Raw genomic sequence first — 72,089 nt, 5'->3', positions numbered from 1 at the left:
ACATCCATAAAGTTTTTCCACAGTAAAATTACGTAGTAATTATTAATTGTTGTTAAAACTTATCATAGCAATAGTGGCCGTTTAGCCAAAAAAATTATTATTTAAAATAAAATATTATAGCTAATAAATATTTTAGCTTTAGGTACCAAAATATCGTGGCAATAGTTGACTCAATAATAGTTATATTTCTTCAATTCCTAAATAATGTATTTTTAGTTTTGGTACAACTCTTAAGAAATCAATCATTCATAAAAATTTGGAAGAACTCATTCTTGATAAATACCTCGAAGAGGATGTAACTCTTTAATAATTTTTTAGTTATACAAAATTCTCTACAGTTAAAGAATGATAAAATTGAAACAACATTGTTAGTGTCTTCTTGATTATCTAAAACACCACATATTTAGGAACAAAATAAAAAAATATTAAAACACCAGTTATTTGAAATGGGGAGGGGGGGGGGGGATAATTATTTATCATGATGAAATGATTTAGCCACAAATTTAACATTATTATAAAATTTTATTTCTAGTAATTAATTTTTACCACGAGATAAAATTTGTTACAATAATATTAATTTAGTGTAAATTAGAGTTGTTAATCGTTCGATTCAATTCAATACTACAGGTTTACTTGTAAATTTTAAATATAATTTTAATAAATAGAAACTTCTAATTAATTTTAATTAACTAATTATGTTGACCTTAAATATAATTTCACCAAGTCTTATTAAAGCTTAATCATGATCAAGTGCTTACAGAATTATTATTTGACTCAAACTTGGCCATCAAAATAATATATTTATCACTCTAATATGATTTAAGGTATTAATGATTCGATTTATTTAATTTTACAACTTATAAGTCTTAGATATAACTTATTTGATTATTTTTATTTCATTTAACTGATCAGACCTGATTTTAGAAAAACCTCAATAAGTATCATTTGAACTTTATTCCGATCAGATATTTTCAAAGTTATTATTTGATTTGCACATGATGTATTGAGACAGTATTTATAAAAAATTTATATGATCTTACGCTTTAGTTTCAAATATAATTTATATATATATATATATATAGATATAGATATATATATATATATATTCAATTTTAAATAATAAAGTTAAAATATAAAAAGGGTAATATACCTACTTATAACCTCAAAATTCAACTAACTTCTTAAAAATATTAAGTTAATATTTCATCTTATTGCAACATATTATTTATGAATGTTAATTGTACTTTTTAAAAAAAAAAAAAAAAAGGTACAGTCAAATTTTTAAAAAATTTGTAAAGAAAGTTATGTATACTTGATACTTTATATGAAAGAACTTATCTTTTTTAAAAGTATTCATAAAAACATCAATAATTATAGATATATTATATATTTGTATATTTGAATTCTTTTTTTTTTGTTAAGTGGGTGCATTTCAATATAAATAAAGCATTTAAAAGAGTATTACATAACCAGGGAGATTCAGCCTGGGTTGATTACAAAAGAGTATCAGTTTTGCTCTGCTAATGATTGAGCAATTGATTTAATGGATCTTTCAAAAAAAGTTCCTCTCATGTCTGCTCTCAATTCCTGTTGAGCATACATAGGTAGAACTAGCAAAAGATGACCTTCTTCAAATAAGTTTGAGGCTGCCCCGTGTTTGGCTAACTTGTCAGGAACTTGGTTTTACTCCCTAAAGCAGTGGTGGACTGTTGGGAAACCTATTTCTCTCAGCCTTAACCTTCAAAGATTAACAATGCTATCATAGTGTTTATTTCCATCCCTGAGCATGTGCAAGATTTCAGTTGAGTCAGTATTGATTTCAATAAAAATGAGGTTGTGTTGGATAGCAAGAGTTAGGCCGACCTTGAGAGCTAGAAGCTCCATTTGGTTGTTAGTAGCAAAAAAAATGCTTTGGGTGAAGCCTATTATCCATTCTCCATTGTTATTGCAAATGACTCCCCCTATTCCCTCCTTCCAGGGTTGCCCAAATAAGAACCATCAACATTAAGTTTGTAGTGGTACCTCAAAGATGGGTTCCATTTGATAGAGATGGTGGACTTGTGGGCTCTGTTTAGAGTTTTGTTCATGAGGAAATTATATTCAATAGCTTCATTGTAGCCTGGGAGAAGGAAGGCTTGACATTGCCTTGTTGAAAGAGGTTATGATTATTGGATTTCTAAATTGCCCAGAGATATTAGGGGATGATTTTATGCTAGAGAAGCATGCAGTCAAAAGCCTTATGCTTAGTGGTCCTCCAAGCATTGGATCAATTTTCTGAGAAGAAATTTAAAAGGGTGTAGGTAGGTGGGCAGCTTGCCTTGCTGAGGGTGTCAGCCCAAAGCCTAGTGGTAGAGGGTTAATTAAAGAAGAGGTGGTTGGTATCTTCAATGGTGTCAGTACAAAATTTGCAGTGGGGTTTTATATTTAAGCCCTTCTTGGATAGATTAAGACTAGTGGGGAGCTTGTCACGATGCATGAGCCACATGAAGAATTTGATCCTAGGAGTGGTAGGAAGTTGCCAGATCCAACAGAAAGAGTTGTCCTTTCTCACAAAGTTGCAGTCAATTTCCTTGACCAGATGGAGATAGGCACTTCTGGAGAAGAAGGCCTCTTTACCATTCATAGCCCAGACAGGAGTGTCTTTAGCTACTTTGGTGTTAGAAAAGGATTTTCTAATGTGGTGAATGAGATCATGAGAAATGACCATAGAAATATTGTCAAAGTTCCAAAAGCCCTGGTGCCAGACTTGGAAAAGCTTATTTTTCTCTTCATAGTTGGTTAAAGGACCATAGATGAGATTCCTAAGGGGTTGGGAGTTGGGTATCCACCTATCATACCAGAAGATCACATTGGAACCATTCTTGACAGCCCAGGTAGAGATATCCTTACATCTAGCCCAACCCTGATAGATATTCTTCCAAGTCCTAGAGGCATTAGTGTGACAAACCATGTCATCCTGGCTATATTTACCTTTCAGGACCTTGACCCAAAGGTTGCAAGGCTGGTTTATGGCTCTCCAGGCTAGGCTCATAAGAAGGAAATTATTTTTTACAGAGGTCTTTTGGATGCCAAGACCACCCTCACCCTGTGGAAAAAACACTGTTTCCTAGAAGATCATATGAATTTTCCTCTACTCAGTAGTAGACCCCCATATAAAGCTTCATTGGATTTTATCGATATGGTTCAAAATTTGTTTGGAAATGAAGATGTACTATATGATATAGCTGGGGATGCTGCTGAGAGCAGCTTTGGCAAGGATGGTTCTACCAGCCATATTCAGAAGTTTGGTTTTCCAACCTCCAAGTTTGGTATTGAGGGAGTCTATGATGAAGTAGAAATTTCTATTCCTGGGAGAATAAAAAATGGGAAACTGCAGGTATCTGCCTAGTTTCCCCTTAGCCTTAATCTGAAGAAGTTTGGCCAACTGGCTCTTCAACTAATTATGGCAGTTGTTGGATAAAATAACTTTGGATTTAGAGTTATTGACTCTTTGACCAGAATGGTGGGAGAAGCTGTTAAGGGTGGCAGTGATAGTCTTGCAATTCTTCTTATCAGCTTTGGCTATAAGAATTAGGTCATCAGCAAAAAAAAGGTGAGAGATCTTGGGGCCTTTTCTGCTGATGGAAATAGGGTCCCAATTTAGAAGGGTCCACTTCATGGTCAATCCCTTTAGACACGAGTTCCATACAAAGGATGAAAATATAGAGAGAGAGAGTCTCCCTGTCTGATTTCCTAGAGGTTTTGAAAAAAGTTGTCTTACCCTCATTTATGAGAATGGATATAGAGGAGGTGGAAATGTAAGACATGATAATCTTGATGAGGTTGTCTGGAAAGTTGAAGAAGTGCAAGGCCTGTCTTATGAAAGACCATTCAATTCTGTCAAAAGCTTTCTCAAGATTAATTTTGAGCATCATATTAGCATTCTTTCCTCTCATTTTAGAGAAATGGGTGATGTAATTTTGAATAATTATAGCATTATTAGAAGCCCTTCTATTGGAGAGAAAGCTACCTTGGGAATTACTAATGAGGTCCCCAAAGTGTAGCTTTATTCTGTTGGTAATAATCTTGAAAATGATTTTGTACTGGGTATTTCAAAGGCCAATGGGTCTAAAGTTTCTGAGGTTAGTAGAATTTTTGCACTTAGGGATTAGACAGAGGTAGGTTGAGTTAACCTTCCCATTCATAGTACAGGATATGAAAGTTTTTTTTGTAGAATTAAACTATGAAAGGCTGTAAAATTCCCCAATACTTCTAGTAGAAGGTGGGGTAAATGTCATCTGGGCCAGGAGCCTTATTGGGATGAAAAGAGAAAACATCCCTTTTGATCTCCTCCTGGATGGGGATGGCTTCTAAGTTAGAGTGGACATCTGGACTTAAGAATCCCCTAGAGAAGAGGTTTTTTTAAAAGCTGAGGGTAGAGTAGGATTGATCAGAAGAGAAAAGGTGGTGATAGAAACTGAGGATGGTGGTAGAAATGTCTTCATGAGTGTAATCCCAGTTAACAAAGTAATCCTTAATGGAATTAATCCTATTGTTTCTTCTCTTATTGATTGTAGAGGTATGGAAAAACTTAGTATTCTGATCTCCATTAGCGAGCCAGGTTATTCTAGACTTGAGTTTTCAGAATTCCTGTTCTTGTCTAAGAATATCATTATACTCCTTTGTGAGTTGTAATTCAAGGCTGTGCAGGAAGGAGCTATAGGTATAATCCTCAGACTTCTGGATGTCCTCAAGCCTTGCAAGGATTTTCCCCTTTTTTATAAAAGAGATTTCAAAGGATCTCTCTATTCCAAGAGGTGATGATAGGCTGAAAGTTGGCAGTGTCTTGAGTGAGGTCAGAGTTTCCCTGAAAATAGCTTTTGACCATGTCATGGATAGTAGGATGGGAACACTAGATGTTTTCCATACTAAAAGGTTTAGAGAAAATCATATGGTGTTTAGAGATAGTGACCAGCATGGGGGAATGGTCAGAATAGGATCTTGGAAGGTGAGTTACAGAGGCCTCAAAGAGGAGATTTATCCAGGGTTCATTATCTAAGCACCTATCTAGACTTTCCATGATAAGGGAACCCCTATTCCTGAATCTTTTGTTAGACTAGGTGAATTTGCTGCCTTTAAAACCCAGGTCTATAAGGCTGCTATGATTTATGCAATCCCAGAAAAGACTAGCTCTGTTGTGGTTAATGCAGTTCCCCCCAAATTTCTTTGGGGATTTAAGAATTTTATTAAAGTACCCCCACAAGCCAAGCATTATTAGGAGAGTCCCTTATGGACTTAGCAAAGGTCATTAGCTGTTCCCAAAGGTTTTTCCTCTCCTCAAGAGAGTTGCTAGTATAGATTGCACTAAAAACCAAGAAGAAGGAGAGTGGCTAACCTGAACAATAACTTGGATGCCCTGAGAAGAGATATTGATATCATTGATAGTGATGTTGTCATCATTCCACATGATGGCTATACCACCAGAGTGTCTAACTGTCGGGTACAGGATTTTCTTAGCAAACCCAAGCATGTCAACAAGATGATTATGGTCACCCATGTGGGTTTCCAGGAGAGCTAGGATGAGAGTTTTATGGAGGTCTACCATAGATTTGCAGTGCCTTTTAAAGTCTGCACCGTTAGCTCCGCTAGTGTTCCATATTATGCAATTCATCATGAATGGTTGGGGGGTGGTCTCCTGCATGATCTCATTGTCCTTTCCCTGGACTAGATTTCCCTTCACTGGAAATTTTCTCTTTCTTGATAGAGAGGACATCTTTGTCTTGTAGAAGTTCCCAGTTATGGGGGATAGGGGAACAACTTCTAGGTCGAGGGTTCTTAGGTTTTGTGGTATAAGGATTATTGTCATTTCGCTTATGACATCCTCAAAGGTGAGGTGAACTGGCTTTCCTAGAGTTTCTACCTCTGTTCTTGGGGCTCTCAAAGATGCCAAGATGCTCATCATTTCTAGATTATTCTCCCTTAAGGCCTCTAGTGTTAGCTCCCTTTCTCTTACCTCCTGGGGTGGCTAGTGTCGACAGGAGTTGAGGGTTCTGAAGAAGTTCCTCCTGGTTTGGGAAGGCCCCAGGTACTAGCACAAAAGGAGGGCCCATCTCCAGCATTAGTGGAATTTTGGTCGGGAGGAATGGAAGAGATTGACCTGTGAGGTCATTTTTGCATTCAGCAACTCCTGGGACAAGGGAGCTACTTGGGCTTGATTGGATAGCCTCATAAGGGCTGTAAGCCATATGTTTTGCCCGAAGTTTTGGAGGCCCTGGTTCAGCCCCTCCATGTGATGCACAACATTATGAAGGAGCCATAATAATTGTAACTGTTATACATGACTCTTCTGAATATATTAAATTTATACTTATTTACTTTTTTTATTTTTTAAAAATTAATCTGCATTATGATACTTTTACATTATTTACCTCTCACTCTCCCTATCTGTAATTTTATCATACATAATATATAAATGAGTTTTTTATTAATTATTTTAATTTTTGCTAGATCATGTCATATTTGATAAAATATGCAATGTGAGCTAGTCTAGAATACAAACGGATTAGTTAATTGTTTGTCAATATAATTAATTCACACACACCTATAAATAAAGAGTTATTACATTTTAGTTCTTTTCTTAAATTTTCTCATATTGACAATTTTATGTCATTATTAAATATTCTATCCTAAACATAACTTTTCGATTCATATAATCATATAATTTTTGTATTTTGAATTCAAACCAAAATACTACATCTCAAAATTCATCTCTTATTGAGATAACTTGGATGTTGTGGAACCACGGTTTCGTATAGTGAGACACTTTAATTTAAATTTGAATTCACGTTGTTGATATAAAAATAAAGTGAATTGAATTTTAAAAAAAAAAAATTCTATCGTAAAATATTTTTTAACTTCAAATTTTTGATGATCACACTTGCCATCACAATATTATTTTTCTTCACCTATTATATATAGATGAATTAGATAGATTTTTTAATATTGACAATTTTTTTTTTCTCTTTTAAACTTGACATTTTAATTCATACTTTTCATTCTGAAAATTCATATAATTGTCTTTTTTCAATTCAAACTAAAAATAGTAATTTAAAATTCATATTCTTGTTTAATTTTAAATTGAAATAAATGATTCCCTCGTAATAGAGTACTTTACTATGACTTTTAGTTCATGTTGTTACCATAAGAAAGAAATCAAATTGACATTTTTGTTTTAAAATTTTCATGTTAAAATAATTTTCTGACTTGAATGTAATGAAAATTGATATTCGTCATTATAAAATTATTTTTGCTTCTCCATTTTGCTATATAAATGTAGCAGATATATTTTTGATATTAACAATTTTATTTCATTTTTAAATTTTAGTTTAGACGTGATATTTTAATTCATACAAAATAACAACAACAACATACCTAATGTAGTCACAAAGTGAAGTTTGAGAAGAGTAGAATATAGACATACCTTACTCCTAATTCAAAGGTAGAAAGAAACATTTTGAAATCATATAATTTTTGTACTTGAATTCAAACTAAAAAATTGTAATATAAAATAATCATATATTTAACTACAAAACTATAAATTTAATTTATTAAAATAGAAGAGTAGAAAACAAAACTAACAATGTTATAATAAAAAAACTTGAAAAAGAATAATATTTTTTTATATAAATAATTAATATTCTCCACTAACTTAAAATAAAGTATATATTTATTATTATTAGTAATATATAATTTTCTTTATTATATTCAATAGATTCATATAACATTTGTTAAAAAGGAACAAAAATATACACATTGTAGTATGTTACTTGGGGCTTTGGGTTCTAGGTGACAAAAGAGTTTTAAAATGAAGTGTGCGTGACACAAGTCTTAATAATTGAGTGGAGGTGACAATTACTTTATTAAAGATTAAGAAAGTAAGAAAAGTTTGAAAATAGCCCACAAGTTTTTTAATTTATACTTTGATCCTATGTAAAATCTAATATAACTAGAAATTGAGGGGAAAAAAAGGCATGTTTCTCTCTCTTCTCATTTATTGGAGTTTTCTCTCTCTTCGTGATTTTTGTTGTTCATTGTTGTTGTTGCTTTATTCATCATCTTCTTTTTCATTATCATCATCTTGTTCTTCATTATCATCTCTTCTTGTTCATCATCATCATCTTCTTGTTGTTGAACATTGTTGTTACCGCTACTATTGCTACTTGATCAAAGTTTTTAGGTCAAATTTTATTCGTATATCACTTGGGAATTACTTATAGGTGATTTTAGTAAGTAAAATTATAATTTTTAATTGAATTTCTCACCTGGGTATATCTGCTACTGTTGTCTTTTCAACAGTAGATAAAACATGTAACGTGAATCCAACAAATGAGTAATCTGTTGCACAAATGTGTAATCTGTTCCAACATATTGACTAATCTGTTGCAACATATTGACTAATTTGTTGCAACATATGAGTAATTTGTTGCAACATATATGACTAATCTGTTGCAACAGATTACTCATATGTTGGATTTGTATTATAGTGTTGTAACATGAATCCAACATATGTGTCATCTGTTGCAACAGATTAGTCATATGTTGCAACAGATTACTCACTTGTTGCAATAAATGACTCATATATTGGATTCATGTTGCAGGTTTTATCCATTGTAGCAGTAGCAAATATACCAAATAAAAAATTCAACAAAAATCATAATTATACTTATAAAATCACCAATGAAGTAATGTCCAAGTGGTATACGAACAAAATTTGACTTAAAAAAATTCTAAAAATTTTAATAAGGGCACAACGAATAAATGAAACACATGAAAAATTTCATGAAACAGGTAAAGAAGACTAAAATAGTGTATCATACATCAAATGCAAAAGGATCGAGGGGACAAACGTTTGAGTTCTCCTAAAAATAACTACATTGATTTAACTAAAATTAAAGATGAATTAGTAAGTTCAATTACGATTTCAATTAATCTCAGTAATTAAATGATCAATTAAGTGTTTCATCCTTAGTAGAATAATTAATTGACCAATTTTACTTTAAATGATTCAAATTAAGCCATTATTAGTAATAACTATGTTGATTTAACTAAAATTAAACATGAATTAATGAGTTCACTTACAATTTCAATTAATCTTATCGTAATTACATGATTAACTAAGTGTATTCGTCCCGAGTAGAGTGATCAATCGACCAATTTTATTTGAAATAATTCAAATTAAGATATTATTAGTAATAATTAAATTGATTTAACTAAAATTAAAGATAAACTTACAATTTCAATTAACCTCCTAGTAATTAAATCATCAACTAAGTGTATTCGTCATAATTAGAGTGATCAATATTGATCAATTTTATTTGAAATGAATCAAATTAAGCCATTATTTGTAATAACTAAATTGATATAACTAAAATTAAAGATGAATTGATAAGTTCATCACAATTTCAATTAATCTCATAGTAATTACATGATCAACTATGTGTATTCGTCTCGAGGAGAGTGATCAATCGACCAATTTTATTTCAAATGATTCAAATTAAGTCATTATTAGTAATAAATAAATTGATTTTTCCTAAATTAAAGATGAATTGATAAGTCCACTTACAATTTCAATTAACGTATTTGTCCTTAATAGAATGATCAATTGATAAATTTTATTTAAAATGATTCAAATTAAGCAATTATTAGTACTAACTAAATTGATTTAACTAAAATTAAAAACAAGACCTTAGGCAAGGGGACAAACATTTGAGTTCTCTTAAAAACATCTGAGCTTTAGTATTTTAAATTATATTCCAACATATATCCTATATGTTTGATAATTTTCAACAGATGAGTCATTTGTTGCAACAACTTAGTCATCTGTTGCAACAGATGTCTATATTTGTTTGATAATTTTCAATAGATGAGCTATTTATTGCAACAAGTTAGTCATCTGTTGCAACATATGTCTATATTTGTTTGGTCATTTCTAACAGATGTCTTTATCTGTTTGGTCATTTCCAACAGATGTCTTTATCTGTTTAGTCATTTTCAACAGATTACTCATCTTTTGCAACATGTTAGTCATTTGTTGATTTATATTAAGTCATTATATTAGTAATAACTAAATTATTTAACTAGAATTAAACATGAATTAATAAGTTCAATTACAGTTTCAATTAATCTCATGGTAATTACACTATCAACTAAGTGTGTTCGTCCTGAGTAGAGTAATCAATTGACCAATTTTATTTGAAAAGATTAAAACCAAACCATAATTAGAAATAATTACATTGATTTAACTAAAATTAAAGATAAATTAGTAAGTTGACTTACAATTTCAATTAATTTTACAGTAATTACATGATCAACTAAGTGTTTCGTCTTAAGTAGAATGATCAATTGACCAATTTTATTTGAAATAATTAAAATCCAGCAATTATTAGTAATAATTAAATTAATTTAAATAAAATTAAAGATGAATTGATAATTTTAATTACGATTTCAATTAATCTCATAGTAATTACATGATCATCTAAGTGTATTCGTCTTGAGTAAAGTGTTAATTGACCAATTTTATTTGAAATGATTCAAATTAAGATATTATTACTAATAACTACATTGATATAACTAAAATTAAAGATGAATTGATAAGTTTAATTACGATTTCAATTATTCTCATATTACTTACACGATCATCTTAGTGTGTTCGTTCTGAGTAGAGATCAATTGACTAATTTTATTTGAAATGATTCAAATTAAGTCATTATTAGTAATAGCCAAATTGAATTAATAATTACAATTTCAATTAATCTCACAGTAATTACATGATCATTTAAGTATATAACCTATTGCAACAGATTTAATCTGTTGCAACAGATGAGTCATTTGTTGAAAATTATCAAACAGATTACACATATTTTGGCAATAGATTAGTCAGCTGTTGTAACAGATGTCTTTATCTGTTGGTTATTTTCAATAGATGACTAATCTATTGCAACATATGACTTTATCTGTTTGTTATTTCCAATAGATTACTAATCTGTTGCAATAGGTAACTAATCTGTTGCAACAGATGTCTTTATCTGTTTGGTCATTTTCAACAGATTACTCGTCTTTTGCAATATCTTAGTCATCTATTGATTCATATTAAGTCATTATATTAGTAATAACTAAATTGATTTAACTAGTATTAATAAGTTCAATTACTGTTTCAATTAATCTCATGGTAATTACATGATCAACTAAGTGTATTCGTCCTGAGTAGAGTGATCAATTGACCAATTTAATTTAAAATGATTCAAACCAAGCCATAATTAGAATAACTATATTGATTTAACTAAAATTAAAGATGAATTAGTAAGTTCACTTACAATTTCAATTAAATTTATAGTAATTACATGATCAACTAAGTATTTCCTCTTAAGTAGAATGATCAATTGACCAATTTGATTTGAAATAATTAAAATTAAGTAATTATTAGTAATAACTAAATTTATTTAACTAAAATGAAAGATGAATTGATAATTTAATTACGATTTCAATTAATTTCATAGTAATTACATGATCATCTAAGTGTATTCGTCTTGAGTAAAGTGCTAATTGACCAATTTTATTTGAAATGATTCGAATTAAGACATTATTAGTAATAACAACATTGATTTAACTAAAATTAAAGATGAATTGAGAAGTTCAATTACGATTTCAATTAACATGTTGCAATAGATGAGTAATCTGTTGGAAAAGACCAAACAGTTAAAGACATTTGCTAAAAATGATCAAACATATAGAGACATCTGTTGCAACAGATGCCTAACCTGTTACAATAGCTAACTCAACTATTGAAAATTATCCAACAAATATAGACATTTGTTGCAACAGATCACTAAATTGTTGCAACATATAACTCATCTATTGGAAATTATAAAATAAACAAGATATATGTGAACTCAGAACCAAAAAGAGCCACAGAATTTAAAAAGTGACCGAAATAGGTCACCTATTTAAAAAGTTACCAAAATAGGCTAAACGTAATAATTTATTACGCTTTCTATTTTTTTCTTAGCGATCAACTAACGGAGTTGACTTTTACAAAAACGTATGAATTTCTTACATTTTACATTTTTTTTGTGTAAAACGTAAGAAATTCTTACGTTTTATAAAAAAAATATAAAATTTAAGAATTTCTTAAGTTTTACACGATAACCGAGGGGAAAATGCAATGAATTATCAAATCAATTAAAAAGATACTAAAAAATGAGTTGTTCAACATAACAAAAAGTTACGTTCTTAATTTTTTATAGCAGTGGTCCCCCACCCACAATTCTTTTTTCTATAAATGTCCCATCACTTCTACTTTTTTCTCTTTTTACATATGATAATTATAAATTTTTTGATTAGTTAAATTTATTTATATTTACATGTAATTCAAATAATTTATTTTTTCCTCTATGTAATAAATTTTTACGTTTTACATAAAAAATTTAAAAAATAGAAGTATCAATTACCTCATTAACTTAACAATTTTCTTATATTTATTTTATATCAAAAAATAATCACTTCTATCCTTAATTATTCGATTTCTCTCTAAAAAAATTTTACTTTTGAGTTTTCCTCTACTCCAAAATAGTAAAATGTTGAATTATCGTCGATCAAATATGCTACTATATAGAAGAATTATATTTTTTTGGTGTGTTAAAAATATAAAATTATTTTTTTCGGATTGTGATTCATCGTAGTTTTCGATTTATGTTTCGATTAGGATATTGAGAAAAATCACATGCACAAATACGTTTGATATTATAATTAATGGAGTAAAAAATCACAATTTAATTTAGGAACACTCCTAAATTAATATAAGAAGATATATTTTTTTAGGAACACTCCTAAAAAAATATAATTCTTGTATATAGTAGCATATTTGATCGATGATAATTCAACAGATTAGTCATATATGTTGCAACAAATACTCATCTGTTGGATTCACGTTACATGTTTTATCCATTATTAAAAAACAGCAGTAGCAGATACATCCAAATGAGAAATTCAACTAAAAAATAACAACATTAAAAAAAATAACAAAAAATATAAAAAAATAAGAAACTCCAAAAAATCAAGTTCCTCATTTTCGTCATAACTTAAAACCCCTAATTTTTTACTTGTGAAAATCGAAAAGAAACGATGAAGAACTCGAAGTTGTTGTCGCCGAAGAATATTGTCACGTCGACTGACGGTTGAAAGTAAAAAAAGAATGGTCAAGAACTCAAAAATATTTGTTGCCAGAGGTTGAAGTTGCACAAGATTGAAGGGAGAAATTTAAAAAGTTGTTGGTTGAGAGAAGTTAGAGAGAGAAACTATCGAGAGAAAGAGAGAAGAGAGAGAGAGATTGATTTGCAGAGGGAGGAAAGTTTTGTGGGCGTGGGTTAATTTGTATTTTAGAAAATATTAAAAAGTTTAAAAAATATTAATCAAGTTCACAATTAACCTAATCAAGTTTTTTAATTATGTTTGACCCTTTAAATTGGTAAATGTCACCAATCCTTCATTCAAGACTTAAAATACACCTTTCCTTCAATTTTCTCATGTTACTTAGTACTATTAGCTTAGGGATATAAAAGGCAACCACCTAAAAATGTCAACCTTCCACCCCTCCCCCACCCAAAAAAAAATGAAAAATAAAGGATCAAATTTCACCCCAAATTTTTTAAACCTAATTAAATAATCTATCATCCCTTACCACTTCACAAACATCCGTCCTTTTCCTTCTTCCCCTTCACCCCCGTGCCCCCTCCCCAACCACTTTTTTTTCTAAATTTTGATTTGATTTTGTAAATTTTATGATATATTGTTAATAAATAATTTTTTTTTGTAGGTTTTACATATGTAATTCTTAAATGGATGGAATAAGTATTACAATATGAGTATTGCGTTGGATTATGTATATTTTTGTTATTAGAAAGGTAACAATATGTTTTCATGAATTTTAAAATTGATATCGAGATTTGATATCTTCACTTGTGAAATTACATTGATTATATTTTTGTTGTTGTATTGAAATTTGAAATTTGAAATTCATATCTACAGATCTTATATGAAGTTTAAAAAAGTCTATAGATTTGTTTACTTCTTTGATTGCTTTGCATTTTTTTTTATTTATTAAAAATTTTAGCAGTAAAAAAAATCACTTAAGACATACTTTTTCTGTTTTAAATTTTATATATACACACACTTGTATATATAATTAGTTTGTCTTGATTTTCATGGTACTAAAATACTTTATCATTAATGATAGGCATATTAATAAAATAAGAGCATGAAATGACAAATTAGGACAGATGTTGATCAAGTTGAGGTACAGTTGTAGACCAGAAAAGGAGAGACAAGAGAAGACTATGCATCTTTGGACTCAAACAAGATGGTGTCTTAAATAATTCTATATTGTCCCTATTCTCAAAATTATAAAACACAATTATATGTAATTTGAAAATTATTTTGGAATCACCAAAATAAATTTGTAGGTACATTACGTAACCTTTCTTATTGAAAAGCTTGTACTAATTCTTTAAGTTATAGTAATGAAATAGTTGAATTTATTTTTATTTCAGATATATTATAAAAATTCTTGTTATTAATAATGTTTATGACAATATTTTTTAATTTTTAGCAATGAATTCTTATAGTTGTGGCTAAACGTATATATAATTGTAATAAATAGGGTTGCATATTTTCTCTTTTTATAGAATATTTTAAAAGTATCTACAATTTACGTTTTCGTGGCAAAACAAATAAATTTTAGCCATGTACAAAATATTTGTGGAAACTACTTTATTTTATAGCTATAGATTTTCTAGCTCATAGCTAAATATAAGTATACTTATCACAAGACTAAAATGTAAAATAGCCACAAATTTTAAATTTTCATAGTAAACAAGTGAAATCTTTTGCCACAATAGAACGCATAATGCTATAATATTAAAGTTGCTACATATTTTATTTCTGGTGGCAAAAGAATAAAATTATTTGCTATAAATACATATTTCGTGGCAAAGTTTTTTTTTACCATTACAGCTACAACACAATATTTTTTATAGCTATAAGTATTTGTCCTTAGCCACAAACCATGTAAAATCTGTAGCTAACTTTTAGTTACGTCGCTTCTTGCTATAAATGCTACGGGAAAAAATTGTAGCTAAAGTTTTTAGCCATGGAACTTTTGATATTTAGCTACGACATATTCTATAGCTATATATGCATTATGTTGTAGTGATTATTGAGTGGAGGTGAAAATTATTTACTATGGATTAAGAAAGTTTGGTAAGTTTGAGAATAGACTAGAAGTTTTTAAATTTATACTTTGACCCAAATGTTTACCTAATATAACGGGAAACGGAGGAAAAAAAAAAGCACCTTTCTCTCTCTTCTCATCAGTTGTTGTCTTCTCCCTCTTCGTAATTTTTGTTGTTCATTATTGTTGCTGTTTTATTAATCATCTCCTACTTCATTATCATCATCTTATACTTTATTATCCTCTTCATATTCTTCTTGTTGACCATTATTGCTATTGTTGTTACCGCAACTGCTACTTTTTGACCAATTTCTTAGGTCAAGTTTTATTTCGTAAATCACTTTCAACTTTGGCATTTACTTGATAAGAGACTTTGGTGAGTCAAATTATGCTTTTTAGTTGAATTTGTCATCTGGGTAACTACTAGTGTGCTATTTTTTCAACAATAGCTAGCACATGAATATGAATGCAACATAAGAGCTATCTGTTTAAACAGATCCATAATCTGTTGCACCAGATAGATATTCTGTTGCAACATAAGACTCATATGTTGGATTCATATTTATGGTTCTATAGTGCCCATAATATGAATCGAACAGATAGGTAATCTGTTGCACCATATTAGTAATCTGTTCTAATAGATAATTAATTTGTTACACCAGATTAGTAATTTGTTCCAATTGACAATTAATCTGTTGCACAAGAATATTTATCTGTTATAACATATTATAATTCTGTTGCAATAGATGAATAATATGTTTCAAACAACACAATATAGCTCCTATCACAAACCCAACAGATAACCCGCATGTTGATCTCTTACTATTGATACCGGGTTCAAATTATTCCTTAGTCGTAGACATGTTTGTTGAGAAGAAGAAATAGACGAAATGAAAATTAAATAAGAACTAAAACGTCAAAGTGGATGAAACATAAATTTTTTATTAAACAAAAAAAAATAAAAATACATAGGTAAAAGAAATATTTCATATGTTGGATTCATGTTTATAGTTCTATAGTACCGGTAACATGAATTGAACAGATAGGTATTCTGTTGCACCATATTAGTAATCTGTTCCAACAGACAATTAAATTTTTGTACCTGATTAGTAATCTATTCCAATAAACAATTAATCCGTTGCACAAGAATATTTATCTGTTGCAACATATTATAATTTATTTGCAACAGATGAATAATTTGTTTCAAATAACACAATGTAACTCCTGTTACAAACCCAACAGATAACCCGTATGTTGATCTCTTGCTATTGATACTGGATTCAAATTATTTCTTAATCGTAGACATGTTTGTTGAGAAGAAGAAATAGACAGGATAAAAATTAAATAAGAATTAAAATGTCAAAATGGATGAAACATAATTTTTTTATTAAATAAAAAATAAAAATACATAGGTAAAAGAAATATTTCATATGTTGGATTCATGTTTATAGTTCTATAGTGCCCGTAACATGAATCGAACAAATAGGTATTCTGTTGTGACATATTAGTAATCTGATCCAATAGACAATTTATCTGTTGCACAAGAATATTTATTTGTTGCAACATATTATAATTATGTTGCAACAGATGAATAATCTATTTCAAACAACACAATTTAGCTCCTGTCACAAACCCAACAGATAACCTGTATGTTGATCTCTTGCTATTGATACTGGGATTCAAATTATTCCTTTATCGTAGATATGTTTGTTGAGAAAAAAAAATAAACAGAATGAAAATTAAAACGTCAAAGTGGATGAAACATAATTTTTTTACCAAACAAAATAAATAAAAATACATTTATACATAGGTAAAAGAAAAAAAAATCTAATTATTATTATCATAATCATTATTATTATTATTATTATTGTCAGCCCGCCAATCTTCAATCGGCAGCAGCAGTGCCTCCTCATCCTGCGGATCTCCTACAACATCTTTACTTTGACAGCGGCCAACTCCCACTGTATGTCATGAACCTGCCTCTGCAGTTCCCGTACGGCGTCTCATAAAATAGCAACATCCCACACTGGATTAGCCATATCTATAACACGCATAAATTGACAAAAAATGCAAAAACAAAAGAAAAGAAAAGAATCCAAAAGTAATACAAGTATATTTACACAAAAAACAAGAAAAAAAAACTCACCAAAGAAAGAGAAAATCTATCAAGTCCTTGAAGAGAAAGTAGTTGAAGGTGTAATATAAAAGACGAGCAAGAAATAAATAGATATGTGTAGTAGAATGAACAAGTAAGGAGTGACCTATTTATAGAGGATTGAATTTGAATGAGTTAGGCAAAAAGGCGCGACTGTTCACCTCTATTTATTAATTACATTAAAACTGGTGACTTTTTTATTATTGTGGAAAGTTATGATTAAACTAGTTCTTTTCAGTAACCGTTTTTATTGAGTTGTGGCAACAGATTATATATCTGTTGCATCAGATAATCTATCTGTAACAACAGATATACCATTTATTGCAACAAATCTACAATCCATTGTATCAGATAATATATCTGTTGCAACATATATCTTTTTAATAATCATCATATCTTTATCTTTAATTCAAATTTGGTGACTTTTTTATTATATAAATTAAAAAAATAGATTCAAAAATAAAAGGCGTGAATGTTCACCTCCATTTATTAATTACATTCAAACTGGTGACTTTTTGATTACTGTGAAAAGTTATGACATGATAAGTTCTTTTTAGTAACTATTTGTATTGAGTTGCGGCAACAGATTATATATCTGTTGCATCAGATAACCCATCTGTGATAACAGATATACCATTTGTTGCAACAAATCTACAATCTGTTGCATCAGATAATATATCTGTTGCAACATATATCTTTTTAATAATCAACATATCTTTATCTTTAATCCAAAATTGGTGATTTTTTTATTATATAAATTAAAAAACAGATTCAAAAATAAAAGGCGCGACTGTTCACCTCTATTTATTAATTACATTCAAACTGGTGACTTTTTTATCACTGTGAAAAGTTATGACTTGAAAAGTTCTTCTCAGTAACCGTTTTTATTGAGTTGTGGCAACAAATTATATATTTGTTGCATCAGATAACCCATCTTTGACAATAGATATATCATTTGTAGCAACAAATTGATAATCTGTTGCATCAGATAATATATCTATTACACATATAAGCTATCTTTTTTAATAATCAACATATATTTAATCCAAATTTGGTGAATTTTTTATTATATAAGTTAAAAAAAACAAATTTAAAAACAAATATGTCGAAGAGTCACGATCAGTTATTAAAATTAATTAACCATTCTTTTACGATTATAAATTGTGTTTATCATTTATTTTATTATTTTATGAATCTTTTTTCACATGAAAAAAGTCATGACTAAATACTTTTCACCCTCTCAATAATAATAATAACTATTTTTTTATTAATAATCGCCTATTGCAACATATGATCCATCTGTTTAGGTAGATCCAATATTAAAAAGGAAAATACATATGATAAAAGAAAAAACATAACCTATTTATTATTACTACTATTATTATTATCATTATTATTATTATAAGTATTACTAGTACTACTTTCATTGTCTGAAGAACAATTTTCATCCACCAGCAGCAGGATCCTCCTCAGCCTTGCTCTGAAGTCGGTCAAATCTCTCTGGAATTCATCACACAGTCTTCGAAGTTCCCGGAAGGACTCGATATAAATATTCTTATAAAAATATGGATCAACCATATCTGGAAGTGTAGATGTAGAATGAATGAGTAAGGAGAGACCTATTTATAAAGGAAGGGGTTAGTCAAAAAGCCATGACTGTTCATCCCTTAATTAAATAAAACTGGCGACTTTTTGAATATGTAAATTAAGAAAATGGATCTAAGTAAACATTGTACAAACTTTATTGTATTTCGGAAAGAAAAGAAAATTGCTTTAAAATAAATCTAACATATGCATAATTTGTTGCAAAATACATTCTATTTGTTGGATAATTTACAAAATATTAAAACTATTGCAACAGATGCATATACCTGTTCGATATTTCAAATAGATAAGTCCTATATCGCAATAGATTGATCATCTATCATAACAGATGTCTTAATTGTTTGACAATTTAAATAGATGTGGCATCTGTTACAACGTGTTAGTCATCTCTTTATTCAATTTAAGCCATAGAAAGGCTAGGAAGAATAAGGTGCGTGCAGATGGGTGGATAGACTTTCATGTGTGGGGGTTAAGTATTATTGATAAGGTTATCGGGATAACACACACAAAGTATAATATTTTTGTGAATGCAATTTTTAACCAATTAGGCACTGGTCATTCAAACAAGATCCTGTATTGTACAGTTAAGTTTGATGGGTTCGAATTGATAAGGTTGAGAGACCCATGAAGATGGTGCAGATACCCAATTACGAATTCTGACGGTTGATACTCGTGTTTATGCATGTTAAGTTTTGAGAAGGGGTCAATATTTGGTGTCGTTAAAGAGATCCAATAGCGATTGGAATTAACTTTAAGTGTGCATTGGACTCTGAGAAGGCCTTCGAAACCTCACACTGCATCAAACAAGAACGAAAAAACAATAAAAATTCCCCTGGCTCAAATTTATATGGAAGGGTTGGTTGAGAAGATAATTATACACCAAAAGGAGCCGAAGGAGAATGCCTGCGAGGGAAAGAGAAGTTGATGAAAGACTATATCATTTGAGATCTAATTGGAGAAGAGAAATAGGGTAGAAAGTAACTTCTAGTGAATCTGGCCGAAGAAATTATCTTAAAACATGATAAATCTGAATCAAGTGCAAATATGAAAGTGTATACGATAATGTAAATTCATCTATTGTCTTTCTGAAAGAAAAATAATGCAGATGGACACTTTGATAGGAAGTTGCGACTAGAAAGCGTAGTCGGGATTATCACCTACATTCTAGAAAATTGCAGAAGACCAAAAAAGCATCTTTATGGGCATCGAAGGTTGAAATAATGTACAGTAAGTCTAAAAAACTTGCACCAACATCAACTGTAGCTAAAGTAAGGAATTTAAGCGAAGTCTACAATTTCTAAATTTTAAATTGCATCCCATGCCTTCTTGTTTGTGGTTCCGATTAGGTCCATTTCTATTGACCTGATTGGAACCTGAAACGAGATTGAAAAACAGATTGAGTGTCATTACTTCCTTAGCAATATGGACTAATTGATTGTGTTTTCTTTCCTTAGCATGCTTTCAACATTCCTTGGAGAAGATCAGAGGCTTGCTGTAGTATGTGAATTTCTATAATTTTCAAGTTTGCTTCCAGCTTGCCGATTTGATATTCAAGCTTGTCATTGTTGTCTTTGAAGTTGGTATAGAGTTCCTAATCTCTTTTGAGCTAGATCAGGAATAGTTTCTCCTTCGAATTTGTGGCATTGAAGGCCTTCAGAACACTTTCTTCAGAAGCCTTAAAGGATATATGGAGCGCCGCTGTGTTTGTTTTAGGTCAAAAAGTGTTGATGCACATTGAAGATGTGGTCCCAATAGTTGAATAGCTCACCTTTATCAAGCGTTGCTCAATGAAGCTTACTCAACCAACCTTCAAGGGATTTGATAAATTAATAAGCAAGGAGTTACGTAACGTTTGATCTAAACTGACTCTACCAAGCCTATCAAATTTTACGTAACTCCAGGCTCATTGCCCTATCAAAAAACTTTGCCTGAGTTAGTATACAGATCAAACGAGCTCAATATCTCAGCCGTTCCGCTGATTGCTCTACTCCAATATAGATGACAAGATATTTGTCATGCAAAAGTCTACACCATCAGCAGAAATACTTGCCAGCGCAAAAGTGGCATTATCAACTCCTCTGTCTTGCTCAAGTATCTAAAAAAGAAAATTTTCGACTCCTCTGTCTTGCACAGTTGAGCAATGTACAAGGGCCACAAAAGAACAACATGAGCTGAAAAAGATGAGAAGATAAAAAGGGGAGAAATAGGAAGGGCAAATTGAATGCTATATTTAGTTTATCTTTGTTTCATTTGTTAAACAAATAAAATGCGAATGTAAATGAAAATATTTTTGCCTTTTATCGTTCAAAAGAAAAGGCAGAAATATTTTTATAAAATATTTTTGCCTTTTATCTTTCAAAAGAAAAGGCAGAAATATTTTTATTTACATTCGCATTTTATTTGTTTAACAAACCAAACAAAGATGAACTAAATCTAGCATTTAGTTTGTCCTTCCTATTTCTCCCCTTTTTATCTTCTCACCTTTTTCAGCTCATGTTGTTCTTCTGTGGCCCTTGTACATTGCTCAACAGTACAAGACAGAGGAGTTCAAATATTTCTTTTTTGGATACTTGTGCAAAACAAAGGAGTTGATAATGGCACTTTTGATCTGGCAAGAATTTCTGGTAACGGTGTAGACTTTTACATGATATCTTGTCATCTATATTGGAGAAGAGCAATCAGCAGAAATACTCAGAGATTGAGCTCATTTGATTTGTCCACTAACTCGAGCAAAGTTTTTTAATAGGGTAATGAGCCTGGAGTTACGTAATGTTTGATAGGTTTGGTAGAGTCAGTTTAGATCAAATGTTACATAACTCCTTGCTTATTAATTTATCAAATCCCTTAAAGGTTGGTTGAGCAATCTGCATTGAGCAACACTCGATAAAAGTGAGTTATTCAGCGGTTGGGGCCACATCTTCAGTGCGCATCAACACATTTTGACTAAAACAAACACAGCGACCCTACGTTTATCCTTTAAGGCTTCTGAAGAAAGTGTTTTGAAGGGCTTCTACAATGCCACAACTTCGAAAATAGTGTTCCTGATCGAGCTCACAAGAGATCAGAAACTCTATACCAACTTCAAAGACGGCAATGACAAACTTAAAGACCAAATCAACAAGCTAGAGGCAAGCTTGAAAATTATCGAAATTCACATACTACAGCAAACCTCTAATCTTCTCCAAGGAATATTGAAAGAATGCTAAGAAAAGAAAACATAATCAATAAATCCATATTGCTAAGGAAGTAATGACACTCAATCTGTCTTTCAATCTCGTTTGTGGTTTCAATCAGGTCAACAGCAATGGACCTAATCGAAACCACAAATAAGAAGGCATGGGATGCAATTTAAAATTCAGAAATTGCCGCCTTCGCTTTGATTTCTTACTTTAACTGCAGTTGTTGTTGGCGTAAGTTTTATAGACTTACTGTACATTATTTCAACCCTCAATACCAGTAAGACTGCTTTCTTGGTCGTCTACTATTATCTAGAATCTAGGTGATAATCCCGACACTACTACCTAGACACAACTCCCTAGAAAAATAATCATCTGCACTATTTTCCTCTTAGAGAAACAACAAACAGATTTTTCATTATCGGATACAATTTCATATTTACACTTGATACAGATTTCTCATGTTTTAAGATAATTTCATCATCCAGATTTGCTAGAAGTTACTTTTTACCCTATATATCCTCTTTAATTAGCTCTCAGATGAAATAGTCTTTCATCAACCACTCATTTTTCCTTGAAGGCATTCTCCTACCGCACCTTCTGGCGTATAATCATCACCCCGAGCAACCCAACCATATAAATTTAGGCTTAGGCAGTAACTATACTGGTTTTCTATTATTTTTAAATGCAACGCTAGGATTTGAAGGCCTTATTAGAGTTCAATGCACCCTAAAAGATAGTCCAATCGCTATTGAATCTCTTTACAATGACACTAAAACTAGATCCCTTCATAATGCTTGACACATAAACATGAGAAACAACCGATATTAAATCTTAACAGGACCATATTCATGGTCCCTCAGCCTTATCAGTTTGGACCTACCAAACTTAACTATAAAATTTCAGGTATCTTATTTGAATGATTAATGACTAATTGGTAAAAACAATATTCACAAAATCAATGTACTCTTTGTGTGTTTCCACGATAACATTATCAGTAATACATACCTCCCATATATGAAGTGGTTCCATCTATATGCAACTTATTCCTCCGAATCCATCTTTACTGCAGCCTTTTGTGTTGGTCGGGCAAAAGTTGATCAACTTTCAGTTACTTATATATACAAAGAAGAGAAAAAAAATAATGTCAAAGAAAGAACTTTTCCATCTGTTGCAACAGATGTGGAGTCTATTGCAATAGATGTGGAGTCTGTTGTAATAGATGTAGAGTGTTGCATCAGATGTGGAGTCTGTTGCAACAAATGTAGAGTCTGTTGCAATAGATGTAAAGTCTGTTACAACAGATGTGAAGTCTATTGGAATACATCAAACCAGCCTTGCTGGTGGTTTGATTTGTTCCAACAGTTGCTCTATTGGTTGCAAAATCAACAACAACATAAACTACAAAGAAACAACAAAAAAACATCAACAACAAAGAAAGAAACAACAACATTTGTTCCAACATCATCAACAACATTATCAACAACAAAGAAGTAACAACCTTTGTTCCAACACCATCAACAACAACACACCACAAGTTCCAACAATGCCAACCCCACCAACAACATCAATAATAACATCAACAACAAAGAAATAAAATAAAAAACATATAAAAAATGCTACTACCAACAAGGCTTTTAAACTTCTCCCAACAGATGACTTTTTTCGCATAGTATAATAAAAATTCTTGATTTTTATTCAACACTTAAAAGTTCTTTCAAATTTTTTGAATAAATATGATATGGGTTAATGGTAATTAAATAAAAAAGTAGATATAAATAACTTGCAATAAAGAAAACGATAATGAAAGAGCAATAGTGAACCATACCTTAATGTCAAAAGGGGATCAAAACAGCAATTTCAGTTGAGGAAAGATATGGATCGGTTTATATCCGAAAGGATCTTTATGAGAAAAAGAAGAGAAAAGAGAGAAAAAATTTTGTGATAACCCTAAAGAAGAGAGAAATAAAAAGATGAGAGATGAATAAAATAAATTTAGGGCTGAAGCAAAAGGAGAGATGAGATAATTTTAGATGTATTGTGTACGTAGATGTGGGTTTCAATATTAATTAATTAATATAATTAATATTCATTAATAATTTGAGGGGCACGAGAAAAACTTGTGACATTGAAAATACAAGATAAGACTACTCAATAAACTCATTTTTGAGTTATTCAAGAAATATTTTTTACCGCATTTTGTAGTACTACTTTATCTACTCGGACAGAAGCTTGCTTTAAAATTAAAATAAAGAAAAGATTTTCAAACAGATATGTCATCTGTTGTAACAGATAGCAATATCTATTTAAAAAAACCAACAACACAGTCATCTGTTACAATAAATACAAATATATATTTAAAAATCCCAGCAGCTCAATCATTGTGACAACATATGCAAATGTCCATTTGATAATTAAATTAGATATGTCATCTGTTACAATAGATATCAATATCTATTTAAATATCCCAAAAGCTCAATCAACTATGACAACAGATGCAAATGTCCATTTAATAATTAAATCAGATATGTCATTTATTACAATAGATATCAATATCTGTTTGAAAATATCCAACAACTCAGTTATCTGTCACAACAGATACAAATGTCTATTTGATAATTAAATCAGATATGTCATCTATTACAAAAGATATGAATATCTGTTAGAAATTTCCAACAGCTTAGTCATTTTTTCCAGTAAATTCCATTGCAATAAATTTAGGTGGAACTAGGGATGAATAAATGAGTTCATAGGGCAACTACAACTTCAATTGAATCTTTGCAATTGCATGGTGTTGGTATTGCGTTCATCTCGACTCGAGTCATCGATCGATCACTCTGAGTTAAAAAGATTCTCATTAACTTAATGTTAAGCTAGTACCTAAATTGATTTAGGTGGAACTAGGGATGAATAAGTTCTCATTAATTTAATTTTATGATAGAACCTTAATTAATTTAGGTATAACTAGGGATAAATGATTTCATAGGATCAATAATAACTTTTATTGAGTCTTTGCAATTGCATGGTGTTGGTATTACGTTCATCCCAACCCGAATCATCGATCGATCACTCTGAGTTGAAATAAGTTCTCATTAACTTAATTTTAAGATAGTACCTAAATTAATTTAGGTGGAACTAAGGATGAATAGTACCTAAATTAATTTAGGTGGAACTAAGGATGAATAAGCTAATAGGGTCAACAACAACTTCAATTGAGTCTTTGTAATTGCATGGTGTTGGTATTGTGTTCATCCCGACCTGAATCATTGATCGATCACTTTGAGTTGAAATGAGTTCTCATTAACTTAATGTTAATATAGTACCTAAATTGATGTAGGTGGAACTAGGAATTAATGAGCTCATAGGGTCAACTACAACTTTAATTGAGTCGCTTCAATTGCATAGTATTGGTATTGTGTTCATCCTGACCCATGATGTCGATCGGAGTTCTCATTAACTTAATGTTAAGATAGAACCTTAATTGATTTAGGTGGAACTAGGGATGAATGGGTTCATTAGGTCAACAATAATTTTAATTGAGTCATTGCAATTGCATGGTGTTGGTATTGCGTTCATTCCAACCTGAGTCATCAATTGATCACTCTGAGTTGAAATGAGTTCTCATTAACTTAATATTAAGATAGTACCTAAATTGATTTAGGTGTAACTAGGGATGACTGAGTTCATAGGGTCAACAACAACTTCAATTGAGTTGATGCAATTGCATGATATTGGTATTACGTTCATCCCGATCCGAGTCATCGATCGATCACTCTGAGTTGAAATGAGTTCTCATTAACTTAATGTTAATATTAATAGTACCTAAATTGATTTAGGTGGAACTAGGGATAAATAAGCTCATAGTCTCAACTACAACTTCAATTGAGCCGTTGCAATTGCATGGTATTGGTATTGCTTTCATCCTGACCTGAGTCGTCGATCGATCACTCTGAGTTGAAATGAGTTCTCATTAACTTAATATTTTAAAAACTATATCTTTTGAAATTTTAAAAATTAAATAAGATCAATTTGGACCAAATTAACAATTTCAAAACTTGTCATTCTGTTTCAAAATTACAAATCAACCCATACAAATCATACATTTGCGGAAAAAACTTTTTCTCATTTCAAAGCTTAAGTTATCGCTCCTCTCTCTATTTATTTCTCTCTCTCTCTCTGTCTCTCTCAATGATACAGACAACAACTACTCAATATATTGCTCAACCCTTCAAAATAGGTCGATTTTCTTCCCATTTCCGACCATATAGTTGTTATTTTTGACTTGATTCTTGCTTGTATCCATCGTTTTCTATGTCTTCACAGGTAACAGAGTTTGAAAAGAGTTCTACATTTATTCTTTATTCTAAAAATTAGGGCTTTTTAGTTAATGATGGAAAAGAAGACTTTTAGTTGTATTATCTTCGAGAATGGGTTAACAATTTTGTGTTTTGATGCTAAAAAAGTAGGAAGCACCAAGAAAATCCTATTTTTTTATCAGTGTTTTGTTGACTATCGTGGTATTGTTGGATGGTATTTCTAGTTTTGTTGGTGGATGTTGTTGGTGGTGTCGGTATTTGTATTTGTATTTTTGGAGGTGGTGCCGGTGGTCTTGGTGTTGGTATTAGTGGCATTAGGGGTGGTCATGGTGGCATTGGTGGTGGCATTAGTTATGGTATTGGTGGTCCATCTATTGCAATAGGTGAAAGATCTATTGGGAGATATTAAATAGGTCTTCAAATAGATTCCCCATCTGTTCCAACTGATGGGTTATCCATTGGAGTATTTTTTTATAATGTGGCGTAGAATAATTTATTGAAATTTGTCTTATGTTTTTAAAAAAAATTATGCAGACATCAAATGCAATGATTTTTTATTTTTCTATTATTTGTAGTTAAAAGATGTCTCCAAAAGAAAAGAAACTGAAAGTGAATCAACTTCTGACCACCCAACCAAAAAGGCTAGAGTATAGATAGATTCGGAGAAACTTGGGAAAAATGAAGCTGAGGAAAGTGATAAATCCTTCTCACCAATGGGGCGTGAATTAATATAAAAATCCCAGCATTATCCTATCAAAACCATTAGTATCGACTGGTTTTGAGTTGTGATGTCGATAGATAATTCTGACAAAGTAACTGGTGATTTTGTACTTAAATGTCAGTTGAGGAAATATTTTGATGAACTTAGGAGTATTATAAAGAATGAAAACATAGACGGACTTTTTAACAAGAGATGCTTTGCATACTTTCTTGAGCTACCTGTGGACCGCACTCTCCATTTCCCAATGAGCATGGTATATGTCTTCTCAAGCGCAGGATCTAGTACGTGAGGGATGATAAAGATTCAAAGGAGGGGAAAAAAGATGGATGAAATCTGGATCAATTACTGTGGCATGCCGGTTTGTTTTGGATTGAAAGAGTTTGTCATAGTGACGGACTTGAGATTCGATCGTCCAGAAGAACCTCTCATCAAGGAAACACTTCACAAAGGGTCCAACAAATGCAAGGGAAAAAAATGGGTTGTTGGGCATTATTGGACGTAGCTACAAAGCGAATGATTTAGTGGAAGATCTCAGAGATAAAAACATACCAAAGCACTACAGGGAGAAATTGTGCTTAGTTTAGTTTTTCCATTCCATTTTATTAGCAAGAGACGTCAAGAAAGTCATAGAAGATTTATTGGTGCTTGCTGATAATTTTGAGAAATTTAACGATTATCCCTGAGGATATGACAGCTACTACTTGACTGTCAAATATTTACTGACACAGCTATCCCCAAAGACGACCACATTATAAAGTTTTCATTGTGCTTTCATGGTAAAATTGGTCACTATTTTTACTCATCCATTAATTTATATAAAATATAGTTATTATGACTTTTTTTGCTTGGTTCCTGTTTACATTTTTTAGGCTTGGGTATGCGAAGCCATTCCTCCCCTTCTAAAGTAGTTCAAGGTTTACCCGGATGAGGTTTCTCATCCAAGAATCCTTAGGTGGTTGGCTGTAAATGGCAGTAATAATATTAAGGAGGTTGAACTTTTTAACCCTCTAAATGATATAGTACATCTTCTTTCAGCTAAAATAATTTCCCTCAAAAAAATATATTAAAACAGATGTGTTATCTGTTGCGACAGATGGGTCATCCGTTACAACAGATTACCCATCAACTGCAACTGGTGCAATAAATGGGTAATCTGTTGTGACAGATGATCCATATTTCACAACAGATTAACCATTTGTTTCTCTGTCTCCCTTTACCCGACTCAACAGATTACCCATCTACTATAAATTATGCAACAGATGGATAATCTGATACAACATATTGTCAATCTATTGCGACATACAAATCAGCTATTGCGGCAGCTAGATCATCTGTTGCATAAGTTAGTTGTGTTAACATGTTGCCCAACTGACTGCAAGTTATTATTATATGATATAAATGCCTCCTGTCTTTTTTATAGGTTGTGCATCCTTGGATCATGCCTACTGTTGATGAGTTGGGGATGACTTCTTTTTTTACTCTTGTTCTTATTGATACAAAAGAAGACCCAACGGTGGAGTTAATAAGGAAGTAATTGGCTGAGTAACATCCATACTAAGAGTAGTTAGGCAAGGTTAGCCTAATGTTGAAGCTCTTCACGACCAACTTACTGAACAAATCCTCGTGTTTCTTCTAGGGGTGTTGCTGGTAGAGTTGTTGATGATAGTGGCAGGATTTTGCTGCTGCTGCCAGTCGTGATTATGTGCATATTGGTGCTCAGGAAAAAATAAATACATTTGAAAAGACCCCTTGCACAGTTCCTTCTCACCCCTACACCGGTCCCTCCCACACTTACAATGGTCCCTCTCACCCCTCTTCACCCTCGTATTCTCACTGTGAATACAAAGTTTGCAAGGACAGAGAGGATAAACTCCTTAAAAAGCTAGAGGCTATTGCTGAAGTTGCCGAGGAGTCTAAATCCAAGAGGGGTGTCATATCATCCAAGAAGCTCAGGGAGCCATACACTTCTACAGTGAAGGTTAGAAGGAAGATAAGAAATAATAGACAAATACTCTTCATTGTGAAAACAAAAAAAATTGCATCTCTTCCCGCTCCAAGAGTTGTTGAAGTTCAGGGGCCGCTGAAGAAGGTGGACATATAAACGACACTTGGCTAAAAAAAAAGAAAAAACTGTAAGAAATCATGAATGACAAGATGAAGGTTCCAGAAGATTACACCATGCATTCATTTGCAGCCAAAGACTTCACGAATATGACAAATATGCATGAGCGGTACATGGACTATGTAAGTTTACTTTTGCTAACCTAGCCTTCCTATCTACTCCATGAAGAAGAAGCTACGCAACAGATGTGTAATCCATTGCAACATCTGGGTATTCTATTGCAACATAAATACACATTTGTTGCATAAGTTGTGTTAGTTGGGTAATCTGTGAACTGATTCAGAGAACCCTCTGTAACAGAATCTTTCCACTGTGTTTTTATTCTTTATAATTACTACCCTATTTTAAAATTATCTTCTTATACCACAGTATGTTGATGAAATTCTCTGCCTCATGAGTGGCAGGTAATTAGTGTACCCGAATGCTTATGATGTTGTCGATAGGATAATGGACCTCAACTTCTACAACAATTTCAAGAATAGGTACGATGATCTCCGCCGGCGATCTGGTCCCGGTTGCTGTAGATTTGATAAGTTAGTTTCTACGTTTAAATGGGATAAAGAAATTATTAAATATGTTAGAGGGAAGAGGACATATCCATACGGAAAGAGCTGGACCAAAGCAAAGAGAATCCTTGCAGTTATGAATGTGAAAGTCAAACATTTTCTCGTTGTTGAGATACTACTCAACGAGGGAAAGATTAAGGTTTATGAATGCAATTTACCTGTCTTCAACGAAGACACATTTTTAACACATGTGCAGCCACTCTTGAAGTTATTGATGCAGAATAAGTTGATGGATCATTTGCCAGCGAAAGTCCTGATGAAGAAATCATGGGTTTTTAAAGGTCGAAATAAGAACATCCAACTCCTAAAAAATAAAATTGGTGCAGTGTTCGGGCCGTACTTTCTTGCATACATCAAGTGTTTGTTGACCTGCACAGAAATGACCGGTATGTGCGATGCCGTTGTGGGAAAGATGCAAGAGGTCTGGGCTTATAGGGTACTAACTAAATGGTTGGATCTCGTATATAAAGAAGAATATGTACGAATACAGAGACGTGCACGATAATAATTTTTTATTTCAAGCCACTTCACATTACATGTAGTGGCAATAATTTTTATGTATGATGAAAGTTGAATTTTTTTAATACAACAGATTGTCTATCCGTTGTAATAGATATAATACCTGTTGTGACAGATTGATTATCTGTTGGAATAGATTGGTCATTTATTGCATTATGCAGATGTACTCGTCTGTCTGTCGCAATAGATATATAATCTATTGCAACATACAATCAATCTGTTGCAACTTATAATCTATCTGTTGCAACTGATAGCTAATCTGTTGGAACAAATTAAAAAGGTAGGAAGACCTATTTATATAATTTCCAGCAGATGACCTAACTAAATGGTTATAGCCCGTGTATAAAGGAGAATATGTACAAAGACAAAGACGAACACGATAACAATTTTTTATTTCAAGCCACTTCACTTTACATGTAGTGGCAAAAATTTTTATGTCTGGTGAAATTTGAATTTTTATAATACAACAATTGTCTATCTGTTGTAACAGATATAATACCTGTTGTGACAGATTGATAATCTGTTGGAATCTGTTTGTCGCAACAGATATACAATCTATTACAACATATAATTTATCTATTACAAGTGATAGGTAATCTGTTGGAATAAATCAAAAAAGTAGGAAGACCTGTTTATATAATTTTCGGCAGATGACCTACATGTGGCAACATATGTTTAAATCTATTTGATAAGATATGTCGTCTATTGCAGCAGATGTATTATCTGTTACGATATTTGAATCTAGTATTCTATTTTAATTAATATGTTCAAAACTAAGGATTAAATTATATTCATAGACAGCATAAAATAAATTAAAGCCTTCGGAAATTACATGAAATAACTCAATAAATAAATAAAATGTAAAAAAATATTATGGGTACAAATGATCTGCTCTACAAATAAATCAACAAGTTAAACCAAGGAGGATAGGTTATTACATTAACGGACTCAAGCTAGAAAGATCTAATCAATATGGATAAGATGTTCTTCATCCGGTGCTATGGACGGCTTCTGAGCTTTCGCTTCTTCGTATTTCCATAAAAGAGCAGCATATCTTTTGCGGAGTAATCCGACATAAAGTCCATCATTTGGTACTTGTAATACATCACTCAAATACTCGACGTAAGCGGCAACAAAAGGACCACAATCCCTGCATTTTAAAAAAATAGATAATACATATCTTACAGTTCATGTAAGCGTTATGAAATTTATGAAATGAAACTAAATCATGATATTTATACTTACAAGCTATCAATGGTTTGTTGAGCAATTCCTTCAACATATTGTACATCAAATGGATTATCCATTTTATCCCGGTATGCTTCAATCGTCAACCAATCAGTACGAACATTGTGGTCCAAAAACCACTCATATCAAGGTAAGTAGACAATATTTTGGCCAGCTTTTGTATCTCAAATGATGGCCCAGAACGTCTCCTTCGCGACATCGAGTCATAAACTCAGATGTGCCTCTCTTTTAGAATGATGAGAGCCAACACCCAATGAAATTCATCACCACAATTGATTAGAATGTACACTTCGTCGACCAAATGCGAAGGTAAGCCAGCTGGAATGCTAAAACCTTTGATGGTGTTGATTAAGCATTCCTCATTTCCAAAAACTTCCAGCTGTTGTTGATAATACCTATCGTAGGCATTATTGATGTAAACTTTGTACAAATAATTGTCTATCGTGTATTTGTATTGTTCTGGTATTTGCAACTTGGCCTTCTTTCGGAGGTAGTGAAAAATAACATCAATGTGTTGAACATATTATCAAATATTTCGGATTACATAAACAAAAAAATTAATACGCAGATCCAATTAAATAAAGTATTAATTAATAGTAATATGTATGGCAGTTAAACCTCACATTCCAGCAAGTTTGGGGCTGTGACATCAAATAGAACCAATTCTTTATTCCGAAATGTACAACAACAAAGTCGAACATATCAAAATCAAGACTCGATTCATTCACTTTGTAGTGTTCGTCATTTTATTTTCTACATGATGATTTATATGTGTAAATATCATGTTCTTACAACAAGAATTGTATAAATCAATATCTTTAAAGTTAATTTATGTACCTGCAGGCATGATGCTTTAACAGCCTATCAGCAATACATTCTGAATAGTTGTTGATTAAATTTGTTAGTTTTTTTGGAGCCTCGTCTAAGATGTTGAACCCTTCAAATAGGTAATTCTTCCATTTTCCCGAACTGACAGGCTTCACTTTTTCTTTGAAAGTAGTTGATGGATTATCAACTATGATATTATGCTCTTCAGCAGTAGCTTCTGTTGTGACATCCACCTGGAAATCCAGAATCGTCAATGCTAATTACAGATATACAATAGATTGTCCATCTGTTGCAATAGATGAGTCTTATGTTGCAACAGATGGGTCATCTGTTGGGGCAAATTTGAATAGGTAAAATAGAGTAGTACGATAATTTCGGTGCAAGACAAAGACAAAGGCGTTGCAATTTTGCTTTTTTTTATGCTTGATGATGCCTTGGAAATATCTTTCCTTCTCCTCTTAGCCACCTTAATCTGTAGTGGAGTGTATGGATATGAAATCCTCTTTAATAGAATGATACCCCTCTTATATGTCATTTCTTTTACAGAAGCAGTTAGTGCATTAATAGCATTAATTTTTCCATCAAGTTTCGCCTTGCAGTCTTAAAATTGGCATGCAGAACATTTGCTAGATGTGGCAAAATCTGGAGAAAATATGTACAACCAATATGATCATAATCATAATGACTTGTTGTTTCAAAATCTATAAAAGGAGCATCATTAGCCCCAACAGCAGTACCACTACCACTACGACCACCATCATCAACAGCAACAAGCCCCCCCTCAAAAATTGTTTTTCTTATAATGGTTGTTGCTCTAAACAATTCCATTTTTATTCCATCAACGACCTTAGGTTTCGATAAAGTTTGCACAGACCGAAAAGTAAGAAAAAATGGTATCTTCAACTCTTGATTGGTCGGAACAAGCCACGGATGGACAATCTAAAATAAATCAGTACACATATTAGAATGATGATGAAATCATTTGAAATAATCATTAATTAAAATAAAAACTTGATTAGAATTTGACTTACTACTTCCTTCGGGGGATTGGAAATATCAAGAAATTTTATATTTTTATCAGTTTTAGCCGACAATCATCTCAAGATTCTTGGACAGAAAACTTCTTCCTGGTAGTTCACTTGTTGTCTCAAATAAGGAATAGCTTCAAATGTCCAAGCCTATAACATAACGCCAATAAATCAAAAGCATTATTGAATAAAAAAAATGATGAATTACATCATGATAAAAGAAATATTTACCATGAAAAGCCATATAATTGACTGTCTTTGGCGTTAACAGAGTTAATAAATATTTGACAATCATTTTGAAGCTTTCACAACCCCAAGGATAGTTGTTAACTGCCTCAAGATCCTCAGAGAGTTACTAAATCGAGACTTATGTTGTTGTTAACGTCTCTCGCCCAAAGAATATTATGTACAGACCAAATCAAGCACAATGATTGCTTGTGGTTCTTTGAAAGTCCTTTACCTTTCAACGCTTCTATCAAATTTTTATTTGTGAAGCTTGGACCAACAATGAAAACCATGTCATCACAATCACTCGACTTGCCTTTGCCTTTTTGGGGTGTGCGGGGTGTTTTTTTGGGATTAGAGTAGGTATAACTTAAGAAGGAGAAGGAGGATAACATTTTAGTCCAGTAACTATGGCAAACTTCTTCCAACAAAAACAAAGAGGCATGCCACAATAATTTATCCACACTTCATTTATCTTATCTTTGTTTTCATACATAAACCTGCGCTTGAGAAGATCATATACCATTTTCATCTGGAAATGAGCATTTTTTGTCCTCCGGCAAATCATGATATTGCCCAAAGCAGCTTTCCCTGAAATAAGAATTTAATTTTTGTTCTCAAATTATTTTTCTGAAGGCATCGAAAGTTATCCCATGGCTGACTTAACCACGAAATCACTCATTAAATTTGTGGCACCATCGCACTATATTCAGCTGACTTAACCACGAAATCACCCGTTAAATCCGTGGCACCATCGCACTAGATTCTCACAGGATAACGATCAATGCTGGACCTTTTGACCAACTCTTCAGCGGAAGGGCTATTAGCATTTGGATCATCTTTTTTGAATCATTCCTCCTCCCGGTGTTCATTATCTTCTACTCCTGATTGAGATAACACTTGTAAAGCAAGCTCATAGAGTGGGGGATGTAGTCGAGCTGCTGCACTTGTTCCTTTACTTGGACTTGATTTGATTTCTTTTTTTTGGAGCCATATTATCTTAAATTAACAGGAATAGAAAATAGATTATAATTAATTAATACATCATTAAAAAGGGATAATAGTAAATCTAATATGCACAACAATAAAATAATAGTTTCAACAGACCACACATCTATTGCACCAGGTATGTTATCTGTTGCAACATATAACTGACCTGTTGCAATAGATGAGTAAATCATTGGAAACAATAAAAACAGATCACTAATTTGTTGCACCAGGTATTTTATCTAATGCAATATATAACCACCGTTGCAACGGATGAGTAAATTGGTAAAAACCATAAAAATAAATCACTAATCTACTGCACCTGGTAGTTTATCTGTTGCAACATATAACCAACTTGTTGCAACGGATTAGTAATCCATTGGAAACAGTAAAAACAAATCACTCATCTATTGCACCAGGAAGGTTATCTGTTGCAACATATAACAACCTGTTGTAAGGATGAGTAATCCATTAGAAATAGTAAAAACAGATTACTAATCTGTTACACCAGATAGTTTATCTGTTGCAACATATAACCAACCTGCTGCAACGGATGAGTAATTCGTTAGAAACCATAAAGTAGATCACTAATCTGTTGCAGTAGGTAGTTTATCAGTTGCAATATATAACCAACCTATTGCAACGGATGAGTAATTCATTGGAAATCATAAAAATAGATCACTAATTTATTGCACCAGGTATTTTATCTGATACAATATATAACCAACCTGTTGCAAAGATGAGTAATCCGTTGGAAATAATAAAAATAGATCACTAATCTGTTGCACCAGGTAGTTTATCGGTTGCAACATATACCCAATCTGTTGCAACGGAAGAGTAATTCGTTGGAAACAGTAAAAATAAATCACTCATCTGCTGAACTAGGAAGGTTATTTATTACAATATATAACCAACTTATTGCAACGAATGATTAATCCATTGGAAATAATAAAATAGATCACTGATTTATTGAAATATATCACTCATCTGTTGCAAAATGAGTTATCTGTTAGATCAATATTATTTAGATTTCTTCCAAACAGAAAAGTCGTCTGTCACAACAGATGAATGATCTGTTAGATTGTTCATCTGTTGCATCAGATTTTCATAGTTGCATCAGATTTTCATCTGTTGTGTCAGATGTTTTCATCTGTTGCATCAGATATTTTCATCTATCGCATCAGATGTTTCATCTGTTGCATCAGATGTTTTATCTGTTGTAACACCATTTTTACCAAGATAAACAATAAATCAACCCAGCAACACCAACACATTATACACACATACTAAGAACATCAACTGTGACCAAAAATCACCAACAAATCCGAATAAATAATTCGACAACAAGAAGAAGAAATGTCAGAAATTAAGATTTTATTCAGTCCATATTTTAAATTTAAGCTAGAAATATTGAAATTATTAACCAATACTAGAAGAGTAGTTGGCTTAAGTTCCTTTATTTCTTCATTTTTTTTACCTGTGAAAAAAGAAATGGAACGACGAAGAACTTCGAAGTTGGAAATGGGACAACGAAGAACTCGAAGTTGTTATTGTCGGAGAAGTCTTCACATTGATTGACGGTTGAAAGTCGAAAGGGAACTCGCCCGACTATTTGTCGTCGGAGGTTGAAGTCGACGGGGATTGAAAAGAGAATTTGCAGAACTGCTGGTTGGGAAAGAGTTGAGAGAAGTTGTCGAGAGATAGAGAAGAAAGATGGTTGATTTGGATTGAAGGGGGTGTAGGTTGATTTATATTTTTGAAAAAATTAGAATGTTTGAAAATATTAATCAAGTCCACAATTAACTTAATCAAGTTTACTAATGATGTTTGACCCTTTAAGTTGGTCAATATCACAAATCCTTCATTCAAAACTTAAAAGACACCTTTCCTTCAATTTTCTCAACTTTTTGGGAGCTGTCAGGTCCAAATAACAAACATTGAGTAAAACTTTCCTAAGCAAGCCAATATAGGAAAATGATTGAAAGCTCAAAAGTATCCTTCTATTTGAATTTATTGACATTTAATAGACATGTTGATACCATTATTTCACTCACTCTTTTAATATTAGTAGAATACTTATATCGAATATTGATAAAAGAATGGAACAAATGTAATTTTCTTTCTAATTATTCAACTAAAAGGAAATGCAACATATGACCATTAGGTCACCGAAGAAAATGAAAACTAAAAGACTATCACTGATGTGACACTTTGGCATCAAACAAACATATATTGACGTCACAAAAACTTTGATTATTTTTTAGGATCAAATTTATTTCTCAATTATGTGAAATGATATAATTTGCTTTTCATTAGTAGTTGACGCCAATTATTTTTTCTTCTCTCTGTGTCACTACCTCTATCACCAATCACCCTTTCTTCCTCCTTTGACCCCTATAAGAATATACATCTGTATTAAAATAGTATTATATATATACTGCATGTTTAAGTTGTTTAGCACATTTCCTCTTAGTGGTGTAAGTGGTGACCGGTAACCGAGAGAGAGAAAGAAAAAAGGAAATAGGAAAAGAAAATGGTGGTCGATGGAAGTGATGAATTGATGATGACTATGGTGGCGGGGAGAGACATGGAGGAAGGAGGAAGAAATGTTGATTGGTGGTAGTGATAGAAAGAAAGAAAGGAGGAGGTAAAAAAATTCAAAATTCAAAATTAAGGGAAAAGGTCAAATTTGATCTTTAATCTACGAGGAAAGGTTAAGTTTGCGCCAAAAACATGCGAAAGGCTCAGGTTTACTTTATGTTTTAAAACTATTTAAAAATAAGGGCAAATTTGTTGCTTTTTGCATGGTCCGCGGCCAAAATCTAACCCCAACTAATTACGACAAAGGCATATTTAACCCTAACTATTAACAGAGGATAGATTTGTTTTTCTTTTATATTGTTCAAAGACAAATTCGATTCTTTACCCTTTAATTAATATTATTTAAATGGACAAATTAAAATTTATACACGCAAGAAATACAAAATACAATTGGCAGAACACATCGTCAGGCCTCTCAGTTTGGCGTCATGTTTCACTTTGACAACTCAAGTGGACGTTGTTCGCTTTTGGCACCTCAAGTAGCGTACGAGTGTGTCATTTTGATACCTTTTGCACGACCCGCAAAAATATATATTATAGGTGTATTGCACGCGCTCTGACGTGAAATGTGACTAATATGATGTCTAAAGTGACCAATAATAATACGACATTTGTCTTTTCTATCCAAATAATTTTTAACAAATCAATTTAAATACCCCCCTCCCCAAACCCCCTGCCAGTCCTCTTCTCCAAACACCCCGCGCCCACCCTACCCCCCAATCAACTTCTTCAAATACCCCAGCCCTCCGCCCCGCCCCCAAATGTTCTTTTCCAAACGCCCTCAGCCCCACTTAGCCACCCAAATCCAAATGCCTCCCTCAACCCCCCTCCCCCCCCCCCCCCCCCCCCACTATTAATATTATCTTCTCCAAATGCCGCACCCCTCAAACCACAATCATCTTCACCAAACACCCCCTTCCTCTCCCAACCCTCAAATTCAATCATCTTCTCCAAAAATTTCAGCCCCCGTCCATAATAAAGCAAACTTGAAACTTGAAAAACTTTCTCTTCCAATTAAAAATGAGTAACTTTATCTCTTCTTTCATATTTATAGAGAGAAAGCTAGAGAGAGATGACGGAATTGGTAATGGTGACAAGGGGTGGTGGGTGTTTGAAGAGCAGCTCAGAGGTTGCTGATGATGATGAAATTGAGAATGAACAACAATTGTCTTTGGTGGTTAAGAGTAGGACAAATTTTTAAATTTTCTTAAACTAGTTAGATTATTTGTAATGAATTTTTTCATAAAAGATCATTGAAATTCTCTGAAACAAATAAAACGTTTAAGCTGATTGATCAAGATTCAAGATTAAGTCTCGAATTTGATTTTCCACGTTTAAATGAAGAAGACCCACGGACTATAAAAAAAATTCATGGTGAATAATAATTAAATCTCTATGACTAGTTAAGAAAATTCATAGTGAATAATAATTAAATTCATGGTGAAAATCCATGGTGAATAAGGTCATTTAGCACATGAAATGTGGCAGCAGCAAGTTTGGTGGTGTTTTCCGTTTCAATTTATTTTAGATAAAAAAGTTGCTTACCATATTCGATACTAAATCTAATTAATGAATGATATCAATTTTATTTACATGAGTAGATTTTTATATCAAACTCTCCTAAATTTGTCTCCCCAACTTACTTTAACACTTAAATTAATCTTCTATTTATTTACCCCCTTAACATCTTTATAGTGAATTTATTTCCCCCTTATGCTGACATGGCATTTTCTTAAAAAAAAAATGACTGAACAGAATTTTTTAAAAAAACTAATATTATATATATATATATATATATAGATATAAAGAAAAAAAATCCTCCTCTTTTTCACCCAACCCCGCCAACAGCGCCCCCCCCCCCCAAACTTCAACTTAGCCAACACCAACACCCCACTTCTCCTCCAATTATGAAAGTTGTCACCCGCACCTTTAATTTATCCTCTTTCGACCTCTTAGATCAATAAAAAAAATTGAATTTGAAAATTAAAAAATCTACATGGTTTGGATGTTTGGTTGTTGATTTTAGAGAATTTGGTGTTGATTTGATCGAATTTTTTATTTGGGTTGAGTTTTTTATCACTATTTTATGATATTTTTTTATGGTGGTAATTAATTTTTGGGAAAAGGATCAAATATACCCCTTAACTTTGCAAAAAGGTCTAAATATACCCTCTGTTACAAGTTTGGTCCAAATATGCCCTCGCTGTTAAAGTTTAGAAGCAAATACACTCCTAAAGTTTGCGAAAAGGTCCAAATATACCCTCTGTTACAAGTTTGGCCCAAATATACCCTCACTGTTAAAGTTTAGGAGCAAATATACCTCTTAACCTTGCGAAGAGGTCCAAACATACCCTCCGTTACAACCCATAACCCAACCCACCAATTTGGACCAACCCATAACCCGACCCAAATTTTGTTTTCCATCATTGAGGGCCCTTTTTCCAGCAACAAGACAATATCTCTAGTAGTCATCTAAATGAGGATCATTCTTTTCGTTTATCTAGCCTTCGGAGGACAAATTATGAATCTGTTACGCGAACCTAACTGTGTAACTTGAGGCATCAAATCTGTATATGAAAGTGATTCTACTCTGTCCCTCGAGAAGTTTGTTGTAAAAATTATCGATATTACTTCCAAAGATTGAAACAGGGCCTATTTCGGGTATGACAATCCTTTTTTTTAGGCGGAGGGGGGGGGGGGGGGTCTGTCTCTCTCTTAGGAGTTGAAACAGTTGGAGAAGCCATGACCCTGATTGTTCCACATTTTACAACTATTTTAAAATATTTCAGTAGATTAGAGTCCTTCGCGATAAAATCAAACAACATGGAAACAAACCAAAATTTGAAAAATGCAATATTAACACAATATTTGAAGTAGAATACGCTGATAATAAAGAAAATACAACATTAACATAATATTTGAAGAGTCATTGAACTGATGAAATATTTTGATAACATTATAAGATTGAAATTTTGATAAACAAAATTTGGGTCGGGTTATGGGTTGGTCCAAATTGGTGGGTTGGGTTATTGGTTGTAACAGAGGGTATATTTGGACCTTTTCGCAAAGTTAAGGGGTATATTTGCTCCTAAACTTTAACAGTGAGGGCATATTTGGGCCAAACTTGTAACGGAGGGTATATTTGAACCTTTTCGCAAAGTTTAGGGATATATTTGCTACTAAACTTTAACAGCAAAAGCATATTAGGATCAAACTTGTAACGGAGGATATATTTAAACCTTTTCGCAAAGTTAAGGTGCATGTTTGACCCTTTTCCCTTAATTTTTTCAAGTGGGTTGAGTTTTCTCCGGAAAACCTAGCAGGTGTGGTTGTGTGAGGATGGACGGAGGTGGATGGGGGTATGTTTAGGTGTGGGAGTGTAGGGGTGGATGGAGGCGTATGTGCAGGTGGGGGTAGACGGGAGGGGGGGAAGGGATGGTGGTTATGAAGAAGATGAAAAATGGGGGGTGGGGTATTTTTTTAATTTAAAATATGTATATATATATATATATAAAATATTTATATATATTTTATATAGATATATATAAAAATATTTAAAAAATACTTTATTTACGTGGCTATGACGTGGCGGTGATCTGACGTTGACATGGCGCTGACATGTCAGCGAGTGTGATGCACTCTCCCTCATGAGAGTGGTATTATATATTAAGGGGGAAATTAATTCACTATAAAGATTTTAAGGGTGATAAATAATTATTTGTAAAGTTTAAATGCTAAACTAAGTTGTCGGGACAAGTTCAGGGGGGTTTTGATGTATTATCTCTAAATTATATGACTAGTTAAATCTTTATTTTAGATTCAATTTAGTTATTATCCACCCAACTAAATTAATTAAATTGACTATTATTTGCAAACCTGGTTCGTATGAGAGAGGGCGAATCCCTAAATGTGTATCTAATTTTTAGATCTCTCTTAATAATTTTCATCATTAAATAAGTTTAAGATTGACAAAAATGGTGGATAAAAATGGGGAAGAAGGTATAAATTAATGGAGATGAGTTAATATATTGTTTGTGGGTCAACTTGCACGCCACATCAGCTAAAAAAGGGCTTTCACGCGCCTTCATATAGGCGTAATACACACACCATGCCAACTCTGTAAAAGATGTCCAAATGACATACCGGTACGCTACTTGAGGTGTTAAAAGTGAACAACATCCACTTAAGATACCAAAATGAAAAATACGCCAAATTGAGAAACCTGACGGTGTATTAGGTCAATACAATTTGATTCATCCTTTCACATGAAACATCTGATAACAACTGTGTTGTTAACAACTATAGTAGTAAGTAGTCTATGCTTCTTAGAACTCTAGAATATAACTACAATCTTTCTAGTTGGGGTCACGTATATATTTTCATTTATATAGCTGGATTCAATTTTTTTGAGATTGAAAATACAATTTCTATAGATCATATTTGTACTTAGTAGAGCAATGATAATAACATATTCAGTATATTCTCACAGAGTGAGATTTGAAGAGGGCGGATGTAATTTATATAAAATGAAAATTGAAGTTAAAATGTAATGTTTTAAGCTTTGAGACTACATTAATGGTTTGATAGTTTTTCTACTTAACATCATTCTTGAATCAAACACATTATATTCGTCAAGAACAAATAAAAAGCGTACTTAACTTGCATAATTATATTCTCCAAGAAAAGAACAAGAAATAATATCATGTTTAAGAAGTAAAATGAGTAAATTAGGGTGTTTATTGGACAGTTTGATCAAATCTTTATATTTAACGATTATCAACTTTTAAATATATCAATTTTTTAGTTTAACAATTAGAATGTCGGTTGGATTTGGATGAAATAGCATTTGTTTGTCGATTTATAGATGATTACAATGTTAACTATAATCAAATTTTGCCTCAAATGAAGCTAAGGAAAAAAAATTTCAACAAATGGTAAAAAAAGAAAAACTCAGCTTGGTGAAATTATATAATAATGTCACTTATGTAATTTATGTATCAAAGTAATTGGTTTGTATTTTTGTTAATGAGTGGTAATGCAAAGTCAAAGATTTATTCTTTGAGAATAAATATTAGTCAAGGTTAATTCTTTTGAATTAATAAGGTTTATTCACTCAAATTTAATATTAGTCAAAGTTTATTTCTCTAAATTAATCAGATTTGTTCTCTAAATTAAAGTTAGTCAAAGTGCATTTTTCCAAATCAAACGACCTATACTACCTAAATCTTGTCAAAATAAAGAAATTCCTCTATTCAGTTTCTTCAAAGTTCTTATTTTCCTTTTATTTTTTGGACAATTGGTTTGTTCAAATTCCAAAAATTTTAGCTATGAGAGCACCTGATTCGAATTGATTGTATAATTTTGGGAAGCGATCAGCTACAATGATTTGCATTCTTGCTATACCAATAATGCTATTAAAATAGTGGCTTACCATAGCAGTATTTATCATAATTTTATTTAGGGCAAAAGCATCGTTTTCACCTCAAACTATAGTCTAAAAGTCAAATGCATATCTAAACTATATAAGTGACCTATTACACACCTTAACTATAAAAAAGTGATACTTTTTACACCATGTCAGGCATTACACCACTTGCATGTGGTGTGGTGTGGTGTTTTACACGCGCTGCTACGTTAGCACCACGTCAGCATAATCCGAAAAAATAAGGGAAAAGACATCGTTTTCATCCCAAACTATAGTCGAAAAGTCGAATCCACACCTAAATTATATAACTGACCTATTACACACATTAACTATAAAAAAGTGATATTTTTTACTCCCTAGATCTGACGTGAAAAATACATAATTATTTAAATAAAAATTGGCGCATTTAAATTAAAAATTAATGCAAAAAAAATTTTAAAAATGGTCATTATTGTTTCAAAAAATGGTCACTCGACTGTTGTCCTCTGTGTTTTAAATGGTAATGGCCAACACCTTTCCGTACTATTTCTATTTGTTTTTCAGCTATAATTTTTTTAAAAAAAAACTAATATGGTAGCAAGCTCCATTTTTGGATGGATTAATAATTAACAGACATAGAGGAGAAAGTCGATGATGAATCCGACTTTTTCGACGAGAATTCACCGAAAAACATCCTTGCTACAAAATTTTATATATATTTTTTTTATAAAATTTGGTTTTGCCCGTTTGAACATAAAATACAACTTGATTTTGTTCATTCTAAAATTGACATTGATTCGATAAAAGTGGATGATGAATTGTGTTATTTGGGGATGGGGTTGAAATTTGGAGGTAGGGTGATGAAGAAACTGTGTTGATTGGGGTAGGGGTGATGAAGAAGAAGATGGTTTGGGGTGGGGTTGGAGTTTCGGGGTGGGGGTGAAGAAGAAGATGATGGTTTTGGGGTTTGGGGTGTTGAAGAAGATGATTGTTTGGGGACAAGGGTGTGGAGATGGATGCTGGAGGTTGGGGGAGGAGTATTTTAATTTTTTTGCATTAATTTTTAATTTAAATGCGTCAATTTTTATTTAAATAATTATGTATTTTCCACGTCAGATCTAGCGAGTAAAAAGTATTACTTTTTTATAGTTAAGGTGTGTAATAGGTCACTTATATAGTTTAGATGTAGATTCGACTTTTCGACTATAGTTTGGGGTGGAAACGATGTCTTTTTTCTTAATGTTTTTAGGTTATTTAATAGGCTGGACGCGCTTAAAATAAGTGTAACATACGTGCCTTAGAATGGGGGTCGCGAGAAGTTAATAATATCACTTTTATATAGTTAAGGTGTGCAATAGATCACTTATATAATTTAGGTATGACTTTGACTTTTTTGTATAGTATGGGGTGAAAATAATGTTTTTTTTCCTTTTACTTATTCTTTGAAAATTAAAATCCAAAAAACGTTTCTGATAGAATCTCATAATCTTATAGAACTTATAATAGTCAGGGAAATCAGATGGATGATTCAATTGGACTGAGAGACTACTTGGATAGTTCAGGTATTCTGCCGAAGCTTTTGATGCTAGAAAGTCCTCAGTCATGCTATCTAGGATATGTTGGGTTTGAAATTGAAGAGACGTAATACGGAAGCTGTTAGTGTAAACCATGATAACTCAGATGATAAAGAAAAATATAATACTAAAAATATTTTATTAATATGGTTGGTCAACCGACCTATATATTAAAAACTAATGTTAAAAAAAATAAAATTTATTGGGAGGAATCTCACCCGAAAAAAAACTCACTACATTGTGGATATTGTTTTATGTTGTGATATGAAAATGGGATCTTCTATTTATAGATGTCCAAAACTTTTCCTCCAAAAAAGAGGTTTGCAAGTATGAAAGAGTTTTATATTTTCGTTTTAGAAAAAGTAAAAAGTACTTGTGATATTACTTTTATTTTTCTTTCGAGAAAAGTAAAACTTAAATTTGGTAAGAAAATTATGGCAAAAATCCCAACAAATCTCCCCATTTTGACTTTATTTTTTTACAAAATAATCTTGATCTTTCTTTTTACACGATTTTCATATATCCCTGTTGTTTACCATGATTAAAAGTTGAAGTGTTAAAAATTGGAGCCCTATACGTTAAAAATAAAAGCATGAGTTGATATTATTGAAACTCTATATTATAAGTGAACAAAATAAGAAGTGGAGCCTTGTGCATCGAAAGTGAAAGTGAAGTCTTGTGCATTGAAAGTGAACACAGGTTAAAAGTGAAGCTTATGTGTTAAAAGTATATATGTATGAGTTGAAAGCAGCTCAAGCATAAAAGTTAGCAAGAGTTGAAAGTTGAAGCTCATAATCATAAGTTGAAAATTAATTTTGATTTTAAAGATGAATTAGCAAGATTGTTGAAAATTAGTTTGAAACTTTCTCCGCATGTAGCTAGATAAAGTTTTTCATTATTATCAAATTGGTTGCAACCTTGATCTCAATATGTTCTCAATCTGAATCATCAGACCGTTGAACCATAACTCTGATATCATTTGTTGGGTTCGAAATCGAGGGGCTTCATGCGGAAGCTGTCAGTGCAAACCATGATAACTCAGATGACAAAGAAAAATATAATAGTAAAAACATTTTATCAATACAATTGATCAAATAACCTACATATTAAAAACTAATATTGAAAAAATATAAAATCTATTAGGAGAAATTCCCTCTTGAACAAGACTCTTTAATGACTACATTGTGGATGTTATTTTGTGTTATGGTACGAGAAGGGATCTTCTATTTATAAATATCGAAAACCTTTCCTCTAAGAAAGACGTTTGCTAAATATGAAAAAGTATTATATTTTATTTTTAGGAAAAGTAAAAGTAATTATGATATTATTTTTATTTTTTCCTTTCAGAAAAACTAAAACTTAAAATTTGGTAAGAAAATCAGAGCAAAAATCCTAACAGGATGCCTAATTGGGGCCTTTTTTTTTTTTATAATCGTGGTGTATGGGTTAGCTGTCGTGCACCTCAATTAAATCCATATGATATCTGTCATCTTTCACCAGCAAAAATGTCCAGCATTTATGTATCTCAACTAAATCAATGTGATACCTACCACCTCCACCAGGAACAATATCCGGATTAGTTTTCGTTCACCTCGATTAAATTCACGTGATACCTATTACATCCCATTAACAACCACGTCTGTGTCAATTTTCACGCAGCTCCACTGAAATCTACGAAATACCTGCCACCTCCCACCGAGAGGCATTTGACAATGAGGAAATGGAGAAATTGTTTCAAGAGGATGAAGAAAGTTCTTGCGCTCGACTCTAAAGGAGATAATGAAGGAAAATACCATCTAATTTTTTGTTCCAAAGGTACTATTATATCATTTGTAGAAAATAAAGTACAAGTCACTAAATTGAGCAGCCATTTAAATTTTTTTTGAAAGAAAATATAATGAGTAGCAAATGAGATCATTTCTTTCTATGTTTGACAAAAAACATTAGGAGTGAAAAGGACTTGTTCAATTCTTACATGAGAAAGACAAAACTTTGTAATGATATCCGTACCATCCTTTCATATATTGAGCATGCCTTCTGCATAACAAACATCGTAGAAAAAGAAACTTGTATGTTATTGGATGTGAGAATTATACATTTTTTACTCTTACTATCATTATTTGGATTCGGTTGCCGGAGGAAAAAAACATATTTCCCATCAGAGCGGAGCCAGGTACTGTTGAACTCCTTTCTAAGAAAATTATAATATTATTTGTATATAGTTAAAGTTAAATTCATTATATTTATGATAGATAATGAATTTCTTTGGCATTTTTATTTGTTTATTTCTTCATATTTTAAATTAGAAGTAAATTCAGGCAAGGTGAAGGAGTTTGAAAAATTACACAAATTATACATGATTGAAATTTTATATATATACATAAGAGGTTGAATTTTTTTGACTTCTTTATATATTTATTTTTCATATTCCGACTCCAAGACTATTTTAAATGTCTTAGTAAAAATTTCGATTCTGCCATTATTTTTGATTTGTCTACACAAACAAATCTTACTTAGTCACTTAAAATTTTGGGGAGCGCGGGCTAGATAATGAACTTTGGAACTCCCTCCAACTTGATACACATTTTTCCCTCCAAATTTAAGCATCAAATGACGTTTTTACCCTATGATCTTTACTATTTTTATTTTTCAAGATCTATATTGGCAAAATGACAAAAACACCCTTCTCTTTGTTTCAGAACCACAAATACCTACCCTCCGGGCAGTTGGGCAGTTTAAATTTTCACGCAAATGTATGTGGTAGTAAGGTAGTTTCTCTTCAGTTATTTTGAAAATTGACCATTTTTGGATAGAATTCAGTTCTCTAATCTAATTATACGTAGTTCATCCGTCCCAAATTGAGATAATATATTGATTAAGAAGTAATTGATGAATGATTAGTTTATCATAGTATTTCTATTAAATGATGTTTATATTTTAATTTAAAGAAAAAATAATTAATATAAAAGGTAAAACATAAATTTTTTTTTATCTTGTCTTGATTAATGAAAAAAGATAAATAAAATGAGAAATCAAATTAAAAAATTTAAAATGGACGAAGTATTAAATTTATCACGATTAAATAAAAATTTAAAGGATATATTAATTATAGTAGTATATGTCAATGCATATATATCATATATTCACTGAACTAGAGTATAATATATTCTATACTTTTTAAAGAGGTCAATTGCCAAAAATTTTCTTGAATGCGTGGTTAATATTTTTACAATTTTTTTGTTTAAGAAGTTTTGGAAAAAAATAAAAAGAAAATCCTTGTTTGTGCCAGTGAGGACCCAAAAACATATAATAATCATTTGAATAATTTTTGGCAATGTTGAAAAAAGTATTTCAAAGTTGAAGTTACCAAAAAATCTATATTTAATAGATTTGAAAAAAATAGAGTAAAATTATTATTTTACTAAAAATCTTCCTTAAATAATTTCTTTTAGAATTTTAAACACATAAATCCAATATATATAAATGGTGATAGAACATTAACTCGCGTTTGACTATAAATTTTGAATCTTAAATTTGGTTAAACTTTTAAAAAAATTTCTTAAAAAATTATTTGGTCAGTAAATTTGATTAGATTTTGAAAATTAAATCTTTAAATAATTTTAAGTTCTTAAAAACTAAAATTCTTTTAAAATTTTCACTCAAAAAGTTTTAATTTTTTTTTTTAAAACACTCCCTTTATTCCATTTTTACTTTGTTACCTTTTGCCTCCCAAAGTCAAAATTTATGCTTGCCAAAGCTGACTTTCACACAATATAAAATGTCCAAACTATAATTATTTATGATAACATATCTGCCCGCTGCCCAAACCTTACGTCGACGACGAAGAAAAAAAATTACATTGCCAGTTCCAGTAAGAATTTGTTACCAGCTCCTTGTCAAGTAATACAAAGTTAAGAAAAAAAAAGGGGTAAATACAGGGATTAAGGGGTTCCCTTCTTTCTTCTCAGGCCAAAAGCCCACACCAATAAGCCCGAAGTACAAAATTCTCTTGAGGCAAAAAAAATAAAAATAAAGTATATATCTCTACACGTAATATTATACAGAGAGAAATAAAAAACAAAGAGAAAGAAAGAAAGAGATTCGTTCTCTGCGAAATCAACAACAACAATCCATTCGATCTCGCTCGCGCTTCTTCCTACCTTTCAACTCTTCAATTCGACTCGGAGTTTGACTCAGCTGTCTTCTTCTTCGATCTCTTTAACTCAGCTCCCTCAGAATTTCAACTGGTATGTATATAAACCCTAGAACTTTCAATTTTTTCGATTTCAATTTTGTTCTTCTTTTTCAAAACCCTACATTCGGTTCTTCTTGTTAATTTGGTTGATTTACGTGTTTGTTGTTCGATTGTGTTGATTTATTTTCGTGTTTGTTGATTTTTCTAGGGTTTGCGGCTTTGCGGAGATTGGAATTGGACAAGCTGAAATTGTTTTGGAGAAGTATGAGCATAGACAACCCTGGCGAAGAAGGTGATTATTAGGGTTTGGTTCTGGCGACTGTGGTGCGGTTTTGGCGGTGGGGAAGAGTTTTGAGCTTTCCATGGGCGATGGAGGCGTTGCATGTGTGTCTGTACAGCATATTATGGAGCGTTTCTCAGTTTGTGGAGGCAAAAATATGAGCAGTAACACGTTCAGTACTACTACTTCGATGAATTCAACTACTAAAAAAGCTACCGTGAAGAAGAAGATGAAGAAGGTGAATGGTAAGATGAAGGTTGTTAAGAAGGGGAAAGGAGTAAACTTGAGTTCGAAAAGCGGTGTTAAGGAAATTGAGTGTAATGGTGACGTTGGTAAAGATGAAGTTGAGGAAGGTGAATTGGGTACTTTACCTTTTGAGAATGGACAACTTGTTTCGGAGAAGGCTTTACCTCGGAGATGCGAGATAAAGAGTGAAATTGAGAAGGCGGAGATTAAGTCTGAGGTTAAAAGGAGTGAGTTTGGTAAAGGAAGGTGGCGTAAGGTGGAATGGGAGAAGGGTGATTATATTTCTGGTAAGTTTAATAGAAAAGGGGAGGTTGATAAGAATGTTCCTGGTTATGAACCGGGTGAATTCGTACCTGATAGGTGGCGGAAAGGTGAGGGGTCAGCAAGGGATGATTTTAATTATAACAGGACACGCAGGTATGATTTTGGTAAAGACAAGGGTTGGAAAGGGGACCTTGAATGGACACCACCTTCTGCCAAGGACAAAGGATGGAGAAATGATCATGAATGGACGCCACCTTCTGCCAAGGACAAAGGGTGGAGAAATGATCGTGAATGGACACCTCCGTCGGCCAAGGACAAAGGGTGGAGAAATGACCATGAATGGACACCACCTACGACCAAGGACAAAGGATGGAGAAATGACCGCGAGTGGACGCCACCTTCTTCAGGTAAGCATTCTGGGGAGAAAGATATTGGTAGAAGTGGTGGAATTCAGCATGTGAAGAGGTTATCTAGATATGAACCTAGCATTCCTGAAAGGACCCCAAGGATTAGTTCCAAGATTGTTGGAGAAGAAGGTCCTTCCAAGAGTGAGCTGAGAAATGGCAATAATCCTTCAAGAGAATATTTCTCAGGTAATAGGTTGAAACGGCATGTTACTGATTCAGATAAAAGTGACCGAAAGTACCGAGGTGAGTATGATGACTTCTCAAGTTCAAAAAGCAGAAAACTTTCTGATGATGGAAGTCGAGCTGTATACGCAACAGAGCACGGTTTGCGGCGCTCTACTGAGAAGTTGCACAAGAATGTAAATCGGAATATTCCGCCTGATAGGTATTCTTCCAGGCATTATGAGACATCGAAAGTTTCTTATGACCGACTTAATAGCAGTCCTCGTCATTCAGAGAGGTCCCCACGTGACCGGGCCCGCCATCTTGAGAACTGGGATCGGAGCCCAGCCCGCCGTGAAAAGTCTCCCTATGATCGAGGCCGTCACTTTGATAGCAGTAGGTCTCCTTATGACCGGAGCCGTCATTATGATAATAGAAGCCAGAGCCCAAGTTATTCAGAATGGTCCCCACAAGATCAAGGCCGCCACCATCATAGGAGGGACAGGACCCCAAACTTCATCGAGCAGCCCCAACGTGATCGGAGATGGAATGTTTATCGTCGAGACCCAGGTCAGAAAAGTGGACCAAATGATAAAAAGGAAAGTAATTTTGAAGGCAAAAAGCTTGAAGGGAAGTTCAGCAGCCAAAAGGATGTCAGTGGGAAAGATCAAATTGCTAAGGATTCTGAGGTTAGCAGCTGTCCTGAAAATAGTAACTGCTCAATTGTTAAAAGTGGCATCCATCCGGTAAACAATGAAGATTTGCCTCAATGTCCTGCAGTGAATGCCTTGGAGCCTTCAGAGGAAAATGGAGCTGTTGAGGAGGTAGCTTCAATGGAAGAAGACATGGATATATGCAATACCCCACCACATGTTTCAGTTGTAGCAGAAGGAACTATTGGAAAATGGTATTACCTTGATCAGTTCGGTGTGGAACAAGGACCTTCCAGATTATGCAAGCTGAAGTCGCTGGTGGAAGAGGGATATATTGTAGCTGACCACTTTGTCAAACACACGGATAGTGAAAGGTGGGTTACTGTTGAGAATGCAGTTTCCCCGATGGCAGCTGTAAATTTTCCATCAGTTGTTCCAGATGTAGTTGCTCAGATGGTGAGCCCTCCGGAGGCTCCTGGTAATGTCTTGGAAGATAATTATGATCTAGCTCAACTTAATGACCGGGTGGCTGTGGATGCTTCTGCCCCTTCATCAGAGATTGTACCATGTCATGCAGATAGTTTGGATGCATCTGAACCTTTGGACGAACATCATATTGATGAGAGAGTAGGGGCACTATTAGAGGGGTTTTCTGTTACTCCCGGCAGGGAACTAGAGGTTATTGGCGGTGAGTAACTCATGACTTTTCCGAAAATTATCTCTTTTCATGGTAGTGTTCAGGTTTTTCTTACCACACTTAATATTTCCTGTTTGCAATTCTCTTCTGCAGAAGTGCTGCAAATGACCTTCGAGCATGTGGAGTGGGAGAAATGGGGAAGTGCTGAAGGTAAGTAGTTCTTTTTGTTTCTATTTCAAGTCTGTATCTCCTAATTGGTCAACAAAGGTGTGTTGTTTTCCACTGCTCGGCCTATGCAATAAAGAAGTCATTGCCATCTTTTATCGAAGCGTAGGTGGAGAATATTTAGCCCGTGGGGTATTACTGCTGATTTTGTTTTCTTACCTCTCTGCCTAAGATAATAATTGCTGAAAACCTTATCTTTCCTGTGGTAATCTGACTACTTAAGATCTGATTACTTAATATTGCTATACTTGTTTGGTAAATCTCTTGTTCGTCTAGTATACAGTTCTTTCTTCCCTCATTTAAGCTGTGGTTGTTTACTTTCTGCAAATTGGTAGCACTTAGCTGACATTTTGTTGAATGACAACTGTAGTTATCTCAAAGCAACATACAAGCAAGTCTGAAGCTAATTTGTATGTAAAGGAGGAAATTTGTAAATACTAGCAGTTGTTGGCTTGATAGAATTGGGGTTTAGTACCATGAGATGAAATTGTTATATTTTTTTTATTTTTTGGATGAAGGAGTTGAGATTGTTTATTACTTTGCCTTTTTGAGTTTCAGCTAGATTTAAAAAAAAAATAAAAAAATTTGGATCAGTTTGAAGTTAGCCTGAGGTATCTGCTAATTGCATCCTGTCTAAGTCACACTATTAATTTTCTAATGATCTGTGATTGGAATAACTAATGACAGTCCATACCAATTATATTTGTTTATTCCTACTCATTTAAAAAGTGAAACTGTGTTTGTCCCCAGGTTGTTGGAGAGGGGAAAAAGTTTGGAGGCTTGATTGTATCAAAGTCCTTGATCTTGGTTTCCTATTTCTTTCTATTTTTTTGGTTGGTAATTGTGTCATTGAAGTGGTTGTCTAATCATGTCCATTACACCCAATTTCGGCATTGGCTATGATCAGCTTCTCTGATAACTTTTGAGACTTCAATGTTTGATATAGTCTTTTTTCTTTTTTTTGGTTTTGGGGTTGGGTGAGGGGAGCTGAGGAAGAACCTAAATTACTCTTGAATGGAAGTTTATGTGGTGGTGTAGGTAGAAGTACAGTGATAATATCCATATACTATACATGTCTTTTAGTATCTGTATCATAACTTTTGTTATGTGGTTGGTTGACTTTTCTTCTAACTGTGTTTGTACTTGGATATATCCAGAGTTTGTTTTTTTCAGGAGTGGTCCCTTTAACAGGTCACTTTGTTTATATGCATTTGGATTGCGTTAACCTCTTTAAGTTATGTGCATATGATGTGTACACTTTTCTCCATCTTGTTGCTAAGGAGCTTTATGATCAAGTATGCATTGGTTTCTCTTATGTAGGGGAGCACTATGGTCAAAGCTCTGATGAGTGCTTACTTAATTCAGAGGCACAGAAAGAACCCACAGAACCAAGGACCAGGGACAAGGAAAATGATTTCTTCTGCAGTGACTCAGCTGAATTGTTTTCTGGTCTCTGGTCATGCAAGGGTGGGGATTGGAAAAGAAATGATGAAGCTACACAAGATAGGCTGTGGAAAAAGAAGCTTGTTCTTAATGATGGTTATCCTCTATGCCTCATGTCGAAATCTGGGATTGAAGACCGAAGATGGCTGCAGAAAGATGAATCTAATTACCCGTCACACAGCAGAAGGCTTGATCTTCCATCATGGGCTTTTACTCCTGATGAGTGGAACGATAGTAGTGTTGTTGTAAGACCCAATCCATCTAAACCTCCAATGTTAAGGGGTACAAAAGGGATTATGCTTCCAGTGATCCGGATAAATGCATGTGTAGTTAATGAGCATGGGTCATTTGTGTCTGAGCCTCACACTAAAGTTAGAGCAAAGGATAGGCATCCTCAGAGATCATCACGACCGTATGTGGCCACCGGTGATACTAAGAGGTTGTCAGAAGAAGGTGCTTATCGCTCTCAAAGTAGGCAGGACCTAGTATCACACAGTTCCCGTAAGAGCAGCACACCCTTAAATATTCCAAAGGATCGTCTTTGCTCAGTGGATGAGTTACAATTACATTTAGGTGAGTGGTACTACCTTGATGGTGCTGGGCATGAAAGGGGTCCATTCTCGTTTATTGAGTTGCAGGTATTGGTTGATCAAGGTGTCATACCAGAAAATAGCAGTGCTTTCAGAAAGTTGGACAGGACTTGGGTCCCAGTTGCTTCAAGTTCAAAGACATCTGATATGTCAAAGGTGTGCCAAACGCCTAATGAGCCTCTTGGAGCTTCTATGTCAGAGTTGGAGAGTTCTCTACAAAGTGTTCCTGGTGGTGCTCCCTGCACATTTCATGGCATGCACCCTCAGTTTATTGGGTATACCCAAGGAAAGCTTCATGAGTTGGTCATGAAGTCATACAAGAGTAGGGAACTTGCTGCTGCTATTAATGAGGTCCTGGATCCCTGGATAAATGCAAGACAACCAAAGAAAGAGTGCAATCCAGGTTCGTGCTCCTTGCTCTTGAAGATTCCCTTGCTCGTTTTTGCTGTAAAGGGACTGGTTTTCTATGATGTCTAGTTTATATCACCCTTTTCTGATACAACTTTGTTGCATATGATGAGTGAGTTGCTACTTTCCGTAAATTTCTTTGGACTTCTTACTCTCCTTCCTGTCCTTGTATATATTTGTGATATAAAGAAATTTATCTTTGTTCAAATTACGCCAAAAAGGCACAACACCAACCTGGATTCAGAAAGAGACATGCCTGTGCCTGTTCCCAGTTCACCAATTATATTCTAATCTCGGTTATATATTCATTATGATGTGGCCTGTTATGTTACAAAGGACTCGCATTGCTCAACTGTTTTCTTCTTTCTGTCTGTCTTTGACTCGCATTGCTCAACTTGTTTTCTTATTTGTCTGTCTTTATCACCCTTTGCGTCCTGGCTCTCATTCTCTAAAGTATCTCTCTCTGACAGATTTTCGTGCCAGCAAAAAGGCGAGGTGTCATGGAAGTGAAGAAGAGAGTGAAATGGAAGAGGACATAGCCGTATTTCCGAATGATGAATGCCAATTTGATGATCTATGTTGCGAGGAAGCTTTCAATAGAGAGGCCATTACTAAACCTGGAATCGAAAATGGAAGCTGGGGTCTACTGGATGATCGTGTGCTTGCGCGCATCTTTCATTTCCTTAAAGCTGATGTTAAATCTCTTGTTTATGCTGCTTTGACTTGTACGCATTGGAGATCCATAGTAAAGATATATAAGGGAATCTCTCGTCAGGTTGACCTGTTATCTATTGCTTCCAGTTGCACTGATTCCGTGTTGCAGAAAATAATGGTATGCTTTTGCTATGATGACATTCTGCCACTTATTTTCTCTCCTACTGGCTCGCAAATTGGAATAATTTTAAGAAGCAGAAAATTGTTGAGAAATTATGATACCTTCAACAGTAACACATTCTTTATTCATTTTTTTGCAGAGTGATTACAACAAAGAGAGGTTAACTTCCTTGGGTTTACGTGATTGTATCGGCATAACTCCCAGAATGCTTGAGGATGTTCTGCTTTCATTCTCTTGTTTATCCTCTATAGATATTAGAGGTTGCAGCCAACTTGAAGATGTTGCTGTTAAATTTCCAAATATTAATTGGATTAGGAGCAGGAGTTCGAATTTGAAAGTTAAGAGTCTCAAAAACGTTTCTGATAGAACCTCATCATCTTATAGAACTTATAGTAGTCAGGAAAATCAGACAGACGATTCAATTGGACTGAGGGACTACTTGGAAAGTTCAGACAAGAGAGAGTTTGCTAACCAGTTATTCCGCCGAAGCTTGTATAAACGTGCAAAGGTTTTCGATGCTAGAAAGTCCTCATCCATGCTATCTAGGGATGCTCAATTGAGGCATTTGGCAATGAGAAAATCGAGAAATTGTTTCAAGAGGATGAAGGAATTTCTTGCCTCAAGTCTAAGGGAGATAATGCAGGAGAATACCTTCGAATTTTTTGTTCCAAAGGTACTACTATATCCTCTTTGCTGAGTTGCTTTCTAAATACTGTTTACATGCTTCTAAACCTTGTCCCCTTTCCTTTAGGTTGGAGAGATTGAGGAGAAAATCAAAAGTGGATATTATGCTAGTCGTGGCTTGAACTCTGCCAAAGAGGATATAAGTCGAATGTGCCGGGATGCACTAAAGTAAGTTTTGCATTCCGTATTGTGTATGATTCTTTAGCATCACTGGATCTTTCCAACAGCTGAATTGTGTGAAATTTCTATTTTGGGAGAAAAGTGCAAACTATCTCTATTTGACCTTGATTGTACCTTTAAATTTTTTTATTCAATCAATCAGCAAGTTTGATTCAACCACAAACAAGCCCGAGTCAGCTGTACAAATCCTCGGTCAATGTACCCAATTTTCTTCGAAGAACTTTACCAATTTAGGCCAATAATATACAAGACTAGCTGAATTCTAGCAACTTCGTCAACTTGTAATCGATAGTGTCGTGGTTGCCTTATCATAGAAGGCATTTTCATATTGAAGTTCATTTTTAAAGGGAACAGTATGTTTCTAAATAAATATAGATCTGATAAAATCACTCTTCCCTATTAGAAATGATCCCTAAAATTGATGAATACTCTTTTAGGCAATGGCATACATTCGCCATGAGTCCTGGGTGTACAGAACTGTTAAAACCTATTTTCTTTAGGATTCAAGTCACTGCATTCTGGGGACTGAAGGTTAAAGGTGCAAAGAGGGACCCAAAGTGTGAATGAGGGATAGCAAACTGACCAAAACTGCAATTTTTGAAGTGAAATTTTGTTGATTGTACCAAGAAAGTGCTAGAGTATGCACAGAAAAGGACTTCTGTTTCATTCAAGCAAATAAGGAATGTAGAAAGTCAACAAAAGTATTTACGTCTCAGTCAACCTTGATGTTAGCAGAAGTACAAAAAACAGTAGGCTCTAAATTTAACAACCTTGATGCTTCTTCGTCCTCTGCCCATTCCACTGATTGTAGCCTCTTAATATGTTGCTGGAGGTACCAGTGCACCCTAACACATTAAGGAGCAGAGTCCATATGTTCCATGCTCTTGGGGATGTTTTTGTCTTCCCTGCTGCTTTCCAACACACAAATTGTTAATTTATATGGTGCAAATGGTTCTAGTATTTTTTTGGCGCTTCTGTTCTATCTAACATAATTTCTGAAAATTCTGATTGATATTCTATAAATGCTGTGGCCCAGGTCAAAAAAACGTGGTGATGCCAAAGACATGAATCGCATTATTGCATCATTTATCCGTCTTGCTACTAGGTTGGAGGAAGATCCCACCAAGTCAGTCTCTACAAGAGATGAGATGATGAACACTTGGAACGATGATTCACCTCCAGGTTTCTCTTCTAGTACAACAAAGTACAAAAAGAATCCTGCTAGAATGTCTGAAAAGAAGTACTTCAACAGAAGCAATGGATCTTCCTATGCTAATGGTGTATCTGACTGTGGAGAGTTTGCAAGCGACAGAGAAATCAAAAGACGCTTATCCAAGTTGAGGTTGAAATCCTTAGATTCAGGAAGTGAAACATCTGATGATCTTGACAGATCTTCTGATGACACTTCAAGTGACAGTGAGAGTTCTGCTTCAGACACAGAAAGTGACTTGGATTTAAGATCGGAAAGTGGAGCTGCAGAATCAAAAGATTATTTTACTCCAGATGATGGGTTTGATTCTTTGGCTGATGATCGTGAATGGGGTGCTCGTATGACTAAGGCTAGCTTGGTTCCTCCGGTAACAAGAAAATATGAAGTCGTTGATCATTATGTTATTGTAGCTGATGAGAAAGAAGTGAAAAGAAAGATGCTGGTTTCTTTGCCTGAAGATTATGCTGAGAAGCTTAGTGCACAGAAGAATGGAACGGAGGAGTCCGATATGGAAATTCCTGAGGTGAAGGATTATAAACCAAGGAAAACACTTGGAGAAGAGGTGATAGAGCAGGAAGTCTATGGTATTGATCCGTACACTCATAATCTTCTTCTCGATTCCATGCCAGATGAATCGGATTGGTCTCTGCTGGACAAGCATTTGTTTATTGAAGACGTGCTTCTTTGTACTCTTAACAAGCAAGTTAGGCGCTTCACGGGCAGTCACACACCAATGATATATTCTTTGAAACCTGTTTTCGAAGAGATTCTGGAAAATGCAGAAAAAGATCAGGACAAAAGAACTGTGCGGTTATGCCAATTCATCCTAAAGGCCATTGATACTCGTCCGGAGGACAATTACGTTGCTTATAGAAAGGTGAGGATAATGAAAAATAGTTTATTACTGTGACCTACAAAAAATATTTATTGCTTGTGTGTTTGGGTAGTTTATTATATGCTCGTCCCTTTAGTCTAATATTTGATTGACGTCTGATGTGTCTGTCAGGGTCTTGGGGTTGTGTGCAACAAAGAAGGTGGCTTCAGCGAGGAGGATTTTGTCGTCGAATTCTTGGGGGAGGTAAGAATAATATGTTTACTTCTGGATTATACCTATACATTCGTCCAACTTTTCCGAGTATCCTTAATTTTGCATTTAGAGGTGTACATTCTGAAAGATGACTTAAATTCGTTTCTTTCCTAACGAGACATACAGGTTTATCCTGCTTGGAAGTGGTTTGAGAAGCAAGATGGAATTCGCTCCTTGCAAAGGAATAACAATGATCCTGCACCTGAGTTTTACAATATTTATCTTGAGAGACCAAAGGTATCCTATATTGATTTGGTGCAATCTATTCTCCTTTTCCCTTCAACCTTTTCTCCTAAACCTATTTGTAATTCCTCTGGTTAGGGTGATGCTGATGGATATGATCTAGTTGTTGTTGATGCAATGCACAAAGCTAACTACGCCAGTCGAATTTGTCACTCGTGCCGTCCTAATTGTGAAGCAAAGTAAGTTTCCTCCTTCTCTCTAAAGTGATTTATAGTCCAGCTGATAGTAGAACCAGATTATGAACCATGTATCGTGCATAGAACCAGATTATGAACCATGTATCGTGCATTTTGGTAATTCCAAGAAGATACTAAAAATGGAAAGGTGGGGTCATTCGACAGTGATGCATGTGGCCCTTAGCCAGCTTGTTCATTTAAACCTTGTATTTTCGGTGAACAGCATAAATATATATATATATTTTAGAACCCTGAAATTTCAACAAATATTACATATGAACCATAATTAGAAGTACAATAAAGATGGTGTTAAGAACCTCTTATAGATCGAACCACACGGGATCTGTGTGTACTTGGAACAAATGGTTTGAAACGATTTGTTGCATTGATGTTTAACTGATATTTGCTCGTCCAGAGAAGAGGAAAGTATGTAAGACTTATTAGATTTTTGGGTGAAGTAGCTGAAATACAGTTTTATTGTCAGTGTTATTATGGTTTCCCTTGACCTTGAGAGATGTGTTGTGTTTTTTTTTAATGTATTATCCCCTCTTTAAAACTAGAATGTTTCTCGTGACATTTGTATACTTCCTTTTGAGTAGAGTAACAGCTGTCGATGGTCAGTATCAGATTGGAATTTATAGTGTGCGGCCGATTGCTTATGGTGAAGAGGTCACTTTCGATTACAATTCTGTTACCGAGGTGAGTTTTTAGATAATGTTAGGGATCTGTTTAGCTTAAGGAGAGAGCCTTTCTATTTTTCCTTTTTGTGGATAATTTTTGTTAAATGGTGATGTTTCATGCTGCAGAGTAAAGAAGAGTATGAAGCTTCTGTCTGTTTATGCGGCAGCCAGGTTTGCCGTGGAAGTTACCTGAATCTTACAGGTGAAGGGGCTTTCCTGAAGGTACATTCTCCATCTAAGTTTTGAAGAATTATCTCGGTCTTGGCAGCTCCTTAAGCTCTTTTGTCATTGAGGTTTTTTGGTGTTTTTGAATCGTCACATTTTGTGCTTAAAAGAAAATGCTTCAATCATTTGAACGGACACCTATTGTTCCAATGCTATCACCTTGAAATATTTTTTTCATGCCTTTCAGCAGTGTCATTTCTCGTCACCTGAACCGTTATTGGTTTCTGCAGGTGCTCCAGGAGTACCATGGGTTACTTGACCGACACCAGCTGATGCTAGAGGCTTCCGAACTGAATTCAGTTTCTGAAGAAGATTATATTGATCTTGGTAAAGCTGGACTTGGAAGTTGTTTACTTGCTGGTCTGCCACATTGGTTGATTGCTTATTCAGCTCGTTTGGTATGCTTTTGCTCTGAATTGATTATGGCTTACCATTGTATTATTTTATTTTTTCTAAAGCATTTTCTGAATTTTATATTATGTTGAAGGTGAGATTTATCAATTTTGAGAGGACGAAGCTTCCTGATGAGATACTTAAGCATAATTTGGAAGAGAAGAAGAAGTACTTTTCAGATATTTGTCTGGAAGTTGAGAAAAACGAATCTGAGATTCAGGTAAGTATGCTGTCAGCTGGAGTTTTATACTTCCATTTCTATTCCCTCCACCTGCATTTTCAAAGTTTCTTTCTTATATGATCTTTTCTTGAATAATACAGGCTGAGGGTGTTTACAACCAAAGGCTTCAGAACTTGGCTCTGACTCTTGACAAGGTTTGACTCTCCTTTTTGACCAAGTCATATGTCTTATCTTTCCTTCCATTTTTCTTTCTTAAGAATTAGCTTCGAAGTCTTTATCTGATGTATTGAGATCAAGTAAAATCTAAGAGCTGCTTATGTGCCCTTGGCAGGTGCGTTATGTAATGAGATGCGTTTTTGGTGACCCAGAAAAGGCTCCTCCTCCTATTGAGAGGCTTAATCCTGAAGATGCTGTTTCTTTTATCTGGAGAGGAGAGGGGTCTCTTGTGGATGAACTTCTTCAATGCATGGCTCCTCATTTGGAAGATAGTATGCTAAGCGATCTCAAGGCCAAGATTCGAGCTCATGACCCATCCAGGTTTGAAGATCTTGAGACGGGCCTTCGGAAATCCTTATTATGGTGAGTAGTGTCAACCATGGTATCCTAGATTATATCATTCTTTTCAGAAGTCAATTTTCTTGACTTGCTCTTTCTTGTTCTAGGTTGAGAGATGAGGTCCGAGATCTTCCATGTACATATAAATCTCGACACGACGCAGCTGCTGACTTGATTCATTTATATGCTTACACAAAGTGTTTCTTTAGGATACGAGTATGTTAATTTATTCTGTAAAAACTTCTTTTTGGTGTCCTTTTCATTGGGAATTGTGTAGGTTGACTCTTATACCTTCTCTCTTTGCAGGAATACAAGACTGTCACTTCCCCCCCTGTATATATAAGTCCTTTAGACCTGGGACCCAAATATGCTGATAAGCTGGGGCCTGGTATTCACGAGTATCGCAAGACATATGGCGAGAATTATTGCTTAGGACAGCTGTTTTATTGGTATAACCAAGCGAATGCTGATCCGGAGAATTGTCTTTTCAAGGCGAGCAGGGGTTGCTTGTCTTTACCTGAAGCTGGCTCTTTTTATGCTAAAGTCCAGAAGCCGTCCCGCCAACGTGTTTATGGCCCTAGGACTGTGAAGTTCATGCTATCTAGAATGGTAAGCTTTATGTTAATTTCAGAAGAGCATCCTCTATTTAGTGTTGTCTATTGTAGAATAAGCTGACAGCTAGATGCATTGTGTTCTAGTAGAGTAATGCCTTCTAAGCAGAACATGCTGAACGTCCTTTAGGAGTAATACTAGTACTAGAATGTCAGTGTGGCTTAGTTATTGGTGGTAGTGCTGTAATTGGTTGTGCTCTTCTTTTCGTGGTCTGAATTTCTTTTTCTCAAAGTATCTCTCATTGTTATCATGGCAAAAGTCGACATCCCACCAATGAATATTGTGAACCATGTGGGAGGCTGTTAATTAGTACTGTTTTACTAGTTTTCCAAACAAATATGATACACTTGACGTATAGCTTCAGTTAAGTTCAGCAATTCAATTATTATACTGGGAAGCATCCACTTAAAGCAAGTTCTTTTTCTTCTTCCAGGAGAAGCAGCCCCAGAGAGCATGGCCAAAAGATAGGATATGGTCATTTAAGAGTAGTCCCAAAGTTTTTGGCAGCCCTATGCTGGATGGTATTCTAAACAAGGCTCCATTAGAAAAGGAGATGGTACATTGGCTGAAGCATAGACCTGCAATCTTTCAAGCCAAATGGGATAGATGAAATTTTGCAGGCATCAGCAGAGCAGCATTAGTAGGACGCTGCTTGTAGGATATTGATTGCTTAGATTAGTCTAAGGCGTGCGAAAGCTGGCCCGGACACTACGGTCATTAAAAAAGGGGGATATTGATTGCTTAGAAGAAAGGGTGTTCGATGTTAGAATCGAAGCCCTCTCACTAGTGGAAGGAGGGAGAAATAGTTGATTGCTAAGTCTTTGATTTCATTATGGCTGCTTCCTCACTTAATTCTTGTGTATAGTTTTTATTTGTTTTTCAATTCTTGAGCAGTTTTGTAATATGTAATTCATTGTCACGGAAAAGAAAATTAGTGAAGGTGTTCCTAATCTTAATTTAGATGTAAATGGATAAATTAGATTATATTTCCAGTTACACATACAAGGAGCTTCTATTCTCAACTTTATACTAGACCTTTCTTTTTGAAATAATTTGCTTCTTTTGAGTTCTAAAATGTTTATTCTCACTGAAATCCTAAGAGGTGACAGGTTTCATAATCCGTTTCTGCAAATCCAGGTACTGTAAACCAGTACTTTGGTACAGTGACGGATACCCAAATCCCAACATTATCATTACCTTTTTATCTTTCTGTTTCACTTAAATTTCTCTTTTAACCCTCCATTTTTGTAAATAATCCCCTTCATTTTTGTCCTTATCAAGATCACTACATTTCCACCGCTTGATCAAAATCCAATCAACGGTCTTAAATCAACCCGCGAAAGAAAACGAATTTCGAATGGAACGGCATAGTACAAAAAAATAGAGACAGAATCAACAGTAGCCACAGCTACTTGTCTGTTATATACCTCTATTCATATCTCGCCACGTGGTCCTTAACCCCCTCGTAACAAATATATATACATACACGCCAGCGTATCCTGTAGAATTATATCTTTCCATTTTTTCTGCATGTTGTGTTGTGTGTGAGAGCTATGGAGAGAAAATCTCTTGTTCCACAGGCCGGCGGTGAATCGTTACTGCCGTTGATGGAGACCGATGAAGCTGCTGCTTTCATCAACGGCATGTACGCCGGTATGAGTTATTCGTCTTTGTTGAGTTTGAGCATCGATAACAACCCCAACTATGAGCCTCCGCTCGTTAATGATCATATGGTTTGTGCAACTGGTGCTGCTTCTGAAATCCAGCAAAGTTTGGAGACGGAGCATTTCAATGCTGATCAAAAGCTGAAATTCCCTAAGCTAGAAGTACCAGTAGTAAATGATACTCCTTTTCAGTTGTATCCATACAACAATGAGTATTTTTTGAATGAGCCGTTTAACTACGAAGGCTTTGGATACCAGAATCTTCCAGATCTCCGTTGCCTTAAACAGACAAACTATTTTGATTTTCATTACGGTGACTCATCTTCATCGCTGGTTAGTAACCGAGTCGAACCGAGTAATTTTCCAAAAAGGAAGCAGCCTCCTAGTTCATCTACAGCTAGATTACAAAGACAGAAGCTAAGCGAGAAAACTCGGTGTTTGGAGAAGCTATTGCCATGGGACAAAAAAATGGACACAGCGACGATGCTAGAAGAGGCGTACAAATACGTGAAGTTTCTACAGGCCCAAGTTAGCGTTCTCCAGAACATGCCTTTGTTAAGCGAAGGAGGTGCTTCGTCGTCCTCTTCCGAGGACAAAAATGGAAAAAGTACCAGCGTTTTTGGGAAACTAGGGAGGCTGAATAGGCAACAGCTTTTAGAGGTGGTACTAAACTCACCAGTTGCTCAGACGTATCTGTATTCCAAAGGCTGCTGTGTTTACTCAGTAGAACAGCTGGTTCAGTACAGGAAAATTGCTCAGAGAAACGCTTTGTACCGCCAAATGTTGTTTTACGCCGGTATGCCGTCTTGAACTAGGCGATTCCAATTCAATACTCAGGTGAATGCTCTTAGCTAATATGGAAATTCCTCTCTCTTTTGCTTTGTTTTTTGGTTGAAAAGAAGTGAAAGCTTAGGCTTATAGGAGTAAATGGAAAATCTGTAGTGTGGGTGAAATTGGGAACTAGAAGTAGTGTTAATATCATGATCAGTAGATGAATATCTTTTTGCTAATCATTACATGTAAGCATGTGATGTGAATATCTTTTTGCAACTTCTTCATATCATCTTTTGATGATTCTGCTCTGAGAAATTAAAATCAATCTATCTTCAATTTTTGATGCGACTGATAGTTTGATGGTACTTACATAGTTTAATTCAATATTTTTTTTAATTAACATTCAAAAATTAATGTCTAGATTTACACCAAAGATTAATCGCGCACACTCGTGTTCTATGAATTTTGTCATCTTTTGAATGCATTATATTGTATGAATTTTGTCATTTCCAGTCCATCTGGTCAGTATTTTCCACGTGGTTTTCCTTCTATCCACCCATGGTGGATGGGTGAGAGTCTAACAGGAAATAAATGGAAATGAAAAAAAAATGTAAAAAATTGAACACCTTGCCATCATTGTTAGTAGCACGAAAATTGCGAAAATGATCTTTTATGACCACTTGCAATTGAACTAAAAAAACGACTTTTTCACATGTCAAGTAAAAGTGATAATCTTTGATAAAAAAGGATGTAAAACTCAAAACAAGTTTGTATAGGGCTACAAAACAAATTCTCCCGCAAAATTGCCCTACGAACCTCAACGGCTATATGAATGCTCAATTGCTCCATATTCAACAACAGCAGAGGATGTAGAGCTCTTAGGAAGGCCACTTGCCCGGTCGCTCTATTTATTCAAAGGTTAAACCATTGAGGCAAATATATAACCTAATGTTTCAGTAGTATTTGCGAAATTCGACATCTCTGTTCTGCACTGTGCTCCTGAAATATACAATCTACAAAATTGAATTGGATGCCAAGAGAAGATTCATCGTCTTGTACTAATGGTTACGATATTCATCTGTCCGGTGAACACCTTGGAGCAATAAGAGGTAGCAATCGGAACAGCTGAAAAGAAATCCATGTTCACTTGTCGTACTCCCAAATGACGCCTCCATCCTCTGTCATCATCAGAGAGCAAATTAATTTACAAGAACCAAATAACAAATGACATCACAGTATAAATTGGAAAATACAAGATAAATCAAACCAATGATTGATGCGTTGGAAATTGGAATATGTTTCTCTGTGTCCACAGAACTCAATTGAGTGTCTTAATGTCTTCTCTAGCATTTGTCAGATAGTTAAGCATCAACATACCATAAAAATGGAGTAGGCTTTTGGGAAAGGCTTAACCAACATGTTTTCCTTGACTTTCAAACTAGGATATGCACCTAATCACCACAAATATTAGCTCCTAAACGAGTGAAGGGTCCATTTCAATCTTTTGAGAAGTGTTCAAGCAAGAATGGGCTATGAAAAAAATGGATTAAATGATGGATGAAGCAGAAAATATAATAAGCAAGAGAACAACTAGCAAGGAACCAATACACTTCAAGGAAAAAAAATATAAGCAACAGAAAATTACAAGATGTATGTCAGGTACAATGTTCTTTCGTTGGAAGTAAGATTACGGATTATAGGGGGAAAAAAGCAAGGGTAATTTGTGCAAGAGATCAGTTGCTGAGGAACTCTCCGAGCCCAGGAATATGTTTTATACGTTATCCTTCTGCCTTTGGCGCACCAAAAGGGTTTCCTGAGGGATATTATATCCATGTAGTCGACATGAATTATTCTCAATTGGAAAAGATGAAAAATACAAAGTACAAATCTTATGACATAAGCATTTACTGTGCCCTAACAATATAGAGAACTATCCTCAATTACTTTGTTATCAATAAGGATAGACTTAGAAGCATTACAACATAGTACACCATTTTTTGAGACCCTGAAATATCTCGTTAATAGGAATTATGTGCTGTTTATAATGAATGAACAAAAAGCACCTTACAACTGCCTTCAAAAGCTTGTAAACAAAGATAAAGAATTTACATGCTACTGATTTAAACTTAAAGCGTAAAAGTGGAAACAGATGATATTTACACGATTCAATCTGCTTTAAAATAGAGAAGATCCACAATGATTACCTTTGATCTTCTTGTTGATCCATCCTTCGAGCAACATTCCTGCACCAATACCTGCAGCAATAAACGACCCATAAAAGGCGATGGAGTATGGTAAGGATCTTCGTGGAAGAAAATAATACTCAGGAACTTGTCGAATCTTTCTTGGAAGCCGTTTCTTCACGGATGGTCCAGCATTAGGCTCACTACTTTCTGTTCCACCCAGAGTTTTCCAGTCCATCTCTTTCAGTTGGTCTTTTTGTTGTTCCACACCCATTATAGGACCCTAGCCAGGTAGCCTGTTTATTAATGAAAAACAAAATGATTGAGATGGATCAGATACTGAATCTCAAATTGAGGGAAGTCTTGGAACGCTAATACATTACATCATTCACTCATACAACAACACATTTATGGCCGACATCTTGGTTTTTCATTGGAAAATGGCTAAGAACAATATAACACCCAGGGCAGTTCCTTACCCCTACCTCGTGGAAGTAGAGAGGCTGTTTCCAAGAGACCCTCGGCTCAAGTGCAGCAAATTGAAGCAGTTATGAAAAGGTAATATGGAAGCCATTTCAAGGATGGCTGAACATTAAAAATAGTCTTTAAGCTAACTTACTGCAATAACAGAATGTACTCCCAACTAATCAGTACCTATGAATGATGCAATTCGAAGATGGCTGAACATCAAAAATAGTTTTTAAGCTAACTTACTGCAACTATGGAATGTACTCCCAACTATTCAGTACATATGAATGATGGCAAGAAACTCCTCATGTAAATGAAATTATCTTCCTAAATGATATGTTTAGCTTCTCTTTAATAACCGAGAAATGCATCTAGAGCCAACTGTTTGGACCAACCACAAACTTCGAAACTCAATAAGATGGGCTCCCCCTCTATCCTTCTCCAATTAAATACTAGACTTAGTTCGCTTGGTGCAGGGCTCAAACTTGTAACCTAGACACAAGTCCCTCAAGCCTTTGCCAGTTGAACTAATACATGCGTCCTTCAATGGAGGCTACATTATAAGAGTATGTATAGCTAGACAGTAAGCAAGTATTGGATTGTTAAGCTTCTCTTTTAATTATTTTAAGCTAAATTGATTCAGATTAGGGAATCAGTTTTAGCCAAAACCCTGGATCTTCCAAGCCACAAGACAAAATTGAACAAAAAACATAGTAGAGCAACTTCATTAATCAACACATAACCTTCTCTCCTAACATAAATGGATAAAGAAAAATATGAAAGGCATAAATGGAGTTTCCTATTCACAGGGAATCTTAGTCGCTCAGTTGGTTGGCTACCTAATCTTTCAACTTGATGGTGAGAGTTCGATTCCCCACCTTTCAATTCCCTCCCCCCAACATTTTTTTTTTAAAACTCTAATCTTATTAAATATTTCAAATGTTGAAAATCAAGAAGTAACAAATGGACAAATGATATGACGGACAGTGAGGACTGAGGAGGACTATAACAACATACCCAGTAAAATTCCACTAAGTGAAGTCTGGGGAAGGTAAAGTGTATGCAGACCTTACCAGTTACCACTACCCCGGGGAGGTAGAGAGGTTGTTTTCGAAAGACTCTTGGCTCAAATGTAGCAAATCGAGGTACAAAGAAGAGGAAAATCGTGAATAAAATATGACAACTAACACGGGAACAATGCAAAATATACTAGAAAAACAATAATCAACCACTACTATAATGCGATAATAGAAACACAACCCACAACAGCAATGATAGATATCTAGCGGCTAAACCCTAAGCTACCACACTACGAATAGTGCAAGACAACACTCCTTACGACTGGTGAAGAGGACTAATTATGTGAATCCATGGCACAAATAAGATTTTGGATCGCAACATACGCAAAGAAGGAAATCTCGAGAGACAAATATTAAATACTCCCTCTAGTCCAAAATAAGTGAATTCTTACCTCAATGCGCACTTATTAAGCAAAAGAAATTGGGACATAAATTGTACTTTACTTTCCACTTCGACATATTATTAAACTACTCTAGAAATTTCAGCCACATTAAAATAAAATTGTCTCTTGGAACTGATAACGTAAAGTGTAAATGAAGGGTAAAATTAGCAACATGTTCTTGAATAATGAACGATTCACTTATTTTGGACTAAAGGAAGTAGTAACAACTTACAGCTTGATTTCAATGAAAGACAGAAATTGCGGGGAGAAAGAACAAATTCAGCGCAGTTTGTTCGCGAGGTCGACTCTGGCGGCACTGGAAATTGTCGGGTCAAAATCATACAGATTTTGGGTCCGAATTTGGCACTTATTTCCCCCTTTTTTTACTTACTAATTAGTGTAATGTTTATTTAAAGATGACTTACATTTTAAATAACTTAATTGCAAATCAATGCATCTAAGGTAATCTCTATTTTAAATACTAACTCCATCTATCTTTATCTCTTCATATCTTTATCTATCTAACGTAATTTCTATTTTAAATACCCATCCCATCTATCTTTATCTGTTTATATTTGACGATTTACACTCTTATTAAGTTTTAATGATCAATCTTATAAGTGATCTAAATATTAAAAATAAATAGTATTTAGTAGCAAAAATAAAATAGAGTTAATTATCTCTTATTATTTAAATTAAAGGAATAAAATTAAACAACTATTTTTAATATTCTCAATAAAGTTGGACGGAGGAATTATCTTTCTATTTTGTAGGGATTTGGCCTCCTGCTATGTTTGATGCAACAAAGACGGAACAATGTGAATAAGTAATTGACGGATGGATTATGAGCAAGGAATATTGTATTTATTTGTGCTAAAGATGATAAATTAAATTCATTAAATGAAAGTATATGTTTAATTTAGCTAGTGAATCATTTCCAATTGCTTGATACAGTTGAAAAGGAAGTAAAATTGATATCTTTCTCTTAGCCAATTTTTGGAGTGATTGAAAAGCCTTGCCGTGTAGTTGTTGAATTTGGAGTCGATTCGGATCAATTTGAAGCAAAAAGTGTTAAGGAAATTTTTTTAAAAACTTTTGGTGATCTCTCACAAATCGTGAATTTTGTTGCAAATTTAAGATATTTGTATTAAAGTTCTACCAATACGTCAAGACTCTTGCAGATTCTTCAGGACTTATAACAAGTTCATCCATCAGAATCTCCTTTTGATTCTCTTGGAAATTTTTTGTTAAACTCTTAGTGATCTATCATAGTCGCAAGACAATTCTTTTGGTGATCTGTCAAAAATTGAACTCTTAACTTTTGCTTTATTGCACAATTTGCTATACACGGGATCAATAATTAAACAATAGCATGAGAATAAACCCATTTGCGCAAACGTCCCCTACAAATGGTTTGGTTACTGGTGTTTTTAGTCATTTTTGAAGCCTTGTGACTATGGCTCATATCCCTTTGAATGAAAAATTTTATGATCGATGAGATTCAACCAACAAAAGTTGTGTGAGTCTCCATCCTTTGTTTGACAAGGGGAAATATGGGTCCTATATGGACTTTGTTCCTACACTTTGTCTTTCTTTATTCATTCTTGTTGGTCATTTTCTTTCCCATCCTATTCGTCCAATAATATTTGTCCACTATTGACTTGATACATAAGTTAAGAAATAATGAAAATTTAGGATGATTTTACTATATCATTCTTTGAATATAATAAATTTAGTTCTTTAGTAATGAAGTTGAGTAATGAATAGTGCCTAATAGCCAAAACAAAATGGACAAAAATAATTCAGTAATTTTTTAAATTAGACAAACACCGTTGGATATTTATTTTTATTAATATGGATAAGTATTATTGTTCATAGGGAGTAATAAATGTCACAAAAATGCTAAAGCTTTTTCTTTCTATAAAAAATGAAAAATGCTAATTACTCTAAAAATATTTCTTACGTGTTTTTATTTATATGTGTAACCTAATCACATATAGGGTTTTGCAGATTTTATAAAAATTGAAAAATAAAAACTTTTTTTTTGAAATCTTTCTTCACTTTATTTAAAAATCAATATTTAACTTCTAATCCAACTTGGAGGGGTATCCAAATTTGAAAAATAGGTTACAACATTTTTTTCAGTTCATTTTTACTTTTTATGTTTTATTTAAGTAAATTTATTTATTAATATTATTTTAAATATTTTTTGTAAAGAGTACATCAAACACAACTCCAACCTCATATATATATATATATATATGAAATCTATGTAAAATGCCTACTAAGGACCCATTTGGCCATGAATTATATTCACCTTATTCTGAAATGTGTATTTACTTTATTGAAATTCTTGTTTGGCCATAAAAACAAACACTACTTGAAAATGTATTTGAGATTTTGAAAATCTGTTTATTTATTTTTTTTTTCTTTTTTACTTTTAAATTTTCTTTCAATTTTTTTATAGTATTTATTTTCATAAAATAACACCATTTAAATTATATTTCAAGTTCAAGTCATATTTATATTTTTTAGAAAATATGTTTGAATTTTAAATTATTAGCTCCAATTATTATGATCAAACACAACTCCAATTTTAAATCCAAAAATTTCAAATAAAGTAAATATGTTTTTAATTTTCATGGCCAAATGCCAACTAAATATCCATAGATTGAATTATATGAATTTTACTTCTCAATTTTGAAAAATTTTATGATGGATGAGACTCAACCAACAAAAGTTGTGTGAGTTTCCATCCTTTGTTTGACAAGGAGAAATATGGGTCCCACATGGACTTTGTTCCTACACTTTGTCTTTCTTTATTCATTCTTGTTGGCCAATTTCTCTCCCATCCTATTCGTCCAATAATATTTGTCCACTATTGACTTAACACATAAGTTAAGAAATAATGAAAATTTAGGATGATTTTACTATATCATTTTTTGAATATAATAAATTTGGTTCTTTAGTAATGAAATTGAGTAATGAATAGTTCCTAATAGCCAAAACAAAATGAACAAAAAATAATTCATTAATTTTTTAAATTAGACAAACACCGTTGGATATTTATTTTTATTAATATGGATAAGTATTATTGTTCAAAGGGAGTAATAAATGTCACAAAAATGCTAAAGATTTTTCTTTCTATGAAAAATGAAAAATGCTAGTTACTCTAAAAATATTTCTTACGTGTTTTTATTTATATGTGTAACATAATAACATATAGGGTTTTGCAGATTTTACAAAAATTGAAAAATAAAAAAAAAATTTTGAAATCTTTTTTCACTTTATTTAAAAATCAATATTTAACTTCTAATCCAACTTGGAGGGGTATCCAAATTTGAAAAATAGGTTCCGACATTTTTTTCAGTCCATTTTTACTTTTTATGTTTTATTTAAGTAAATTCATTTATCAATATTATTTTAAATATATATATATATATATATATATATATATATATATATGTAAAATGCCTACTAAGGACCCATTTGGCCATGAATTATATTCACCTTATTCTGAAATGTGTATTTACTTTATTGAAATTCTTGTTTGGCCATAAAAACACCAAACACAACTTGAAAATGTATTTGAGTTTTTGAAAATCTGTTTATTTGTTTTTTTTTTTTTTTTTTTTACTTTTAAATTTTCTTTCAATTTTTTTTAAATTTTTATTTTTTATTTTTATAAAATAACCCCATTTAAATTATATTTCAAGTTCAAGTCATATTTATATTTTTTATAAAATATGTTTGAATTCTAAATTATTAGCTCCAATTATTATGGTCAAACACAACTCCAATTTTAAATCCAAAAATTTCAAATAAAGTAAATATGTTTTTAATTTTCATGGCCAAATGCCAACTAAATATCTATAGATTGAATAATAGAATTTTACTGATCAATTTAGGAAAAAATATAAAATTAAATAATTTTGTACCATCGTAATTTTTTTCTCTTGGTATTTTGAGTTGGGTAGAAGAGAAATAATAAAAGTGAAATAAAAGTGAGTAAAAAGAGTGAAAGAGGGAGAAAATGTGAGCAAATAAAGGTACTGATAGGACCCACGTTTCACTCATCAAGTAAAGGGTGGAGACTCTCACAACTTTTGTTGGTTGAGGCTAGCCCATCATAAAATTTTCTCCTTTGAATAAGTAATATTTTGTATGTCCTTTGGACATGGTTTGCCCAGATTCTAGCCTTTGAACTACTAATAGTGGAAATTTATCCTAAATAAATTTATTAAATTGTTTATTATAAGTTATAGCAACACTTTTTAATAATTACAAGACTAAAAAAATAATTGCAAATCATAGCAGCTTTTTAGAAAAATCTTTTTTACTTATATATCTGAAAACTATTTTTTTAATATTTAATATTCATATTATTTCCTTATTTATAGCATTTAATAATTATCACTCTTCATTAAATCTTTTGATAATTATGAAAAGTTATATTATTGGTATCAATGATTTTTTTAATAAGGGAAAAAGGTCAAATGTGCTCCTAAACTTTGCGAAAAGGTCTAAATATACCCCCGTTACAAGTTTGGTCCATATATCCCCTCGATATTAAAGTTTAAGAGCATATATACCTATTTGAAAGTTAAATGATGTGCTGAAAATTTACAAG

At 33.4% G+C, this 72,089-nt stretch overlaps 3 protein-coding genes across 4 annotated transcripts; 2 read left to right on the top strand and 1 right to left on the bottom strand.

Annotated features, from left to right (window-relative positions):
• The first annotated feature begins 48,370 nt into the window (after positions 1-48,370).
• On the top strand, positions 48,371-61,960 carry LOC107878272 (histone-lysine N-methyltransferase ATXR3). The gene is made up of 20 exons (XM_016725199.2): positions 48,371-48,584; positions 48,741-51,232; positions 51,335-51,391; positions 52,727-53,842; positions 54,318-54,679; positions 54,822-55,355; positions 55,434-55,534; positions 56,583-57,633; positions 57,763-57,834; positions 57,970-58,080; positions 58,165-58,265; positions 58,862-58,961; positions 59,069-59,164; positions 59,398-59,565; positions 59,655-59,780; positions 59,882-59,935; positions 60,073-60,320; positions 60,404-60,512; positions 60,603-60,905; positions 61,342-61,960. Exons 2-20 carry the CDS (start codon positions 48,895-48,897, stop codon positions 61,516-61,518), a joined length of 7,224 nt encoding a protein of 2,407 aa, XP_016580685.1. The 5' UTR covers positions 48,371-48,584; positions 48,741-48,894; the 3' UTR covers positions 61,519-61,960.
• Positions 61,961-62,099: 139 nt separating this feature from the next.
• LOC107877271 (transcription factor bHLH103) lies at positions 62,100-64,051 on the top strand. The gene has a single exon (XM_016723953.2). The coding sequence runs from the start codon at positions 62,462-62,464 to the stop codon at positions 63,380-63,382; it is 921 nt and encodes a 306-aa protein (XP_016579439.1). The 5' UTR covers positions 62,100-62,461; the 3' UTR covers positions 63,383-64,051.
• Positions 64,052-64,061: 10 nt separating this feature from the next.
• Positions 64,062-67,961, bottom strand: LOC107878271. Of its 2 annotated transcripts, none has more exons than XM_016725197.2 (3): positions 67,692-67,961; positions 65,551-65,825; positions 64,062-64,524 (listed from the first exon to the last, which is right to left on the bottom strand). In XM_016725197.2, exons 2-3 carry the CDS (start codon positions 65,801-65,803, stop codon positions 64,490-64,492), a joined length of 288 nt encoding a protein of 95 aa, XP_016580683.2. In that variant the 5' UTR covers positions 65,804-65,825; positions 67,692-67,961; the 3' UTR covers positions 64,062-64,489. The 2 variants fall into 2 exon arrangements, with proteins under 2 accessions (XP_016580683.2, XP_016580684.2); XM_016725198.2 differs by having other exon boundaries at positions 67,469-67,702.
• Positions 67,962-72,089: the final 4,128 nt, after the last annotated feature.

The sequence above is a fragment of the Capsicum annuum genome, chromosome 7, assembly GCF_002878395.1.
Source record: "Capsicum annuum cultivar UCD-10X-F1 chromosome 7, UCD10Xv1.1, whole genome shotgun sequence".
Classification (NCBI taxonomy): Eukaryota; Viridiplantae; Streptophyta; class Magnoliopsida; order Solanales; family Solanaceae; genus Capsicum; species Capsicum annuum.
Note: the sequence above shows the minus strand (reverse complement) of the source record. Positions and strands in the feature narration are given on the sequence as shown.

Bases quoted from the DNA above. Each gene is read 5' to 3' on its own strand.
- LOC107878272 (XM_016725199.2), top strand. From the start codon at position 48,895: ATGGGCGATGGAGGCGTTGCATGTGTGTCTGTACAGCATATTATGGAG. The intron at 55,356-55,433 runs GTACTACTATAT...CCTTTCCTTTAG, and splicing joins TCGAATTTTTTGTTCCAAAG to GTTGGAGAGATTGAGGAGAA. The intron at 59,936-60,072 runs GTTTGACTCTCC...TGCCCTTGGCAG, and splicing joins TGGCTCTGACTCTTGACAAG to GTGCGTTATGTAATGAGATG.
- LOC107877271 (XM_016723953.2), top strand. From the start codon at position 62,462: ATGGAGAGAAAATCTCTTGTTCCACAGGCCGGCGGTGAATCGTTACTG.
- LOC107878271 (XM_016725197.2), bottom strand. From the start codon at position 65,803: ATGGGTGTGGAACAACAAAAAGACCAACTGAAAGAGATGGACTGGAAA. The intron at 64,525-65,550 runs GTAATCATTGTG...TGATGATGACAG, and splicing joins GATCAACAAGAAGATCAAAG to AGGATGGAGGCGTCATTTGG.